The 72,089-nt window shown below is 32.4% G+C and overlaps 1 protein-coding gene and 2 long non-coding RNA genes across 3 annotated transcripts; 2 read left to right on the top strand and 1 right to left on the bottom strand.

The window, feature by feature from the left end:
- Positions 1-27,556: 27,556 nt before the first annotated feature.
- Positions 27,557-29,993, bottom strand: LOC143052675 (uncharacterized). Its single transcript, XM_076225746.1, has 3 exons — positions 29,484-29,993; positions 28,787-29,069; positions 27,557-28,068 (listed from the first exon to the last, which is right to left on the bottom strand). The coding sequence occupies exons 1-3, from the start codon at positions 29,941-29,943 to the stop codon at positions 27,801-27,803; spliced, it is 1,011 nt and encodes a 336-aa protein (XP_076081861.1). The 5' UTR covers positions 29,944-29,993; the 3' UTR covers positions 27,557-27,800.
- An 11,282-nt stretch (positions 29,994-41,275) lies between these two features.
- LOC143052676 (uncharacterized) lies at positions 41,276-45,833 on the top strand. Its single transcript, XR_012971202.1, has 2 exons — positions 41,276-41,993; positions 44,426-45,833. It is a non-coding gene; the product is annotated as an uncharacterized LOC143052676 (long non-coding RNA).
- An 11,010-nt stretch (positions 45,834-56,843) lies between these two features.
- LOC143052677 (uncharacterized) lies at positions 56,844-69,131 on the top strand. The gene is made up of 4 exons (XR_012971203.1): positions 56,844-57,303; positions 60,953-61,032; positions 64,628-64,720; positions 68,543-69,131. It is a non-coding gene; the product is annotated as an uncharacterized LOC143052677 (long non-coding RNA).
- The last annotated feature ends 2,958 nt before the right edge of the window (positions 69,132-72,089 follow it).

Here is a 72,089-nt window from a genome sequence, read left to right as displayed (position 1 = left end):
AATTTTTATTTAATTTCAACAGGTAAATTTACCTTTGACCCAATTAGACACTAATGACTATGACAACATCTCTTTCAATAACAACATGTATTGTTCTTCCACTAATCCCCCATGTAGGAATAGCCAGAATAGTAAAATACAAAATGTAGGAATAGCCAGAAGACACCGAGCAAAGTCCATACCGCATAGTCTGTTTTACAAGGCCCCGAAATGACAATGTAAAACAATTCAGTCGAGAAAACTAACTGCCTCATTCATGTTACAAAATGAACGAAAAAGTCTGTTTTGTATATTTTTTTACTTTTTTTTTTTTATCTTCGAAATGTTTTAAAACTTTCAAATGTGAGGCTCTTATTTTATCAACACTTTAATTCTTGGACTATTATACTAACGTTAATATAATAGTCCCAGAATTTTATTTTTTATTTTTCTTAAACAGTGACTTATATATTGTAGGCAAATAATTAAGAAAATTCAGGTTATCAAGGAATTTTCACATTTTGTACATAAATCAGGCCGTTAGTTTTCTCGTTTGAATTGTTTTTACATTTATCATTTCGGGTCTTTTATAAATGACTACAAGGTTAGGGTTTTACTCATTGTTGATTGCATATAGAAATAAGATTGTTATGTATGCCACTGGACGAACACTAATTGTGAATATTTTGATGGGAAACTATTGAGTATCAAAGTTCCAAATTAATTTCGGGATTTATTTTCTTTCTCGAGATATTCAATAACAGAAAGAAAGAAAATTGCTTGTCCGCTAAATAGGGATTTTCTTGTTAAACATCGTTAAAAAGATGTGTGTCTAAGGTGAACGCCACAAGAACCCTGTAATACTAGTACGAGAGTATAGCATGTAAACATTCCTTCTTAATGATATGGTTGTTTTGGAAATCTTTTCTTACAACTCATGTCGGCGCTAACATGTCCTTTAGTAGTTATTTTTTTTCTCCAAAAGTCCAATTTCACGTTTCCGCATTTTCGTGCATTACTTTTCCGAAATAAGTAGCGGCGTTTTTACGTTTCCGCAAATTGGTATTACTTTTCCAGAAAAAGAAATTACTATTCCGGAAAAAATTTAATTAAGGTATACCTGTTGATTGAAATAATAAAAAATAAATATTTATTAAGTTAAAGGTCATCATAACAAAGTCTACAGTAGTACATATACATTCACCGTTTACTAGTTTTGTATTTTGGTCAAGAAAGAAGTCCATCTTTTCCTTTTCATATTTCTGAACGGTTTTTTTTTAAAGTTAGAGTTATCATCTTTATGCAAAATTGAATGATTTCGTATACTAGTAGTATTACGTTTTCTGTGTCTCTTAGATTTTTTAAGAATACATTTTCGCATGCTTAAACATGATAAAGAAAGCACGTCAACTGTTGGACTCGTGAAAATATTTTTCAACTTTTTAAAGCTTCATCTGTGTGATCGAAATTGTCGAAAGATTCTTATGACAATTTTAATAAAAAGTGATGCAAGTACAAGGGACCAAACGATATGATATAATTGGCACTAGGGAATGAATTATAGAAGTAAACTATTTCAAAATAAATAATTCAATATTTTATATTAATAACATCTTTAAGAATTACAAAATTTAATGTTTTATCGACACATGCCACGTTCAATATTGATTGCAATCTGTGTAATCGATTGAAATTCATGATCATTCAACCATGGACCGCTAATCACGCACGTGTGTACAAACAGTTTGGCTATGAATATGTTTTTTCGGCGACTGTTTTTTCGTCATGTGTTTGGTATTTCAATTGGTTTATAAAACAAATTATGGATATCAATAGGTCAATCGGGAAAAAAAATATTCCATTTATCATAAAAAGCTGCACAAGTTCCAAGAAATGGTTTGACACGAAATAAAGATATGTATCTGCTTTTAAGCTATTCTATAAAATATATATATTATAACGTTACTTAAAACTGCGAAAAAAAACTGAACCATTTGTCGATAAAAAACGGACGAACGAAATTGTAAAAAATATATATTATCTTTAAAAATTTTTAGTATATTTATTCTAGTTTATAAATCAAAGGTTGATCACCAGCAGTATGTGTGCCTTACTAGTTTATTATGTCGTGGACTGTGATGTATGCTGCCACCTTCGAGACGTATTTGCTAACGGTTCATTAAAAAAGAGGGTCAGGATGGGGTCGATGAATAGTGAATAATGGGTTAAAAGTGCCGAATAAAGGAAAATAAATAATGACTACAGAAACATAGAGAAAAAGATAAGGAATAGAGAATGACGAAGTGCTTATATATATAAAGAACACAGAAAAAGACAGAACAATTATATAATTAAGGACCCCCGTACAGGTCCTCATACAATTGACACATCTTATTTTCACACCTAGCAGTTTCTTGGTATATACACATAGTGGTCAGCGTACATCTGCAATGTTCAATTAGGTGTGAAATTTTAATCTGGTAATTGAAATTAAATATAAAAGATGAATATAATGATTATTTCATTATAGTGTCGCACATTGGTCTTACAGTTAAAACAAAGATCGATAGCCAGCCTTCATAAAATTACGAGACACTAAATTTACAATAAAATTAATTAAATTATATACAATTATGAATTAGTTACAACAAGGATTTATATAGTTACACACACATCTTTATCAATGAAATCCAGGATTTGTTTAGTAAATCTTTGATGAAATTAAAATAATATCCACATTTGATATAAGCAGAGACATATAATACATATGTATTATATGTCCCTGATATAAGTAACAAAATAAACGAATAAAATCTTTATTAAAATGCTAATATTCTGATGATGGATATTATAATAAAATTGTCAATTGAAATTATCTTTGCAAAAGAAAATAAAGGTATATAAACTTGGGATTTTATATGAAACACATCACAGTAACCTTTATGTAAGAAAAAAATATGCACAAAGAAAGACAAAAATAATACTGAAGATATATATTGTTTGTAAATCGTAATTTCATAAACACTTTTTTCTTCTAATAAAAAAACTATTTATTGTACGAGCTAAAAACTTTTGTTTGTATTTACAGTTCATATGAGCAATACATCTTTTCTCTGTGTTCATTCTGTCAAAGTTAATATGTTCACGTGATGTTTTAAAAAGTTCAAATCGGAAGTCTGTATATAAAAGACAGACCATTAAAACATGTATTTCGTTTTCCACACAGTTCGAACTACAAAATTTACAAAGTCTATCATTAAATGGTATCTGCGGTATGGAATATCGTTCCGTCTTAACGGCTAGCAAAGTTATGATATCGCAGAAAAAAATGTGAAGATGTTAAATAAAATTATTTAAACCTTTCTCACAGACTTTTTCCCAACGTGTACACTTTGATTACATTTTTGTGACTTTCGTCCTACTTATAAAAACATGTGCGACTTTTCCCTCAGCATACATGTAAATCATGGGATTCGTAGAAATACTACAAAGGACCTCCTTAGTGCACTAAGAACAAAATTGTACACTAATGACCTGATGGAAAGATACTATCACAACGGATATGGCATCTAGAAAAAGACTTTTTAAAAAATCATAAAATCAAATTTTATAATTATGTCATTTTTAATTAGAAAGTTATCTAATATTTTCTCGACACGTGCTTCAATCGGTTGATTGCCACCTGTAGTGTAATCAGTAGAAGTTCATGTTCGCTCAACCCTGTCCCGTTTATAATCCGCTTGTATATACCGATTTTAACATGTATATGGTATTTCAAATTGTTCTCTTGGTTTTTTTTCGTTTGTTTGTTTCTGCCGTGTTTATTCTGTCTGGTAAATTTTTTACTTCTAAGGTAATAGCGTCTTCTCAAATATTTTCAGTTTTTGGAAATGTTTATCCTTTTTTTTTTATTTTAAAAATACAAATAATTGTAAACACTTCACGGAAAGGTGAGGTTTAATACTTGGTTGCTTAACGTCCAGTGGCCTATACTTCACTTTTTTTCTGATGTCAGAAACCATGCCTCACCGCAAGGTTTTTAAAAGGATAGAACACAGGCAAATGCAAAAAGATTCTAATGACTATCTTTGCTGCCTAGGTCTCTATATAATGATTTATGTTTTATGGGATACTAAACTCCTTTTCTACAAAAACAAATATATTCAGTTTAAGTGAGGTTTTAGTCTGATCTAAGTTCTGATGTGATTTACTGAGAATGTTTCACTTATTTATAAGAGGCAGTACCAAACATGTTTATCTTTAACATGTGGTCAGGTTAAATACATATAGGGTTAAACACTTTCCTCGACATGTTTAGGAGAGGAACATCTTTAGGGTACGAACTTGTTTACAAATGCATTACAAGTATAGATATGTGTAATTTGATGTTCAGGCCCCGGCTAAACACATTTTTAGACTGTAAATATGACTTATTTATTTCTTACAGCTACTTCAATTTCAACGTTTGTGGATAGGTATTTCATTGACAGCCATAAAACATCTCCTTTTACTTATTTTTGTTGTATATATTTTTTTTCATTTTCCTTGTCTTTTAAAAAATATTCCATTATAAATTTTATTTGATGCCGAAAATAAGAATACGAAGAGTTATTTGTTAAATGCTATAACTAAGCGAAGTAAAACAACCATTAATAATTGTGTATAAGAGCATCATATATATTTATAAAAAAAAATCAAATACAAGCAGACATACCATTTGTGACACCAATTTCATTTATTTCCAAATCTTAAAATCTTATATTTCCACAGTTGTCCAGTTCTTTAGCGTCTCTTAATAATGACAGAACGGGCTTTAGAGTCATATAATTAAGTTAACTAAATTATTTAGTTCTCCCATGCACATTGTGAATTATATTTCTTACATCACTGCTTATTACATTATACAATAAAATGGTATTCATCTTCAATTGTTGAATAAAGATGAATTGTTAAAAAAAAAGCATTGACATCAGTTTTAAAGTTATCGTTCATAGAAGACAGTTATGATTTATATTCTCTTTTAAAACGTAATATAGTATTTACCCCTTGGAGTTTTTCTATATTACTTCTGTAATCGAATTTGAAGAACCCCACGGACGCCACATACTCTCATATGTCTCTTAAGGTATAATGATAGTCTGTAAACTCTAGTGTTGTAAAAAAGGAAATGAAATCGCAAAAGCTTTGTTTCTCAATTTGTATCTCAAAATTGGCTTCTTTAAATAAACAAAGAAGCTTACATAGCAATTTCCTTAGAAACAAAATAAAACAAAGGCAAAGTAAACACAAAAATTTTGAATTGTGGTTCCATTTTGCAGGCTTTCCCTGAATCGTTTATTCCTTCTATAGTTCCTGAGTGGAATAAACCTGATACAAAACATTGCAGTGTCAACTCTATATCTAAATTTGAGAAAGAATTGAAAACAAAAACCAATATCTTTTGGTAGGAAATTAAATATTAATTTTTAACGCAATTGCGATGCTCCGCTTTATTCTAAAACTATGAAATTTTTCCAGCTTATATTACAAATGACCTGTTTTGCAAATGTGTGTCAGATATTGTGGATCGGTACGTCTAAATAACAACACAGGACTTCCTGTACGAATAGGGACATAAAAAGTATACCCAAGGCAAGTTATAGATATAGGAAGATGTGGTGTGAGTGTGAGATATAGGAAGATGTGGTATAGATATGCATTCGGCACTTTATTTATTTCAAAAAATATTCGTGTATTGAAAAATTTGTGTAAATTAATTAGAAATATCAATATAGACGTATGTTCTCCAGGTTGATCCCCAATCTCTCATTCTTGTTGCTCGTTTTGTGCAAACTTGTCATGCGCAAAATCTGTATGTTATTATATGTAAAAATATCGTTCCTTGTACCATTAAACTTGGTTTTATAAGAAATAAAGAATCTTGATAGAAAATTTAATTTTTGATCTTATACTTTTTGTTTTGATAAAATCAATTCAATATTTGAAAAGCTATTTACAAAAAACGTTAAATACACTTTTCGTTTTGTTTCAACTTTATAATGAAACTCGTCCTCAATTTCACCTAATTTTACATAAAGTATATATAATAAATAAAATGTTCTCTTTAACTTTTTTGCCATCTACCAATTTCAATAGACATTTTTTTAATTTTGTTCAAAGTTCTAAATCTACAAAAGAACAACTATTTTTGTAACATTGAATACCAAAGAAAGCTTCGCAAGTTAAACTGTTTTTTGGCATAATTGTTTTTATTCCCCCTTTTCTGAAACTCCTGATAGAATAGAACATCACAAAACAGCTTACACATGCACATTTGTTTAAAAAATATTTTTCGCCATTAAAACTCATTCTTGTCCCGTATGACATTTCCTGAACGAGTGAAAATCTGAAATAATTATTTTATTAAGCTCATATCTTTATTGCGGTAGCCTATTATTGAAAAAGGGTATAATTTTAAATTTCATGAAGTAAGATTCATACCACCAGAGACATTCAATATACTAGTAAACAAAAGAAACGACACAAGGCAATACATTAATCATATAAAATACAATTAGATACAAAAGCTTTGCTCATTGTGGGAAGCCGTAAGGTGAACTACATGTATAGTTGTTAATTTCTATGTCATTCGTCTCTTTGGCAATCATACCACATCTTCTTTTTTTTATATAAATTTGCGTTCATCAGCTTCATGTGGACCTTGGTGGAAAGCAATAGTTTGAAGTTGTCTCATTCACAATCGAACCACATCTACTTTTTATTCTGTCCAAAACCGGGAATGATAGCTGCAATAGGCAGCGATTAGAAAACAACAGCATAAAGCATCGTAGTGGCCATCTTAGTCTGTTAACTAATTTTCACGATGGTAGGAATAGGGCGGGGGGGCTTTACTTTTTCAGCAAGGTTAAGTCGAAAGTCGAGCTGATGAAGTCAAGAGTGGACAATATTTCTGTGCTCAAGTCTACCCTTTGGGTTCGAAAAAAGGGATTAAGAGTAAATATTGATGAGACAACAACCCAACAACACAGACAATCAAGATATTGAAAGTTTTTTTTACAGTCTTTTGGGGTTTTTTTTATTATAGAGAGATCCCTATACACCTTATCAAGCCAAACAAAAACGTTCCATGTATAAATAAAGTAAGGAGCTAATTTCATATTACCTGACATTAAAAATATCACAAAAGGCACATACATATTTTGTGAAAAGTTTAACCATACCATTTTTATAATATCAATTCGTGGAAATCAAACAAAGTACATGAAATAAAAATCAGTACAAGGAAAATACTTCTCTATATTTATTAACGATTTAGTAGATATATAATGAACGTTGAATATGCCTTATATCCAGACCTGTCCAGAGACAAATTCAAGTTCCAAATGTTATACTGAATATGAACCCTGTTCTAGACTGATAGTGTCGAGAAAGATTTTTAACGTGCTAGTTCACACGGTAACACTCCGCATTTGGACATCATTTAGCCACTCGAGCATACCAGTCTTTTTTTACAGATATATCATGTAATGGAGGAGAGGTGTAATTAAATTATTAATTCCACTTGCTTAGCGGAGGAACAGCAATTTTAAATGTTGACGTATTTGGATTGACCAGGCCGGGATTTGAACCCACGATTTCCCGCACTAAGTGCAAAAACATAACCAAGAGAAATCTGAAATATAGTATCATACCAAAAAAACTAAAGTGCATTAAATAATCCAATCTAAAAGAACTCTCCCTTTTATTTAAGCCATCAAAATGCATTTAACCAGTTGATATTATTAAAAACTGTACATGAAAAACGATGGTCGATTTAAGCATAGATTTCATGCACGGAAGACTTCTGCACATTTGGTACTCTTGCACAATTAATTGAGGCAGCTCTGTTTTTTATTCAATATATCCTCATTTTGCATTACCATTCCAAGTTCCATGTCCATTCTCTCAGTCGACCTTTTATATTTGCTATGAAAAGCCTACCTATTGTGTTCTCATTATGAACATACATGTAATATTTGCCACAGGACGTAAAACAAACAACATTTATTAAACAGACTCATTAATAATTAATATCATAAAAACCATATACGAAGGCAAGATTTGCACAATCCTATAAAGTAATATTTCCATGTATCCGTTTCGATAATTATTGAAACTATAACGACCCTTTTCAGGGTTGCGTTCAATATCGTAGCAGCTACGTAGTGCGACGTAAATTTATGACTATTGAACGAGAAGCTAGCTTAGCTGCTATTAATATCTATGTAGCAGCTAGGCTAGCCACCGTTCAAAATTCATAAATCTACATAGCCCTATATAGCCGATAAGATATTGAACACAAACCAAGGTCGTGTTCAATATCGTAGCGGTTACGTAGATGGGTCGAGTACGAAGTGCTACGTAGATTTTGACTATTGAATGTGTAGCTATAGACTAGTTGTTACATAAATATTGATAGCAGCTACGTAGCCGCTACGTAGCTGCTACGATATTGAACCCAACCCTGGGACGCGTTCAATATCGTAGCAGCTACGTAGTGCTACGTAGATATTGACTATTGAACGTGTAGCTATAGACTAGTTATTACTTAGATTTTGATAGCACCTACATAGTCGCTACGTAGCTGCTACGATATTGAACTGATCCCTGGTATCAATATCTATGTAGCAGCTAGGCTAAATACAAAGGTTGAGTTCAATATCGTAGTAGCTACGTAGTGATCAATATCGTAGTAGCTACGTAGTGATCAATATCTATGTAGCAACAATTGTTAACGTTTGTAAGATACCAACAAAACTGACGAATCCATCTTAGATGACAAAACGTATCAAAATTTAATCCTATGGGAGACAAAATAATCCTATAGGACAAAGTTAATCCTAAGGGAAAACAAAATATCTTACAGGACAAAATTTATCCTAAGGGAGAGAAAAAAATCCGGTAGGAGAAAAAAATATCCCATGGGAGAAAAAACATCCCACAGGACAAAATAAATCCCTTAGGAGAAAAAAATATCCTAAGGGACATTAGTTTCTGTCAAAAAGTCTTTCATGATAATCCTATAGGATAAAAAAAATCCTATCGGATTTAACACTTTTTTTGAAAATCCTACAGGATTTTAAATCCCATAGGATATTAATTTAATCCCATAGGAGATAAATTTTCCTATAGGATAAATAAATCCGATAGGATTTATATATCCCATAGGATATTTAAAATATCCTACGGGATTATGACTTTATCCTATAGGATTTCTCAAAATCCTGTAGGATTTTTAAAAATCCTATGGGAGAAAAAAATATCCTACAGGATTTTGTCACTGTTTTCGCTCCAGTTGCCGAACCGGGCGAGCCATATCAAATTTATTTTTGTATTGTGTTATTTATCCCCAGAGGTACATTATTGCCAAATTTGATGATTCTACGACAAAAAAAAGTGTGGTTCCAATTTGCACTTATGAGAAGTGCAAATTAATCCAAGAACATGTTAGAACAAAGGACTTTCTGAGCGTTTGAATCATGTCTTTAGCAGCTTAAAACACATTTGTTTGTGAACAATTGAGTGCTGACTATAAGAATGACAATAGTATTGCGGGTTTGTTTTTTTGCGGTGTTTTTTTTGGGGGGGTGGGGGGGGGGGGGTGGGGGGGATGGGGATAAGTTAGAGCGAGGTTACAGTGAAAGCTTGGAATAGTTTCCCGTAAGATTTAAAAGTTGTATTGTAAAAGAAAAATGTATCTTATAGCTATTAAGAATCACTTGCTGTAAGATTTTTCTAACAATTTTTTTGTTGTCTAAACGGTTATCAGGTATTTTTTTCTTCGAAAGTTCGATAGAACACTAAAAAAAATCACTATTTTATGAAAGGGCAGGCTAGAATATGTCAGAGAATGAAGACGAGATAACCTAAAGAACACTAATGAAATTAAGATTTCTTAGCTTTTTTCATTTCAAAATAAATATTTTTGATAAAGAATTACGGGGGAGGAAGTGAACAATGTGTCCTTCTTTCTATATATAAATATTTTTCATGAATAAAAATAAAATGTGCCTTGATTATAATTGAAAATGAGTAAATGGAAAAAATACCCAACTAAAATACACTTTTATTTTAATATTGGTAATATCACTAAGCTTTTAAGTTTTGTGTGTCAAACACACCATCTCTGTAGTAATCACTCCTTACTAAAATATTTCACTTCATTAATTTTTTTTTCTGCATTTTTTTATATTGTGAATTCATAGAATTATTATATTAAAATGTAGCCTTAATTTATATTTAAAAAAAAACTGAATCTAAAGCCAGATACATCAAACATTTTTGTTTCCATCTATCCGTTTTCAGGACTTTAACAATCAACAATAACACGCCTGGAAAGTAAAATGCGTACTCGGCTGTCTGTAATCGACCATTTTTAGACACCCCAGGCTCCTAAAAAAACAAGCCGGGGTGGGGATTCAAAGATGCAAATTAAGTACTCATATCAATATTTTATCTTTTCGTGTACGGTTTATGACCCCTCCTGTGGCCTGTCAATTCCGAAATGTGCAAACTGCAATAGTATCAAAACAGCACAGACAATGAATAATAGAGATATAATTTTGTACATATATCAAGGGGAAACTTCTTGCAAAGCATTATTATTTATAGTTCATTATTGTATTTAGTAGAAAAAGAGAATTTAGTGAAAATAAAATCACTATTTTTGTAGAAAATTCACAGACCTTTGTATAGAGATTTTTGTTATGTTTAGCATGGGATCAACACAATGGTTCATTACCGAGTAAAAAAAATCAAAATGTCTATCTACCTTGCACATTTCAGAAAATTCAGATCAGATAACGAAACTGGTTCCAGCAACATTTATAAGCAATTTAAGATTGTGACCCTCACAGTTTCCATTCACCACAAATATTCTCGTCACAACGAATCATTTTAAATACAAAAATACGTGTTGCATGCAGCCTTTTGTTTATCTATCAATATATGTATACGGATAAAGTTATGAAAGGCAGCAGGGTCATCAGGGTGGGGAGTCCATGTCATCTGAAATAAATGCTAAGCATAGATCTAGAAAGCGACATATAATCATAACATTAAAAAAAGTCTCTTCTTTTCGACCTTTTTCGAACAAATTGACACATAAAATGAATTATATAGTATTGTGGAATTTTTAACTTATACTAGATACTATATATTGTTATCTGATATTGGACGAAAGATGTTGCCCTTTTATGTTATTATGTAATACAAGTTCAGATCATTTGAAAACACATATTAAACAGCCAAATGGATGCACAAGAGCTAAAATAGGAGTCATAGATCCTGTTGGCAACAATTATCTGGCTAATTTTATTGATTTTGTAACATTTGTTTCAAATATGACCAACTTCTTATCCAAAATCACCAGCACCGTATCAGGACCCACCAGCACAATGACAGGACCCACCAGCACAGTATCAGGACATGAATAAATTGAGAAAATGCTAAATTTTAAAAATTGCAATGTTTTTTCACAAAATTGTTTTGTCGTGTGGATTGCGGTATAGAAAGCGGACTCTATGAGCATTTTTGTTTTATTTTTTCAGTTCGAGATTTTCTGAAAATGAGCATTTTTGTGTTACGCTTACTGAAACAGTTTAGAGGGTCATTTTTTTAATGGTTTATATATGAACCCATAAGAAACGAAATTGAAAAATCTCAACTGTTTTCTTCCATTTTTTATGAGTGAAAACGTCAAAAATCATCATTTTCGTCTTTGTTTACATTTTTTCATTGATCACCAGCACCCGTCAGGACCGAATCACCAGCACAGTACGTTCTCTCGCAGGACAACCATACCCACCGTGATAATGTGTAAACGTACTATCTTTCGAGCGTAACCACTGAGTCTAGCTCTTGTTATTTTCTCCGCTTCATTGATGAGGTTTTATTAACACTACTAACACTAGAAAACTAGAAAATGCATTTACACTTCGAAAAATTTACTGGTACTATGTTCACACGCCAAAATCCCGTAGAATGGTATAATATAGAATACATAACAGAGGCGGATACTACAAATGAAGATCAAGGTCAAACTTATAAACGGAAGACCAACTGACCGTTGACCGCCATGACAAGCACAAATTTAACATAGACAACACAATGACATACACTAGTCTACAACATACAATATAGACAACGCTATGACAAACACTAGTCTACAAAATACAACATAGACAACGCCATGACCACCACAAGTCTACAAAATACAACATGGACAACGCCATGACAACCACCAGTCTATAAAATACAACATTGACAACGCCATGGCTAACACATGTCTACAAAATACAACATAGACAACGCCATGGCAAACACTAGTCGACAAAATACAACATAGACAACGCCATGACACACATTAGTCTACAAAATACAACATAAACAACGCCGTGACAAACACTTGTCGACAAAATACAACATAGACAACGCCATGACAAACATTAGTCTACAAAATACAAAATAGACAACGCCATGACAAACATTAGTCTACAAAATACAACATAGACAACGCCATGACAATCACTAGTCTACAAAATACAACATACACAACGCCATGACAATCACTAGTCTACAAAATACAACAAAGACAACGCCATGACAACCACTAGTCTCCAAACTACACCATGGACAACACGATGACAATCACTACTCTACAAAATACAAAATTGACAACGCCATGACAAACACTAGTCTACAAACTACAACATATACAACGCCATAGCAAACATTAGTCCACAAACTACAACATAGACAACACCATGCAAAACACAAATCTACAAAATACAACATAGACAACGCCATGCAAAACACAAGTCTACAAAATCCAATATAGACAACGCTATGACAATCACTAGTCTACTAAATACAACATAAACAACGCCATGACAATTACTAGTCTACAAAATACTACATAGACAACGCCATGCAAAACACAAATCTACAAAATACAACATAGACAAGGCCATGACAATCACTAGTCTATAAACTACAACATAGACAACTCCATGCAAAACACAACGCCATGCAAAACACAAAGTCTACAAAATCCAACATAGACAACGCCATGACAATCACTAGTCTACAAAATACAACATAGAGAACGCCATGACAACCACTAGTATACAAACTACAACATAGATAACACAATGACAATCACTAGTCTACAAAACACAACATAGACAACCCCATGAAAAACATTAAACTACAAACTACAACATAGAAAATGCCATGCAAAACACAAGTCTACAAAATACAACATAGACAACGCCATGACAACCACTAGTCTACAAAATAAAAAAATAGACAACGCCATGACAACCACCAGTCTACAAAATACAACATAGACAACGCCACGGCAAACACTAGTCTACAAACTACAACATAGACAACGCCATGGCAAACACATGTCTACAAAATACAACATAGACAACGCCATGGCAAACACAAGTCTTCAAACTACAACATAGACAACGCCATGACAACCACTAGTCTACAAAATACAACATAGACAACGCCAAGGCAAACACTAGTCTACAAACTACAACGTACACAACGCCATGGCAAACACATGTCTACAAAATACAACATATACAACGCCATGGCAAACACAAGTCTTCAAAATACAACATAGACAACGCCATGACAACCACTAGTCTACAAAATACAATATGGACAACGCCATGACAACCACCAGTCTATAAAATACAACATTGACAATGCCATGGCAAACACTTGTCGACAAAATACAACAAAGACAACGCCATGGCAATCACTAGTGGACAAAATACAACATAGACAACGCCATGACAAACATTAGTCTACAAACTAAAACATAGACAACGCCGTGACAAACACTTGTCGACAAAATACAACATAGACAACGCCATGACAAACATTAGTCTACAAAATACAAAAAAGACAAACGCCATGACAATCACTAGTCTACAAAAAACAACATAGACAACGCCATGACAATCACTAGTCTACAAAATACAACATAGACAACGCCATGATAATCACTAGTCTACAAAATACAACAAAGACAACGCCATGACAACCACTAGTCTACAAACTACACCATGGACAACATGATGACAATCACAAGTCTACAAATTACAAAATTGACAACGCCATGACAAACACTAGTCTACAAACTACAACATAGACAACACCATAGCAAACTTTAGTCGATAAACTACAACATAGACAACACCATGCAAAACACAAATCTATAAAATACAACATAGAAAACGCCATGACAACCAGTAGTCTACAAACTACAACATAGAAAACGCCATGCAAATCACTAGTCTACAAAACACAACATAGACAACGCAATGACAATCACTAGTCTACAAAATACTACATAGACAACGCCATGTAAAACACAAGTCTACAAAATCCAACATAGACAACGCCATGACAATCACTTGTCTACAAAATACAATATAAACAACGCCATGACAACCATTAGTATACAAACTACAACATGGACAACACGATGACAATCACACTAGTCTAGTAAATACAACATAGACAACGCCATGAAAAACATTAAACTACAAACTACAACATAGAAAACGCCATGCAAAACACAATTCTACAAAATACAACATAGATAACGCCATGACAATCACCAGTCTACAAAATACAACATAGACAACGCCAAGGCAAACACTAGTCGACAAAATACAACATAGCCAATACCATGACAACCACCAGTCTACAAAATACAACATAGACAACGCCATGACAAACATTAGTCTACAAAATACGACATAGACAACGCCATGAAAACCATAAGTCTACAAAATACAACATAGACAACGCCGTGACAATCACTAGTCTATAAAATACAACATAGACAAACGTCATGACAATCACTAGTCTACAAAATACAACATAGACAACGCCATGAAAAACACAAGTCTACAAAATACAATATGGACAACGCAAGGCAAAACACAAGTCTACATTTTTTCAGAAACCATTATTACTGGTATTACTTGACGTTTATTGAACATTTACACACATAATCTATTGGATAGGTCTATTTTGATCGCACCACGTTTACCACCCAATAATGTTTCAAAACAGATGATCGCACCACGACCCAAAAAAGTTTCAAAACAGATAGTAGGAATCTATACTATTAAACGAGAAGACCTCATTTTGTGTGTCGCTTCTCTTCTTTCCACGATAAATTAATCAGCAAGCTTCTGTGTTCTATAGGTACTGTGCATAGTCGCATGTGTCATCCATTCATATGATCATTCAGATTGAGTTATTTTGGGAGAAAAACGAGAAAAAAGGCATCCGAATTTTATTTCCATCATTGGACGAAATTTTAAGTCGGATAAGACGTCCGGTTTGCGTTTTTCTGTAACTTTGAACATACATATACTACGAATACAATGTATTTTTTTTATCTGCTATCATTTTCAAGTTTACTATCCACGGCTGTCATATATTTTATTAGATAGAGAGGGTCTGTATAATATATCAATGACCGCCGTGGATCGATAGTAAACTGAACATAAAAAGCAAATACACTTTATTTATAGTAATGAATGTTCATAATATGCAGATAAGCGCTAAAATTATTCATGTGTTATTAAAATAGATAGAAAAAGAATGGGAATTTCGGAGAGAAAAAAAGGAGGAGCCGGGCTAGAAAAACAATTGTCCTGTAAAAAAGTACCTATGACTGTTGATACCTTTTCTGTAATTCTCCATTTATTAAATCATTTTACAAAAAATCATTGATTACAAAAAAAAGAAGATGTGGTATGAGGGGGGATGGGGCAGTAAGAGGGGTCCTGATCCTGAAATCCGGGGTTTAAAAACACGAAATCCCGAGGTCCAGAATTTAAATAAATGTAAATCCCGAAATTCAAGAAAAGAATTCCCGTATCCCGAAAGGGTCAATCCCGAAATCCTGAGCTTAAAAACACCCGATCTCGGAGTTGCGATAAAGGTCCTATCCCCCCTCTGGAATGAATGCCATTGAGACAACTCTCAACAAGAGAACAAAATGACACAGAAATTAACAGCTATAGGTCAACGTACGGCCTTCTTCAACAACGAGTAAAGCCCATACCCAGGCGCGGATCCAGGGGGAGGGGGTCCGGACCCCCCTTTTTTCGGACAATCAATGCATTTGAATGGGGACATGTAGTTGGAACCCCAACCTCCCTTTTTTGTCCTGGGTTAGAAACCCCCCTTTTTAAAATGGCTGGATCCGCCCCTGCATACCGCATAGTCATCTATAAAAGGCCCCGAAATGACAATGTAAAACAATTCAAACGAGAAAACTAGCGGCCTTATGTATGAACAATAAATGAACGAAAAACAAATGTTTAACATATAAAAAAAAACAACAACCACTGAATTACAGTCTCCTGATTTGAATGTTTATATATACTAAATGTATGTTCATATAGAAAACAAAAAAAATGTGAATTTTGGAAATAAAGGAGGAGCGATAAAAAAAACATTTTTTCCTGTTCCAAGTTTCTATGACTTTTGATACTTTTTCTGAAATTCACCAGTCATTAAATCTTTTACAACATTCATCCTACAACACTTTACATACTTTCAACCGTGCTCTGAATGCCCGCGATTTCGTGGGTGTGTTCTAGTAGGCATTAACAGATGTGATATATATGATTTATCAAATTCCTTTTAACAAAGTGAAATTTACAAACTATATTTAACAAATTGAAATTTACAAGCTACATTAAACAAATTGAAATTTACAAACATGCTTCAGCTACAACAACAATGCAATTAAAAAAAATACTCCAAACCAATCATACCGTACTGCGCAAAAAAGTGTGTTTAAATTTGTTTTAATTTCCTTTCTGCAATGACCTTAAGAATGTTTGCATTAAAGTCTACACCAGTGTTGCTTCTAATATTAATAACACCTCGACGAAACATAATGTTAATGTCTATCTAAAGTATGTCATTGTGGCAAAATGTACTTTTATAACAGATTGTAGGAAGATATTTGTCCCTTAGGAATTAAATGAAATATCTCGTTAACATTTTGTCATTCAAAATAAAACATACATAGATTTTGTTTTCTTTTAATTATATACATTAGTTCGACAATATCTCATTAATAAATCTTTCTCTCGTAGAACTCACTTTGTTGTATGTTACAGGAAACCCTAAAACATAATTTGTCATCAAAGAGGGAGGACGTCTGAAGTAAAACATCAAACAATCATTTCATTTATTTCATTTGAGACAAGAGAAATGTTGGGTTGACAAATGCTAATCTAGAAAGTACAAAATAGAAAACGCCTTGATAAACACAAGTCTACAAAATACAACATAGACAACGCCATGATAAACACAAGTCTACATAATACATCATAGACAACGCCATGACAAACACTAGTCTCTATAATACAACATAGGCAACGGCATGACAAACACTAGTCTACAAAATACAACATAGACAACGCCATGACAAACACTAGTCTACAAAATACAACATAGACAACGCCATGACAAACACTAGTCTATAAAATACAACATAGACAACGCCATGACAAACACTAGTCTACAAAATACAACATAGACAACGCCATGACAAACTTTAGTCTCTAAAATACAACATAGACAGCGAAATGACAAACACTAGTCTTTATATAAATACAAAATAGACAACGTCATGAAAAAACACAAGACTACAAATTTCAACATGGACATCGCCATGACAAATTCCTGTGTACAAAATACTACCTAATTAACGCCATGGCAAACACTAGTCTACAAAATACAACTTAGAGATGTACAACGCCATGACAAACACTACATAGACAACGCCATGACATACACTTCATAGACAACGCCATGACACACACTACCTAGACAACGCCATGACACACACTACCTAGACAACGCCATGACACACACTACCTAGACAACGCCATGACACACACTACCTAGACAACGCCATGACACACACTACCTAGACAACGTCATGACACACACTACCTAGACAACGCCATGACACACACTACTTCGACAACGCCATGACACACACTACCTAGACAACACCATTGACACACACTACCTAGACAACGCCATGACACACACTACCTAGACAACGCCATGACACACACTACCTAGACAACGCCATGACACACACTACCTAGACAACGCCATGACACACACTACCAAGACAACACCATGACACACACTACATAGACAACGCAATGACAAACCCTAAAACATAATTTGTCATGAAAGAGGAAGGACGTCCGAAGTTTAACATCAAACCAATCATTTCATTTATTTGATTTTTGGTGTTTTAATGCCACTTTTAAGCACTGCATTTAGGCTATTTCATGACGGCCAGTGTTTATGCCCTGAGTGAGACTATTTCCAGGCGGCCAGTTTTTATGCCCTGAGTGAGGCTATTTCCTGACGGCGCGTTTTTATGCCCTGAGTGCCCGGTCAACCATGAAATAATCAATACTGAGAATATTCTTGAAAAGTTCAAATACTGCCGATCATTCTACTTACAAAATATGCTTTAACTTATCTTTTGGTAGAGTAGGAACGCATGTAACGCAACAAAATAATGATATATACAAAAGCATTATTTTGGCTAATAAAAGTCGTCTTCCGACTGTAGAAAAAAAAACGAAATATCATACATAGTGGGCAAAGGGAGACAATTCTATTACAATATAGCACAAGTCTTCATATCGAAAGATTGGATTTGTTAATTGCAAATCAAAAATCTATTAAAATAAAGATATAAAAGAGATCTGATAGGGTGAACTTTGCAAACGTCTTCGTATTCAAGTACATATAGCTAGAACGAAGATCTGAAATATTATTTATTTTCTAAACTGACAACTAGTATATTATAATTTTTGTCCGACACTGAGGTGTTTTCTGCATTTAGTCATCTCATTGTTTGTATCGTTAATAAAAAAATCCTTTTCTCTTTAAAATTTCCTCATCAGAATTGTAGTTAATGGGATGTTTGAGTTCTTTACTCTGTATTCACAAGTCTCTAATCAAAGGTTCCCCTCGATAGATATATTACTTTGTTGTCTATTATGGAATTTGACGTCATCACTACACGTGTAAAGCGGAACGTTTAATCGGAGTCTTTATATGTTGATTGACCGTCGTCCTAAATCTCCGGCGCAGAGTTCATATCCGTTCCATACATGCTCCGCAATACTGCTCTTAATATGAGTCATATTGAGTGTAGTGTTACAAAGTATTGAACGAAACGGATAATTGATCTCTGCGCTGGAGATTGGACGTCACGGTCACATGACTAAATTATGTCTATGGGTTGAAAACAAAATAACGTCAGCCAATTAGAAGACATGTTACATCCAAAATTAAATTATTCCAATCTAAAACAACGAATTATTGCTAAGGTCTAGAAGACGAATGCTCGAGGAGGGATTACGTTGTTTAGGGTTTTTTTTAGGGGGTAAACAAGTAGTTGTTTTACTACGTATAAATATAAATGTTAAATGTACTCTTAGTATCGGATAAGTAGTGCTGCTGTATATGTTATAAAATGAATGTTCAGCTTCGAATTTTCAGTACTATTACCTCCCCATCGGAAACTATCGGTTCGCAAACTATAATAAATTTTATATAACAAACTTCATCTTATCTACTGCGTGTTATCCCATGTATCTAAATTATGAAAAATACAATTTTATATTTATATTTTTCCTTTTTTTGGTTTTAATCAGATATCAATAAAAAAATAATAAATGGGGTCACTTGTGTAGTGCAGTGAAAAATTCAAAAGGGACACATGTACACAATTCAAAGATTAGAATAATCATATTTCTTACTGATTAGATCAGAATGGCCAAAACAAAAATACAGAAGAAAGAATTAAAGACTCCTCCCCCCACGCATACATGCTCGTTAGCTGTTTTTTGTATTCAAAAGGAGTATTCGTTCAAAGTGTTGTTCACATATATAATGGACAACATATACCATGTCCTCTCAGCCGTCATAGTAATTTCATTTCAATGAAAGAAAGTATTTTAAAGCTTCCCTCCCTGTGCAATATGATATTAAACTCGTTAGGCAGAATATTTTTCAGGAATACTTGCATAATTGTTTAATCGTACAAAATTCTGTATTAAATTTATATCTATAATACAAGTGTCATATCTTGATTATTGAAAAGTACAAAAATGTAGATAAACATCGTCTAAATTCGCAATCCGTAATAATTATTTAAATGTTTACTTGGCATGCCATACTCGATAAAAGTGCGGACGTGAAAGAAAGCACTCTTCTCAGTGTACACTTACGATGATACACAGGACGTAACTTGCGATCATAGTAGTTCTTTACAATGCTTTGTGTAACACACGTAACGGGAACGTAGAACTACATGCAAATTTTCATCAACTTGTAAATACAGGTTCAAAACTGTATCGTATGCCCTTAAGAAGGCTCTGTGAAACCATGGCCAGGTATGTACACGTATAATTCACAAGCCAATGTGTACGTACATGTATCATTTACTAGTAAAGATGTGCGTACATGTAGCATTTACAAGTAAATAAATTCGTACATTTACCATTTACTAGTAAAGGTGTACGTACATGTATCATTAACAAGTAACGGTGTATGTGCATGTACATGTACCAAAGGCAACATAATATGTAGATTCATGCTCAAAGACAGGTAAAAGTATCCATAAAACGATGTATACATATGGAAACGTGAATCAAACACTCACTTAATTTTAAAAGTTCGTGTAGCTTTAATCCAGAAAAGCGCTTCTTTTTTTAGAATACAGAAAGAGGCGGCATTTAATGTACATGACATTTTGGATTTTTTTTTTAATCGTGAAAACTTTACGATTAGAATGAAGGTTTTTCGGTGTCGGAGGCGAAAGATACCAGAGGGACATTGAAACTCACAAGTCGAAAACAAATTGACAACACCATAGTTAAAAAAGAAAAAGACCAACACACAAACAATATATTTACTGTGCAAAAACACAACATAGAAAACTAAAGACTAAACAATACGAATCCCATTTAAAAAAACCAAACTTTTAGGTGTACCGGAAGGGTATGCGGATCCTGCTCCACATGTGGCACCTGTCGTGTTGCTCGTGTTAGTACATATCCGATAATAGGTCTAATTTGGTAGGTTACATTCGTAAATAGTGGGACCGGATTATAGTTAAGGCATATTAGGAACATAATAATAATACATGTATTTGGAATGTTTTTTTTTCTGTTGAAGGGTATGACTTTTCAAAGCTTGGAGAAGCATTCGATTTTATGAATGAAGATGGAGATAATTATGATGGAATATGGTTAGAAGATAATCTACTTCCCACTTAATACAAAAACAAAGGTAAAAATTGAGGTAGTCTAGACTTTCATCTTCAGATTTTCGTCATGTGTTATTATTTTGGGTCATTGTTATTTGAAAATATTTGTGTTGGTGGTATATATTTGATGGTCTTGTTTGATTCATTCTTAAAGTTAACACTTTCCATTTTTGCTTTATATGGTATGAATATATACATGTAGTAAATATCAGCAATGGTTTAAAGCATTTCAGAAAAGAGTGCAGGAATTTGTTTTTTTGCAAGCTATGTTCTATGTCCGAAGAAAACAATTCCGTCAAATTGATCAAGCAAAACGAAACTCAAACTAGATCTGTTACTTAAGGAAGCTGACTTGTCATGTTTTAGATTTTTTTGTCAGATTTTCGGAATCCTCTGGTTTTATCCATTTGAATTCCTTGAAAAAATTTGACCGGTGACCCCCATTTTTCTTTTTGTAAATCTTTTACATGTATAATGATAAGCCATCTGTAAAAGTCTTATAAAATTTTAATTACTCTTTAACAGTTTTTCAGAACTTCAACTTGTCAATGGTAAAGCTATGAAAAGTCAAGAGAGAATATTTTCCCGCCAAAATTTCAATGGCTAATACCTCGAAAACAAGCACGGTGACCTATATATATTTTTTGCTCTTTGGATTCCTTTATTAATCCTCTATCTATATAAACTAGTGTTTTGAAAAGTTAATTACTTTGAAACTGAGAAGCGAACTCCCTTAAGCTGATATATCACTATACACCAAATAGCTGATCTAGTTTTCTTTTAAGTTTGGAAGATGAAAAGTTAAATATTTTGCTATGATCTACAGCCAAGCCGATTAACGGAAAGGGGAGAGGAGGGGTGGTTGCCGGTACGGGATGCACATATTTTGCTTTGGCTTCCGCAAAAAATACTCAACTAAAAAATAATTCCAACTCCATCTATAACTTATTTTAATATGAGAAAACATCAAGTATGGAAACTTATCAACTAGGAAAACATTGAAAATGTGATGTTATAAAAACTTCTTGGGCGGGAAGACTCCAAATTGACGGCATGCGGAGTGCCTATCAAATATTTCATCGTCCCCATCGGTATGGAAAAAAGTAAAATCACAAAAATACTGAACGTAGAGTAAAATCAATTCGGAAAGTCCATAATCACATGGCAAAATCAAATAACAAAACGTTCATGAATATAACATAGTTACGTCTATGACGGTTAAAATGAGGTGTCTTGGTATTAAAAATAATCTAATCATATCAATACAAGCTGGTAAAAAAATCTTTAATCATATTACTTGATTTTCAAATTGCCCATAAAGCAAGTAAACCCTAAGACAATACTTTATCAAATGGTCTTCTATTAAAAACGTTTTTTTTCCTATCAATATTTAATTGATAGTTCTTCCTTACATTTCCTGTACTCCACTGATATTTGTCTAAAACAATCTATTAAATTTCTGAAAAAAAAACATATATCGTAAGTGTTTTTATAGTTGAACGTGACTGTCATTAATTTTGTTTCTCAAGAAAAATAAAATGTTATGCCCCTAAACAAAGAAAAGTGTGTGATTCACTGCTTTTTAAAGTATTTAGATATTTTTTTGATATTAAGAAAAATGTATTGATGTCGAAGTTTAAACACTGCAGAATGAGAGGGAGTTGAGGTGGGGTGGGTACAGGGATTACGTGAACAATATTATTTTGTCATTTCATGCAGCAGCTAAAAGTATTTTCAATGTTGTTCAGGGTTAATTTCATCATATTTTTTTGACAAGAACCATGTTAAATGTTTACCAGGCCAGCAAATTCACCTCCTACCTCTTTCACAGAAAATCAAATGGTCGTCTTCTAATTATAAATGTCGAATATTGAAGCAGTAAACATGCATGAACATATAATTACATGTACCTCTTATTTATAAAAAGAAAAGAAAAAAATGTATGTTCGATACACAACATGTTATGACATAACCCACCCTAAACGGCACGTTTATTAATGAACGACCAAATCTATACAGAACAAGCCCCTGTCTTTGTGTTTGTCGACTGTCAATATATGGTGTTACAAACTTGGGAGATAGCTCTGGAATCAGGGATGGTGGCGTTTAAATATTTGGACAGATAAAAACACATCTGCTTCCATTTCTACATTTTAATCAGATAAAAATGATGTCAGAATCATAAATGCAAATAACTGTCAAAAGGGAAACAACACTGCTACACACATAAACATAATCGACCATATATACTGATATATAACCACTGTGCTTAAACGGCTGTGGGTAACTTAAGTTACCCACAGCCCAAGATGGCGGACTCTAAACTAGTTGATATTTAATTCATACAAAATGTACCTTTTGCGACGTTTTTCATGCAGAATGTAAATATTTATAGGATTATTGAATAAAGAAATGACTAAAAATTACCATAAATTTGTTAATATAGAGTTCACTAAAGCGCAAGGTCAACTTTAAAAAATGCATAAGATGTCCGTAACTTTTTGATCGAAACTAAGCAGACTGTCCGTAACTTTATTTTTAGATGTGGGTAACTTTTGATTTAAAATTTTAAGAATTATAATTTCAACAATTAGAAGACAATTAACATCATATTTGTAACCTTCGCGGCCGTTTATACTACTCATTCACCACCAAATGTGATTTTATTAACGCATCATACTTACACCACAGAAGTTTTATTTACTGATGTGTGTCTTATCGACGTTTTTCGCTTGTCAGACCAAGGCTTTTCCATACTTTTTAATGTTTTGAGTTTAATTATATGTTTGCTGTTTACCTTCACCTCTGTTTCTTTCTATGTGTATTTTGGTGAATACTCTTTGACGCGGCTCGGTATTTATACATCCCACCAGTTAGTTATAGTGTTATGATTTTTTAAATATGTTTCCTAGTATGTTTTTTTTCTCTCTTTGTATGTTATCAGGGGTTGTTTGACTATTAAATTACCCTGTTTTCCTACGTAGTTATTTATATTTTTATATACTATGTCGAATTGTTACCCTATGTTGACTGCTCTGTTCCTTTTATAGTCACTGACTTTTACCTATTGTGTCTTTTAGTTTTATTCAGTTTAATGAGATTTAATGCAACTTGCATACAAATGAAATATGCAGCTAGCTGTAAAACTAGGTTTATTCATTTATACAGAATGTCCTTTTTTTAAGTTTTCCCATTTACTGTAAATCTTGGCCAGGGTGCCGCAATATCACCGTGCGCAACGTCCCAGTGTGTCCAGATTGACACCCCTTTTATTTTACTGTCAATGCTGATGGGATTTGTTTTTGTGGGGATGAGAGAAAAGTGTTTTTGGCTTTTTCAAAAAGACGGAAAAAGTTTGTGCACTTAAGTCTCGTATAGTCTATCCACTGCATGCCTAGGCAATTTGGGTTCCCCTCCAAAATCCCGGATTCACGCTACCCTTGTCGTTGCTGGCAGAAAATCAGTAAGTGTATACATGCTACATGTATGTATAAAAAATACTTGTATAGTCTACTTGTTCAAAAATAAAAACGAACAATGATGTTTCAACAGTTTATCTGCTATGATCGGAAACAACCCTCCGAACTAGGCGATTCGGGTACCCCGACGTTATACAAAATGAGACCCGAGTTTTGCGGATTTATCGTGATTTTTTTTCATATTTTTCCCAATTTTGTCTTCCATCGATACAATGAATTATATCATACTAGACATCTACTTCGTTTTGTGAATATGTATTCGATGCAATCTCTATCATCAGTTTAAACATTACATCCGCGTACAAATGTATGTCGATTCTTTGAAAGTTACGGACATCTCTATTGGTATGATGAAAAAAGTTACGGACAAGTTGTTTTGAAGTTGCGGACAGCCTAAGTGTTTTTTAAAATCGTGCTGTGATCGTTTATTTTGTAGAATTTATTCACCTTTCCAGTTTAGGGGTTTTCCTAAACGATTAATACAACTTTGAAATTCAGTTGTTTAATGATCAATGCATTCGTGGTATTGTTATTCTATAGAAGAAACGTATCTAACCGACGCAAGGCGGCTCCATCTTGGGCTGTGGGTAACTTAAGTTACCCACAGCCGTTTAAGAACAGTGATAACATTGAGTGCCGTTTCATTAACCACACTGTAAATATACATGTACCTGACACCTGACGCGTCCGGACGCGTTCAAAATTTGTACACTGAATGTTCAATATTTTAACGTCATATGTTCATGCTTAGAGACTTGTTCAAAGTTTTAACGTTTGTGTTAACAATATTAACATGTGGGCCATTTAAAAAAAAATGAGGATTTTTACTTTTTGTGGTATATTTTTATATTAGTTAAGTTTAGAATTATAACACAGGTGTTTTAAAATGCAGGATAGTCAGGGGTAGCTTGCTGCCAAGGTTCATGAAGATATCGCAAACCACTTCAGAGAAATGTTTTTAAAACAGGCCATTTTTGTCAGGAGTGTGACGCTTTTAGCGTGACATTTAAAAAATTAGAAATTTTCAAAGTAGTATTGAAAAAAGTGGATCGTTTTTATGCTATACTGAAATATTTCTGGTAGTTACTACATTATTAGTCTTAAATATTTTTGTAATTTTGTCCAATAAAATTTTGAAATAAGTAAACACTGACCTTTATTGTGAAGGTATGTACAAAAAATAAAGTCTTTCAAAAAATGACACTTTTAAAATTAAAGCTTCCTTGTAACCATGTTTTAAAGTCCAATAATGTCAGTATGTGAAATAAGTTTGTATTGGTATATTAGCACTGTAATTAAGGGTATGTTGGTGCTCTAACTCACATATTTTATTGTTTTAATGGACACCAAAGAGAGGCACCCAAAAATGTCAGGAGTGTGACAACTGTCTTTAAACATCTGCTAAAGAATACATAGGACTTAAATATTTTCTTCTTCTTTATTTTTCAGAAATGGCTATTCCAAAGAGAAGAAAAAAATTTATTACAACTGTGATATGTTTATATCATAGATGTGGGAGTGCATTATATATTTCAGGAGTGTGACGCTTTTTTTAAGACATTTTCTGTCAATTCATAATTTCACAAGGACAAGTCCCACAAGTTTCTTTGTGTTAGAAATGTTGAAACCAAGTTATATTCCTATCATTTACCTCTTAAATGTGTTATTTATCATAAATTGTTTTGGCACAATGAGTTTTAATTAGTAATTTTTCTATTTTTTGTGCACAGTAATGCAAATTTATCAAAGGAAATAAGTGTGTACAACTATAATATCATATAGGAAAGTGAGGAAATGAATTTTGTACAAAATAGAACAATTATTTTGATTTAAAATGGTATATTTAAAGATGTTTCAAGGATTAACCATTCAGATGTAATTCGTCACACTTCTGACATGAATTTAACAATTTAAGAAAAATATGAAAATTAGCTTTATTTTTAAGACAGATAGTTGAAAGACAGCTAGTAAAATGAAGAAACTTCCGGTAAAACTTCCATTCCTTAAAACATCCACTAGACTTGCTGACATAAGCCATACAAAATTTTCTAGAAGAAATTATTCAAAGCAAGAGACTTTGAAAGAGAGAACCCGCTAATACTGGCTGAATATAAAATTGAAAAATGATCAGAGGAAGTTGAACAATCTTAAACAAAATAAAAAACTACAAAACCAAGCTAACAAAAAAAGGCTTAAAGAAAGAACTTTGAATTCCAAATTTTATAAACAATATAAAGAAAAACAAAGGCAGTGGCAGAGAAACAGTAGAAAAAAAGAAAGAAAGATAAAAAAAGAAGTTGGGTTGAATAAGGTCTTAGAATCGAACAAAAACAGCTCAAAAATTCAAATGAGAACAGATCTGTGACTGTGTCAGATTCCAGATCTACAGTGAGAAAACCTGCACAACACACAAGAAAACAACTGCCACAAAACCCAAATGCTTGGACGAGTACTTTGAAACACATCATAAAAAATGCTACACCAAGAAGAAAGGGCCTTCTAGACGAGATCATTCATAAGCATTTGAAATTTTACTCACACACTACTCAACAGACCCCAAATCTTCAAAACTAATACATACAGATTGTTTCTACATTCATTTCTTATCTAGTTATCATATAAAACAATCACACAACCTGATTGACATCCAAATTTTAACCACAATGCTGAACCGCCATTTTTTATGATTTTTTCTCCCAAACGTGCATGCATGCGATGACATCCTTAGAAATGACAAGATAAGTTTTAAGTACTAGTGTCATCATCATAACAAAATCACACATTCAATGTCTTGCATGAAAGCAGCATTATGAAGGTGTAAACCTCTTCACCAGTCATATGATACGTGTGAACACTGACACAAGAACAATTACCGGTAGATATAACCAGGTGCTTGTAATTTTCAAAACCAGCAGGTAACATTACAGATTAAGAACTCAAATTATTGCCATCTGTTTAGGTAATCTAAAAAACACATTTAAATCAACATATACTTTAATAACAAAATGATATAAACAAATAAAGCAACATTTATATATTAAATTTGAAACTGTATCTGGACCCAGAAAAAACAAGATCAGGAGGAGGCAGTTTTTTGGAAATATCACTGATCTGGACAGTAAATTTGTTGTCCTGTAATGTCCAGTTAGCGTGTCGCTTTTCGTAATACTGGACCCATATAGTGTCTTCTTCTGTACTTGAAATCTATAAAATAGAACAATAGAGGTAGCTTGGCTTGATATGATAAAAAAAGTTGGTTTGAATACATAAAACTATTCTAAGATTAATTTGAATTTGTTTAAAAAATTTATTCAGTTGCTCTTACAGAATGTAACATGAAATTAATTGATATAAAACAGTGAATATAAAATTGTCAATGAATTTGTTTGAACACATCATTACTTAGAAATCATTGATGTATCCCTCTGACTTTCTGGTATGAAAAATATGTTTTGAAGTTGCTGAAAAAAAAACTTAACACTATTTATGTGATGGTATAAATGCTAATGTCAGAGTTATCTTTGGTCTGCATACCAACCAAAATATATTATAAACAAATATAAAATATAAAGTAACATTTAACAGGAAAGAAAAAAAACAAACTTATATATTCAAATTTTAACATGTTTCGAAACAAATCACTTACAACAGCTGGAAGAAGTTCTGATCCATGTTTTATCAGAACGTTGTCACCAACATTATACCTTAAATGATGAAATATGAGAATTTAACATCCAAGATGCATCAATGTGCATCACTACTTGTATGTTAACATCTTATTATCAACTAATACATGTTCACCAAATTTCATTTTAACAATCTAATAATGCAGCATATGTTTTCTCCTTTAAATTATATATAATATGGTACATTTAACAAAGTATATTATTTGTCATTGTAATAAAAAAAAAATGGTACTCACTTTTGGCTCTGTACAACACTGTCATCATCTTTTATATATGAAAAAGAGGTATTTGGATCAAAACTAATGTTGTTGATGTCCTCAATCTGGAGGTCTGGGATCCCTGGAGAACCATTATCATTATCAAACTCATCATCAGCATTTTCAAGTATAGGCCTATCATCATCATCGGCATCTTCAAGTATAGGTCTATCTTCATCATCATCAGCAGCATCTTCATGGACAACATTGTCACCAGCATTCCCAACATCATCTTCATTAACTGGTATATTTCTGTTGAATGCTTGGAAGAGTTAAGGAACCTATATTCTAATTGATGCTACCCTAATATATATGATTTGCAATTTTAAAATGGGCCTTAAATCTTTGAGATTACTGTGCCAAGTTATCAATATCTTTGTGTACATGTCAAAATTAAACATTCCTAATTTCATTGTTGTTGGTTTTTATCCATTGTTGAACCATTGATGATTATATTGTTTATATGTTTATTTATTTCAGGAGAGACCCCACATGATATGAAGTTTTTATGGCCAATATTTATGTTTCATTGATATAACATTAATAAAGATAAAAAAAAATCATTTGTCTTACGTTTTCATTTTTGTGCATTATATGTTGTTAGTTTCTTGACACCTTTTTGTGCATATATTTTATACATTTAAATGCTAATTTTATTCTTATTATAAAAGGATACACTTAAGTCGAACTTCTTTCCAGCCTTCTACATATCTGGTGTTAAGACATCTGTCGTATCTTTTCTCTCTGCACTGAGAACAGAAGCAGGACAGTCTCCTTGTATTTATTACTCCTCTCTTTATTCCTAAAACTGAATGAAGTTTTCTAGTGCCCTTTACAGTTTTAACATTTCTATCTGGTCTATTTCTGTTGATGTCATCACTTGAAACCCATAAAATTGTTCTTCTGTTATGGTTACATGCACCATCAGCTTTTTCTGCTCCTTTTTCTAAAACCTTAACACACTGTAGAAAAGATCTGGCATCTGGTATACAGGCCTCACTATTTTTTATGGCTCTGCTTGCCTTAGACTTAATTACTCCAGCTTCTCCATCGCACCTATTCTTGCCATGCCTACTACCATAGAAACATCTTTCAACTGTAAAGCCAAAATCTTCTGAACTGCAGCTTACATCCATGATTGGAACTCTGGACTTATATTGGGCTGCACACCCATCACTTAAAATAAATGCATGGTCTAATTTAATTTTTTGTTGCTGTTTAAGATGGTTTACTACTTCAAGAAGAAAGGTATGAACTGCATGGTTATCATGTAGCAAATCATTACTCACAATATCAATGCATTCGTCTACTATATGTCCATCTTTTGGGCACCTGTACAAAGCAATGCAGGGATGGATTGTGACGGAGTCTTTTGCCCAGTGTGCCCCCTGAATTTCATGTTGGCTGAAACAAGAGAAATTCTCAGCAAAATCTATAGTAAGAACAATAGAATTTTGTGGGAAATTTTTGTTCAATTCTGCAAATTGCTCTTGCTGCCAACGAGCCTCAAACAGGTGGGGTGACAAAAAGACTAATTCATCTAATAGCTCTTCTAGTAAATCTGTTGGAGGTCCAGTCTTTTCTATTTCTTGCCTTTTTGTTATTTCTTTCTTTGTTTTATGGTTAAGTGTTTTGACAATATCCCACCTCTTCCATTTCACATCAGGCTGATTTTCTTCATTTTCCATTACACCATCAAACATGTTTCTAAGTTTGGAAGTGCCACATTCAGCACACTTTCTATCAATACAGTCTCTTTTATGGAACCTTTCAGCTTCCAATTTTGGACATAGGGTTTTATTAACAGCATCAAATTCATCTGTAAATTTAAGTTCTGGATGATCATGCGCCAGGAATCTATTTATTGCAATCAATTTCAACTTTACGTTTTCACAATACTCACATAAGCATTGATAAAGCTTCCGATGTCCTTGAGTGAGTACATTTTTTGGTCTTAATTCACAAAATTTCGAGAATGATAATTGCGTTTGGTTTTCAATATTCCATTTGTTCCATAGGCTTTTTTGGGACATCATTAAAACATGTTTTTCCTGCAAATCTTTTTTGACGCTTTTTTTATCAGATATTGTTGCAGAGTGTATCTCACTTTTGAAAAAAAGTTTCACTGCATCTGTTGTTTGTTTTGATGTTGCATCTTTTCTTCTCTTTTTGGGTTTTGGCTTGACATAATCTTCAGATAAATACTTACGCCTTATACCTGTGGCCATACAGAATATTTTCTTGAATTCTGGTTTCTGGCTCAAGCTGGTTGAAAAGTGGCTTAAAAATTCTTTTCTCCTTTTTTTTGCAGATCAGTTTTTCCTTTCAATAGATCAAGATGCGCTTCTCTAACAGATTGAAATAGTTCTTTCAAATTTCTCTTTGCAGACGGTGACCCAATTCCTTCATTTTCTAATGCTTTTTTTCTTCTTGGTGTTGTATTTTTTATAAGTCCCCCTACCACTTTGGCATATTTTGCAGGACTGACTGGCATGTTTTTTCTTGAGCGGTAAATTGCTTTACGTAAGGCCTCTTTTTGGTAAACCGTTTCTGTTTTCTGTACTGTAAAATTCATCGCGATTTTGGTACCCCTCTGGTCTTTCTTACTTGTAATGGCTCTTGTTATGGCTGCATCGTTCTCTCTTATTCTTCTTTTTTTTGAGCTGTTAGGTTCCTTCTCCATTCTTGTTTATATATTCGTTGTTTCTTGAGTCTGTCTTCTTTCTTTTTCTGGTGTAGTCTGGTTTCAATTGATTTTAAATTATTGTTACAGTCTTGATTTTGATTTTGTTCCAGGATCTGAGTTTTTTTTTTTCTTTCTCTATATTTCTGCATCCTAATTTTACTTTGTTCTCTGTTTTTGTTCTTTTGTTCATCTGTCCACTTGGTCCGATGAACCTTCATCTCTTCTGCATGTTTCTTTTTCTTATCCATTGATTATTTAATGAGTATGTTTACTTAACTGAAAGAAAAAATTACTTTATGTCCAAAACTTGACTAAAAAGTATTTTTAAAATACCTAGTAATTTCAGGCATGAACTGTTTGATTTCAGGGGGTAGGGTCAGGTTTTATTATCAAGCCAAACACATTTAAAAAAAAACTATTTAAATAAACTATTTTCTAAATGCTCAGTGTTAACCAATCAGGATTTTTTTAAATCCCCTCCATCTCTCCCCCCCCCCCCCAGGTCAAATGGTCCATGCCTATATGTTTAGAAATATTATTTAATATTTGATTAACCCCTATTTGTTGACAGCATACACTTTTGGATGAAAACAAATGTTTTCATCCCCCCTTTTTTTGTTGCTTTTGACGGAAATCCTTTCAAAAATATATGTCTGATATCGTTCTTATTTGCATTTTATTCCAGTAACATCACGGATTGACAATATATTGCCCAAATTTTTTTTATTTGCAACTCGATCTAGATAAAAAGCACGTAACGATTACAGATCTGTGGAATTCTGTAACGTTACGTGATAAATATAGCATTGTCGGTAAAAGTTACGTGATAAAAATAGAAATGTCTGTAAATGTTACGTTTCAACCAATCAGTGCGTCGGTAAACATCATTTTATTTATGTCCTCATGATATCTACCGCCTATTTATTTTATAATGTTGATTAAAATTTGCATTTTTAGTTTAAAAATATCACTTATATATATGCTATCTGTTGTACGTTTGTACTTCCTGATAACACAAAAATTTCTTGAAAAAAGGTAGTCCCAAATTTTCTGTTTTCTTGTTCATTTATAAAATCAACACATTTCCATTCTCAATTTTAAATGAATCCAGAAATTTGTGAAGTTCTGCAATTTTTATCCATTGCATGTCTTGATTTGTATCTAGATAAATGTAACAGACTCAATGTTAAACAAGATTTGTTTTGAAAATCATATTTTATTTAATTTATTGTCTTATTTTTTAAGGTTGCTATGAGAGCACTTGGTTCGTTTTGATGTTAAGAAAGCTGATGTGTTAAAAATTTTACGAGATTATGACAGAGAAGGGACGGGTAAAATTTCATTTGAAGATTTTAATGAAGTCAGTAAGTATGTCCTACGTACATGAATCACATTTTGTTTCGTTATAAATTTCCAAAATCTACCAACATTCAAAATGATTAATACTGACCCTTACACTACATTCTGCACATGAGTTTTCATTCCATCTCATGGAAAGAGGATTAGAACAATCAATCTGATTTAGCAATCTGATTATAATTAATTCGACATGCAAAAAGCAGATACTAGATATTTCAAACCATCTGATTAAGTGATACTGGGGATTCAATATTATTCGTTGGATACCAATTTTCATTGATTTCGTGGTAGCCCCAAAACAACGAATTTAAATGTAAAATGATTTACAAATTGTGTATAGGTGTTTATGTAGTCTTTTGAAAAACCAAGATATCAAATATCCACAAAAATTTGTACCCACGAAAAAAATGATTCCACAGTATGTTAACAGGATTGCAGGGTAAAGTATTATCAATTAATGGTGAAGACTTTCAACACTTGTTTTTGACAGATGTGAAAAATTATCACAAAAGGAACAAAATTTACATTGCATTTTTTTCTGCCAACTATAATTTTTTAGTTAGACACATTAACCCAAATTGAAGGTTGCATCCACTGTCCACTAATATTGATTAAGATAAGCCAATAAGTTATCAAAATTAAATGTTTCTATTTCCAGTGACAGATATGATGTTAGAAAGAGACCCACAAGAAGAGATAATAAAAGCATTTAAACTATTTGATGATGATACATCAGGGAAAATAAGTTTACGAAATCTAAGAAGAGTGGCTAGTGTAACGTTTGTAGCCTATATATATTAACTAAGAGACAAGCCATGTGTACTGATTAACATACTTTAATATAATGCTAGAGCTAAGTAATCAACACAAATACATAAAGCAATACGACGCGACCTTATCTGCTATGTCCATCAACACAACACGTGCGTGAACTCTGAACTGTATAGATATTTATGAATGAATGAAAGTTACAATATTACATCTCTTCTTTTCTCAGATTAAACTTCTACTTTAATTAATTATATTACTGTCTGTGTAGTCATAAAATCTTTAACTGTCTGTGTAAACAAATTAAGTGATAAGATGCATAAAATTGTATCAATTAAAAATTAGAACTTTATAGTCTGTGATAAATGTAAATTATCTGGTACGCGTACTGTAATGTCAATATAATTAGTGGATCGTCTGATCAATCTGATAAGGCTATCATTACGAGTGTGAATAGTAAATTCCACAAAATTGATTTGTATCATAAATTCACAAACATATAAATCAACATCAAACCTAACTGATACATCAGAAAGAGCACAGGAGTATTATGCCTGTAACACAGCTCTTTAACGCACATAATCATCGAGATGTTTCGGTGTTTGTTTTTCTCGTGATGATCTTCTTAATGGCGTGTTTGGTATAATGTCATCATCAATGATTTCTTCTATTTCCTCATCAGTCATTATCTTAGATTTCCCAACCTTTTTGAAGTGTGACGAATTTCGAGTTATATCTTTTTGTTGTTCGTTCGTTGCCGTAATCATACTACCCTTTTTATTCTTGATTGTTAATGGTTGAGGATTGTACGGGGTAGATAGTTTATCTTTCTTTTCCTGTTTAACTAGTACTGTATCTCCAACTGTAAAATTAGGTACTTTTACTGAATGTTTTTTCTCGAAGAATAATTTCATTTTACTTTTGTTCTTGTGGTCTTCTTTGCGAATTTCACTGTCAGCATGGTCATTTGTTGAAATGTTCGGCATTTTTGTATTGATTTTCCTTCCAAATAACAGTTCTGCCGGGGACACGTTAGTTGTTGAGTGTGGTGTTGCTCTATAATTGCGAAGAAATGTGTGTATTTCTTGTCTCCAACTACGATGTTCCGTTTGAGCTGCACGAATTGCTTTTCCTATAGTTCTCATAAATCTTTCACTTTCCGCGTTAGCGCGAGGCCATAACGGAGTTATTTTGCGGTGCTTAAAACCCATGTTATCTGCAAAATTTTTGAACTCTCCTGAATTAAACGGCGGTCCGTTGTCTGTTTTCAGTTCTTTCGGTATTCCAAAAATTGAGAAAGTTTTGTCTAATAGCGGTATGACGGATTTTGCGGTTAAACTGGTTAAGGTTTCTATTACAGGATACCTTGAGTATTCATCAATTATTACCATAACGTAATATCCATTCGGAAATGGTCCACAAAAGTCCATGCTGAGATTCTCCCATACATTATTCGGTATCTCAGACATTTGTAACGGTTCGAAAACATTTTTCGGGGTTGACGCTAAACATGGTATACATGATTTACACGTTTGTTCTACAAGTTTATCTATTCCAGGGAAGTATACCTTTTCACGTAACAACTGTTTTGTACGTACTATGCCCTGGTGCCCTTCATGTGCAAGGTCAATTATACGCATCTGTAAATCTTTCGGAATGACAATTCTATTATCATGAAGTATGATCTCCATATCATTAACGGGAACGACTGTAAATTCGTATCGTAATCTTGAAAATGTATCTAGCGTATTACTCTCATGCTTGTCCCACCTGTTTGATTTTAATGCAGTAATAACAGTTTGTAGATCTTTATCTTTTTGTGTACTGTCAGCTATTTCATTAAGGGTCATTGCCTTCGGCACAGCGTTGTCAGTTAAGTATCGGACATATTCTTCAGCTAATTGAGAATGTTTACATGCAATTGATGTATTCGGGGTCGGATGTCTTGATAAATAATCAGCTGCGTTCACCTTTCCTGGTTTGTACTGTACTTTGAAATTATATCCCTGTAATCTTAATCTCCATCTTTCAATGCGTGCTGGTGTTTTTGCCTTTGGACTGTTGAATATAGTTTCAAGCGGTTGGTGATCGGATACCAATGTAAATGATTGTCCGTACAAATAAAGGTGAAAATGTTCAATTGCCCATACAATTGCTAATGCTTCCTTTTCTGTTTGGGAATAGCGTGTTTCAACGTCTGTCAATGATCGGCTTGCATATGCGATTATTTTCCCATTTTGTGTTAATAATCCAGCTAATCCAACGGGACTTGCATCTACTATCAACATTGTTTCTTTGTTAGGGTCAAAGTATGACATCACACGGTCAGCAACAAGTTCATTCTTTAGCTTGTCAAATGATTCCTGTTGTTCAGATGTCCATTCCCACTTGGAATCCTGCTTTGTTAATCTGCGGAGCGGTTCAGTTATAGTAATTTGGAATAAAACGTCCAACATAATTAGTCATTGCTAAGAAACTACGAATTTCACCTACGTCTTTCGGTATTGTCGTATTCCTGATAGCGCTTATTTTTCTTGGATCGGCTGATATGCCATCTGCACTAAAAATGTGACCATAGAATTCAAGTTTGTTCTTATTAAATTCACATTTTGCCTTATTTAATGTCAAGTTCTTCTCTTTAAGTCGTGCAAATAGTTTTTCCAATCGTTGATCATGTTCGTCCTGGTTCCTTCCAAATACGATTATATCATCGGATATATTTCGGACTCCATCTAATCCTTCCAGTGCATTACTCAGTGTGTTTTGGAATAACTCTGCGGCTGATGAAACACCAAAACTGAGTCGTTTGTATCTACGTAATCCTACGTGTGTCGTGAAGGTTGTGATGTTCCGGGATTCTTCATTTAACTCCAATTGATGATATCCACTTCGAAGGTCCATTTTCGAGAATACTTTAGATCCGTTTAAATCCAAGATCATGTCATCAAGTGTTGGTGTAATATGACGTGAACGCAAAATAGCTTTGTTCGGTTCCCTCATATCCACGCATAATCGAATTTCGTTCTTGTTTTTCGGTTTAGGGGCCACAACTATCGGGGACACCCAAGGTGTTGGTCCATCCACCTTTTCAATTATATCCTGTTTTTCGAGTTTCTCGAGTTCTGCTTCTACTTGCTTGCGAATGTGAAACGGAATACGCCTATGTGGTTGTATTACTGGTTTTACACTTCCATCAATATGAATTTTCACTTTTTCATCTTTTAATTTTCCAATTCCATTGAACACATCGCTATATTTATTGCATAATATTTCATGTTTATCTGCTACTGAAGAAATGACTGGCACTATGCTTAAGTCAACAGATGTATCGTAGCACAATAAATTCCCGTATCTTCCTTTCATCACATACACCGGTGCGGTTGTTATTTTATGGTCAGTCTCTATCGTAGCGTGAAATTTTCCCATTAATTTCAAGTTTTTATCTGATCCATATGCGAAGACTTTAGTGTCAGCGTGAGAAAGTTTGGGTTTACACTTGATGTTCTCGAATGTGCTTTCATCAATAACATTAATACTTGATCCTGTGTCAATTAAAATATCCACATTAGAATTATTGATTTTCACGTTGATTTTCGGTTGTCCTTTCTGTACTTTATTCACAGTATTTTCTCGTAATCCAAAAACGTAACAATCATCTGAACTGCTGTCATGAGCATCGTCATGTTCGTAATTGTCAACTTTGTTTACTTTTCTTTTAAAAGTTCTAGTTCCATCCATACGTTTGGATCTACATACAGAAGCGAAATGATTCAACTTTTTACATGAGTTGCAATTTTTTCCAAATGCCGGACACTTGTTTGCATGTGGGAAATCACCTCCACAGTTTCTGCAAGTATTTTTTTTCTTTACGTTTTGGTCAGTTTGTGTCTGTAGAAATCGTGGTCCGTTTGTACGTTTTCCAACTCCTTTTCTCACAGCATTTGCGGATTGTTTGTCTGATTGTTCAATTTCCGTTGCCTGTTTTTCGGAAAGTTCTAACGCTCTAGCTGATGAAATTAATCCTTCAAGGGTCGTGTCTTCCCGAAGAGCCTTTCGTCTTAGTCTAGTTGAATGACTACCTTGGATTATTTGCGATTTAACTTCTTTAGATGTTTCAGTAAATTCACAGTTTACAGCTAGCTGGCGTAATCTCGTGTGAAAACTGTCGATAGTTTCTTCAGATGTTTGTTTGGCTTGTCTAAATTTGTAGATTTCATATTCCGTATTCTTTTTCGGAGCAAAGTAAGCGGTTAACTTGTGTTTAGCGGCAGCAAAGTCTTCTCCTGTATTGTCAAGGGTATCAAAGACTTCGTTGACATCTTCTCCAGCGTAATGTAACAAGAGTGCTCTTTGTCGTTTGCTGTCCTTTATGTTCAAACCAATGAATAAATTTTCAAGTCTACTTATCCATTTACGCCACCTTATTTCAGCATTATTCTCATGTACCGGAAAACTCGGAAAAATTGGTAATGATGCAGCCATGGTTTGATTATCAGTGTCACTAATTATTAAATCCATTGAAATACATTTTTAACATTTCCAACTCTTTTTTTTTTTATCCTCGTCGCCAATGTAACGTTTGTAGCCTATATATATTAACTAAGAGACAAGCCATGTGTACTGATTAACATACTTTAATATAATGCTAGAGCTAAGTAATCAACACAAATACATAAAGCAATACGACGCGACCTTATCTGCTATGTCCATCAACACAACACGTGCGTGAACTCTGAACTGTATAGATATTTATGAATGAATGAAAGTTACAATATTACAGCTAGGTAATTATAGTTCTATTTTCTTGTCATTAAATGGAGAATGGAAAGGGGAATGTACCAAAGAGACAACAACCCAACCAAACAGCAGAAAACAGATGGGGCAAACAATGGTTCTTCAACACAGGGAGAAAATTGCGGACCCGGAGGCGTGCATCTGCTGACCCCTAAACAAAAATGTGTACTATTTCCATAATAATGGACGTCATACTAAACTCTAAAATATATAAATGAACTAAAATAAAAAATCATACAAGACTATTGAACAGAGGCACCTGACTGGGGACAGGCGAAAAATGCAGTGGGGTTAAATGATGTTTAGTAAGATCTCAACCCACCCCCTATACCTCTAGATCTTGAAACAACAAACACACAGCAATATCTACAGTAAAACTCAGAAGTGTGAGTCCTATTTTGTCATCATACCTTAATGCATTGATCATGTTGATTATCAAATATGTGTAGTGGACAAACTAATTCTTAAAATAAGATCTTTCTCTTTATTAGGTTATATTTGTTGCACATTTCCTGATAAGAAAACCATTATTACCAATTTTTGGGATACCATTGCTTTTAAGCAATCTGTAGACTTATACCATTGACTCAGGGCCATGCCCTCACGTCAACCGTTTTATTCTAAACATCAAAGAACATCTCAGATTCTTGAGATTGTCTTGCTTTAAATGGTATAAAAAACAAAAGAATTGAATTTAAACAACTGTCCTATAATGTTCTTCTCATAATCTTCATGTGTCGATATTTCCCTTGACTTGTACATGTTGTATGCGTGTTTTTAACAACACGGAACATCAGAATTAAGCAGTATTTATATTTAGTGTTTTTATAAATTTAGAAACATGCCAGAGGCGGAATTCCCCAGTTTTGATAACATGCGAGAGTTCTCTGAATTCTGATCGATAGATCTATTTCTGTCATATAAGAACAGAAGTAGAGTTTTCATATATGTCATCGTTATGAAACTGATATTTGATATTGTACTTCCATAAAGAAATGGAGGTCGTTTAATTAACATTTAATATACGTCTTTGCTACAAATCACAAGTCTAGGGTTTGGTTAGGTAATTATGCACATGCATATAGTTTTCTTGACTTGAAGGGGTATCAGATTGAATGGTTGCTCTGGATTCCCCACTCCATTGATTAATTTGAAACTCACGAGATCCTTTCTATGTCTGTCTGCTATTGAGGGTTATTGTTGTTGCATAATTTTAAATCATGCATCATTTAAATTAAAATAAATGTAGTCCACAACGTAAAGGTGTAACTAGAACACCCCTTCAGCCAAAATGGAGGCTTCGAGTTGTCTCCCTTCCGTAAGTAGTCTCTTGTCAAACGACAATACGTTGAGAAAAATTAACTCATTCTGTTGATAGACGTCGTATTACATTAAAACAGAACGCAATTTAAACAGAGGAATGTGTACGGAAAGGAGTCATGCCCACTGACCCAAAGGAAATTATATATGGACCATAATTTGCTATTGGGCTCGTTTCCTATAACTATAGAAAAGTGATAAAAATGTGTATTACTGTAAGAAAAGTAGTAACTACATCTAAAGATGCCTTTATTTTTATCAACATACAAGTGTATGCTACTCTTCCCTAGAAAAAAACTTGAAATTAACAAATTTTAAAGATTATACGACCGTATCGTTTCTCGCGTTACTTTTCGCTTCCGAAGTGCATAACGCTGACCGATTTATAGATAATTGTCACCGGCAAATTAGTAACTTTTGCTTTCAAATAATAAAGAACATCGACCAATAAGAATAGTCAGATGAAAATGCCGAGAACTATAAGTATTTCTGTAGCAGGTGTAAGAAAACTAGCGTTACTTTGGTTTCCAATTTCTTTAAGCAAATTTTAGATGATGTAATCTGCTTTGTTGTAATAGAATTCTTTATAACAATATGCAAATATGAACTCTCGCGAGATGTTCAAACAGGTAAATCAGAGATCGTTTACATTCTAGTTTTGTTCTTCGTAATAATTAAGTTAGAAAATGACGTTATCGTTATGCGTTACATTTCAAACGAAACAGAAGTCCAGTTATTTCCTATTTTTTATTAAAAAAAATTTTGTCGTTAAGTTCTAATCATTTCCGGTCATACGTGAAACATGTGACTAACATGTGATCACGCCCTTACGGCCGGATGTATGAAATACTAGGTCTAAGCATTGTTTTTGTTTCCAACGGGATGTTAGCAAACATAATCTGTAGACTTGTTTTGTCTTGTTTAAAAAAGGAAAATACAATTTTTAAAGAGATTGCGCCGGGGGTCTATTATTTTTCCTATGTGCATAATGTTACATACGATCTTGTGTGAAAATAAATGCCCAATGACTTGACAAAATCGATTTCAGATTTGACAGACGTTATAACACACTTCGTTTCCTGATAACGATGTAAAGGGTCCTTGAAAAATTCAATAGACATTACGACTCTTAGTTTAAGTTTAAACAATATTTTATTCAAATAAATTGAATTGGATTGGGCAACAGGCATAGCCTATGTAAGCCCTCTGCACAAATTATGGTCCATATTTAAAGAGTTAGGAATAGGGGTTCTACCTAGAATTCACGTAGGAAAATAGGTGATAAGGTATGAAGTGAAATACCTTCTCTCACTCTCAGTGACTGCTGTGGAAAGTCAACTTGGAATTAATAGTACAAAAATAAAAGACAATAAGTACATTGTTCATACACTTGTATTGAGGATTGGCTATTTTTAAAGTTGAATAACTATTCAGATTAAGTAAATTACATTTTACAAGTATTTTACACGTACAGTTGAATTATTTTTGAAAATAATACTAATACATGTATCAGTAAAAACAATGGCAATCGTATCCCTCAGAGCAATCTGCTCTTTTTTTTAATTAATAAAACCAATTATTTTGAGTAACAAAATTGGACTTTGATTACATTGTTTTTACCTGCAAACACAGACCTAGACACCATTGCATTTTTCTGTAATATTTATCAGATGTTTTATCCACTTATAATGCTTACTTTTTATAATATATAAAACGAATAAAACTTTGCTAAATGTTTGCCAGTAAGGTCAGTACATAAAGTCTGAACTAGCCTAGGTCACAAAAAGAAATAGTTAGAACTTACAATTTCCAGACAATATTCTCATTTAGCCTTTTATAATCAGTGACATGTACCCAAGGTAGTACAAGGATCACAGACTAATATGGTAGTATTCAACTAAATTGAGAATGGATACGAGGAATATGTCAAAGAGACAACAACCATGACAACCTGACCATATAACAGAAAAAAGTAAAATTACAAAAATACTGAACTCTAGAGGAAAATTCCAAACCGAAATTCCCTAATCAAATGGCAAAATCAAAAGCTCAAACACATCAAGTAAAAGGAAAACAAATGTTATATTCCTGACTGAAGCTTGGTACAGGCATTTTTACAAAGTCACTTATACGATTAGATATAATGTACATCTATTTTGAAGAAGTCTTGATTATATTGCAGAGAATTAGGAGAAAATATGACAGATGAAGAGCTGCGAGCAATGATTGATGAGTTTGACAGAGATGGAGACGGTGAAAGTATGTATTATGTTAGAGACATTTGTCTTATCAAATGTATGCGTAGTTTAGATAACGCCAATATTTGGACTTGATGAGGATTGCAATAATAAGGATTCACATTCTGATATCTGATACACACATCTTGATTAAGAATAAGAGATTCAGCTGAAATCACAAATATTAGTGTCTCAATTATGTTCATTGTTGAAAAATCATAATAATAAATGCACACAATAATTTCTGAATTCATAGCATCTAGCCCTTTGGCTGTAAAACCTTACTCTGTACTTTAGAGTAGAAAATGCTTGAAGCACCTTTTCTAGTATTTTGATTGCTGAATTCTCAATGAGTTTGATAATCATACTCCAAAATTTTTCTGGATCTCTTTGATGACCATCATGTTTGTATCTTTCATCAATGGCAATGCTAAAATAATTTAAGAATATAGCTAAAATAAAACATACTATTTGTCTACTGTTAAAATCCCAGTCTTAACCTCAACATGACTTTTGTGGATTGCTATTGATCTTAAATTTTCTTACTTTCTTTCATAACTTTTGTTGTTCAGTATGATTTTTTTTTTATTGTTGATGGTTGTATTGTGACCTATAATTGTGTACACCCATATCTTTTGGTAGGCAGTTGTCTCATTGGCGACCATGGGCTTTGCTCATTGTTGAAGGCCGTACAGTGACCTATAGTTGTTAATGTCTGTGTCATTTTGGTCTTTTGTGGATAGTTGTCTCATTGGCAATCATACCACATCTTCTTTTTATACGCCCGTCAAAATTTTGAAAAATTTGTCTGTCTGTCCGGCTGTCCGTCTGTCCGGCGTAAACATGGCGTAAACATGTCGCACCGTAACTTGAGAACGACTTATCCAAATTTCATGAAACTTAATATAGTTGTTTCTTATGATGGTCAAATGATCTGTATACTTTTTGGTGAAAATAAGATTTAAACTTTTTGAGTTACGGCACTTTATAACTAAAACAGGGGTGTGTTTTTTTCACATGTCACACTGTATCTCAAAAACGATTCTTGATTATGACTTAAAACTTTAAACACTTCTTAGTTATATTAATCTCAATATCTGTATACTTTTTGGTGATGATTCAAAATTTCATTTTTGAGTTATTGAGTATTTTGTAAAAAAGGGGGAGTTTTTTTTTACATGTCGCGCCATATCTCAAAAACTATTTATGATTATTGCTTAAAACTTTACACATGTCTTTGTTATATTAATCTCAATATCTGTATACTTTTTGGTGATGATTCAAAATTTCATTTTTGAGTTATTAGTATTTTGTAAAAAAGGGGGAGGTTTTTTTTTACATTTTGTGCTGTATCTCAAAAACGATTTATGATTATTGCTTAAAACTTTACACACTTCATTGTTCTATTAATCTAAAGATCTGTATACTTTTTGGTGATTATTCAAAATTTATTTTTGAGTTATTGAATATTTTGTAAAACAGGGGAGGGTTTTTTACATGTCGCGCCGTATCTCAAAAATGAGTTATGATTATTGCTTAAAACTTTACATACTTCTTTGATATATTAATCTAAAGATCTGTATACTTTTTGGTTTTGATTCAAAATTTTATTTTGGTAATATTTAGTTTTTGTAAAAAAAAACAGGGTTGGGGGTTTCACATGTCCCGCCGTGTCTCTAAAACAATATATGGTTATTGCTTAAAACTTTCTCATAAACTATTTATGATTATTGCGTAAGACTTCCACATAAGACGTCGGGCGTATCATGCGCTCATGGCGCAGCTGTTTATTTATATACCACGTCTTATTTTTATAAGCCTGTTTACAGGATGTATTATGGTATATTTTTGTCCTTCCCTCCACCTGTCCCTCTACTTAACTGTCAGTTTGTCGTCAACATACCCAATATTGAATAAAAAAACTCTTTAATAAATTTGCATGAAACTGTAATGAATGGTTTATATCTTTTGACATGAGCTCCCTATTGAAGTTTGTAAACTTAAGATTTTAAGTTCCCAAGTTATGGGGTTTTATTCATTTAAAAGAAAAAATTTGAGTTTTCAAACAATAACTCAATAATGCTTTGAGCATTTTTTTAAAAAATTTGATGACAGGTTTATATCTATTGACCATGTTGATGTGAGCGCCCTTTCAAATTTTTTTAAATTTAAGATTTTATGTTTTCGAAACATGCAGTTATATTCATTAAAATAGTGGAATTTTCAAGTTTCAGACAGTATTCATGAAACTTTGGTGACTGGTTTATATCTATTAAATTAACTCCCCTTAATTTTTAATAAATTCGTGATATAACATGAGTTAAGAACTTAATTCTTTGAAAAAGCTATTGGCGTATCTTGTAGTCATGGCACAGCTCTTTTACTATATTCTTTGTGAACTTGATAAATGAATTGTACAGTAATTAAGTTAATAACACTATCTTTATATTTCAGTTAATGAAGATGAGTTTATTGCCATAATGACTGGAGATACATAAGACGGCAGATCTATGTTAGTGCAGACATGACAGATGTGCATTTAGTACAACACATAAAACAACAATCTGAACATTTGTACATATGTGCATTTATTATGGGTACATAACAACAGATGAACATTTGTGCAGATGTGCATTTAGTATTGGTTTATAAAAAAAAGATGAACATTTGTACAAATGTGCTTTTAGTATTGACGTATAAAAAACAGATGAACATTTGTACAGATGTGCATTTAGTATTGACATATAAAAAACAGATGAACATTCGTACAGATAGTCATTTAGTATTGACATATAAAAAACAGATGAACATTCGTACAGATAGGCATTTGTACAGATGTGCATTTAGTATACATGTGTGCGATCATCATTTCACTTTTCAATTTATGTACTACTGTAAATTGAGAAATTATTGCAATGTTTTTATTATTGTGAAAAATGCGACAGGGTTATAATCACAATAATTAAAACTCGCATTTTGATAAAAAAAAATTTTAACTAACAGGATTTTTCTCAATATCGAAAAATATAAAAATAGCATTTTAGACTAAATGACAAAATCACAATAATAAATGCATGCAATAATTTGTGAATTAACAGTATGTCATCATCATTACAGACTCATGGATAATGTGTTCAGTTTTATTATGCATCAGTAAGAATGAAGATCAAATTACACTATTTTACATTCCTGCAAAATTTCATTGGTTGACATAGAGAAAATATGTAATATTTCTATTAAATGAGAGCAGCTAGCTATAATCTAAATTTTGAAACTATTTTACGAGATATTGATAGAGTTGTTCTTAAATTTATAAACATGTAAAAAAAATATGTTGCATGAATTCTTAAATTTGTGATGTAAGGAAAAAGCATTAAATACATGTAAATATTCTTTTTTTCCTTGTTTTAAAAATTGCATAAAACAATTGCTTTTCTTGCGAATTTTATAATGAATTCATTTTGTATCAAAATCCTTGAAAATAAGTTAAATTGAAAGGATATATATTTATTGTTAGAGAAGTTATGTTGTTTCAGAGATAATTTTTAAGTAAGTAAGATTGAGCTACTGTTGAAGCCTGTACATGTTGTAGATGTCAAATTTCCTTCTTTATGTACTGTCACATTTCTTTGATTTTTCCACTTAAATACTGCTGAAATATTTTTTTCTTTTTCCCATTATTTTTATTTTACATATTAAAATCTGTTTTTTCCCCATTTTTATTTAAATATCTATTATATAATGCATTGTAACACTTGTTGGTGTGAAAGAGGTATTTGTGAATATTTGTATTTTATTTAAATATTTTTATAGAAATGATTGCTAGTTTCCATATTATATAATAAAATTATTAAGAATTTTATGATTGTATTTACTTGATTTGGAAATATTGGTATACATGTACAATAAGTATCTGATTCATTGTCCCATTGCAAAACTTAACAGAGAAAACCAAGTTGTACTGATTTTTGAAGGACCATTGAAATAAAGACCAGAAAAGTGTTTTGTCAGACTGCATATATATGTCCTTTTTACACTAAATCTATATGATATTTTGTCTGGGAAACAGGATTTATTTATAAGTTTTAATTTGCATTTAACTACACAACAGCTCAAGTGGATTTTGCTTTTTCCACCTGCCCACCTGTACCCATTCTAGCTATAATCTCTAAGAGAGCCGTGGTGTAGTGGTTAGTGCATCGTACTACTAACACAAAGGTCCCTGGTTCAATTCCTGTTGGGGATGAAAATTTCAGAAACTCAATTTTCGGCTCACCCTTGACACCATTTGCGAGCATGATAGTACGTCGGAAGGGGACGATAAATGGCTGACCCGTGTTAAGAGAGAGCCATATCTCTTGCACATTAAAGACACCCTCGTAGATTTCAAAAAATAGTAGGCTAATGCCGCTGCAAGGTAGCACTCGCACCCGCAAAGTGGAAAGGGATTGATATAAGTTGCAAAACTTGTTTCCCAATCCACTATAAATAAATGTTTTAAACTATAATCTCTTTTTTTGTAAAAATATTGATTACAAATGCCTATCCGCTGTTTTCAATTGATTGCACTTGCAAGTCTTTTGATTCAACAAAAGAAGTTGCATGCCCACTCCTATTGGTGGACAGAGTGGACAAGCTAGAAATTTTGCCCACCTGTTGCCCACTCCCAACGTGGGCTGGTGGACAAAGCAAAATCCACCTGAGCTGTAGTGTAGCTTTCAGTTATTGCAAGTTCTCATAGATTGTTACTTCTTGTCTTAATTCTTTTTGTGAGTTGTTGTATTTGTCTTTTCTACAAAAAAAAAAGGTTGAAGGGGAGACATGACTGTAACCTTTTCAGCAACCCTCTGTTGGTGTCAATTATTATGAAGTTTTCTGCTTAACTTTGATTGCTAGAAACTACCTGTGAAAGATCAGTGACATTTTCTAAAAAGTTGCTTTATTATCAGTACATATCAGTTTAAGGACTATTCCAAGGCCCTGCCTTCTAGTTTTTGGTAGGATGACCAATTCGTGAAGTAATAAGTAATTTTCAGTGTTAATTTTTCTGCTGAAGATAGTTTGATATGAACTACTTATAATAGACAATGTTATTTTCTTTAGAATTGCATTAATATTAGTAAATCTCAGTTTGACAATTATTTTCACATATTGCTGTTATGTCATGGTCCCGCAACTTTAGATGATGGTGTCCATATGATTCTTTTTCAGGATTTTTTGCTGACATGCACGACATATTTCTAATAAACAGATTATTTTTTTAAAAGAGGGATGAAATATACCAGAGGGCACAGTCAAACTCATATATCGAAAATAAACTGACAACGCCTGGATAAAAATGAAAAAGACAAACAGACAGAATAGAACACATGACACAACATAGAAAACTAAAGAATAAGCAACACGAACCCCACCAAAACTTTTAAGCTTTGTGTCAATCTAATGGTCTTCTTCTTTATATACAGAAAAACATCTACTGGTGGATCATTACTTTCTGGCGCATGCCTGGTTTAACAATATTGTTACTGATTAAAAACATATTTTTAATTTCATAATAATTTTTCAATTTTTATATATACAAATGTATATGTAAGTAATATTTCTCAATTTTTTTTTTAATTTTTGGTTTAAGATAAAAACAAGATACATATTAAACATGTAGGTAAGTGTCAAGGAGCAAGTGAGTTTCTCCTTGAAGCAGTCAGTAGTGGTGCAGGTTATTGGTTCAGGTAATTTGTTCCAGTCTTTTATAGTTTGGCAGAAAATGAAAATTTGTAACTGTCTTTGTATTTATTTGGCCTTTTAACATTTTTTGATTCGAGCGTCATTGATGAGTCTTTTGTAGACATAATGCGCGTCTGACGTTTATATAAATTTTTAATCCTGGTATCTATGATGAGTTTATTTGCTGCATCGAATTTGTCGGTATGCTTGTTCGTGGCTAGACCTGGTGTTTGATTTGCTTTTAATTAGTATGTCAGTATGTGGTATGGCAATTTTGTTGTTTGTAATTCTATGGAACATATTTAATCTGCTCTGAGTCTCTTTTCTTGTAATGTTGGCCAGTGAAGTGTGTTAATGTTTGTAACACTTTCAGTATATTGGTTTTTGGAGCATACGTATCTCACTGCACGTCTTTGGACTTTTTCTATGTTAATGTTCTCTGTTGTGTAAGGGTCCCTGACAGTGCAGCAGTATTCAATGTTTGGTATAATAAGGGCTTGGTATGCTCGGTCTTTGATGGTTACTGAGTTTATTTTAAAATTTCTTCTGATGAATGCAAGGGTCTTATTTGCTTTTGATGTCATGTTCTGAATGTGTTTGCTCCATTTTAAATTTGATGATATAGTTATGACTAAATATTATGCATTTTCAACTGACTCAAGAATGTGACTTGCATATTATAGTAAAATGGATAGGTGTTTTCTTTGTGGTCACTCGAAGTATGTTGCATTTGTGAGGGCGGAACTGCATTAGCAAGTCTTGTTCCCACTTGATTGCCCCATCTTGGTCTTCTTGGAGTTTAAGGCAATCTGATGTTGATTTAATCTGTCGGTTAATGATGCTATCATCAGCAAAGAGCCTGATTTGACTGTGATGTAAATAGTCAGGTAAGTCATTGATGTATATTAAAAATAGAATTGGACTTAATACAGTGCCCTGAGGAACACCTGATGTAACTGGTATGTTGTCAGAGGAATGGTTTTCTAGCATGACTGTTTGTGTACGATTTGAAAGGAGAGATTTTATCCAGTTTGTAGCTTGATCTGATACACCAAAATATTTAAGTTTATATAGTAAACGGTTGTGTGGAACTTTGTCAAAGGCTTTTGCGAAATCTATGATGATTAGATCGGTTTGTATATTTTTATCGTTATTTGATGATTGCTGGTGAATTAGTAATATTTATTTGGGATTCGCAAGATCTATTTGCCCTGAAGCCGTGTTGCAAGTCATAAAGTATGTTGTTGGATTCAAGGTGTTTCATGATGTTGCTTGTGATTATGTGCTCTAATAATTTGCAGGAAATACATGTTAATGAAATTACTCGATAGTTACCAGGATGATATTTGTCTCCATTTTTGAAAACAGGTGTTACGTTTGCGTGGTTCCAATCATGAGGTACTTTTCCTGTTTGTATTGATTTTGTAAAAATTAGAGTGAGTATGTCTGCGCATGTGTTGATGTTTTCTTTTAACACTATTCCAGTTATGTTATCTGGTCCTGTAGCCTTTTTAGGATTTATATTTTTAATTAATTTATGGATGCCTTCTCTGTTGATGTCTTTGTTGTACATTATCGGATGTGTTGATGGACCTTTGTTAGGTATAACTGTATTAGTCCCAGATGTAAAAGCTGATTTAAATTATTTGTTTAATATATTTGCTTTTTTCAAGGGATCTGTATAAAGTAAACCTTCACTCCTATAGGTTCAATAACAGTTTTTCATTGTTTTTACCTTTTATGTATGAAAAGAGTTTTTTAGGTTGTTTGTTGAATCTCTGATTTTCAGGCTCTTGTATTTCAATGTCAAAAATAATGTTTTCGATATAATTCCAATAAGTATTTCTCATCTCATTCTGTAATTGTGTTTTGATTAGTTTGATTTTTTAATATGTTTACCAGCATGTTTTGTCTTTTTATATTTTGTTTCTCTTATTTATAAGTTTTTCCCGAATTTGAATCTATCCATGGTAGGTAGGTTATATCACCTATTAGCTTAGTTCGTATATGCTTTTGGATACTTTCTATAAAAAGAAGATGTGGTATGATTGCCAATGAGACAACTATCCACAAAAGACCAAAATGACACAGACATTAACAACTTTAGGTCACCGTACGGCCTTCAACAATGAGCAAAGCCCATACCGCATAGTCAGCTATAAAAGGCCCCGATAAGACAATGTAAAACAATTCAAACGAGAAAACTAACGGCCTTATTTATTGAAAAAAATGAACGAAAAACAAATATGTAACACATAAACAAATATTTTATTTATAAATATCTGTTGGTTTTGTTTTGAAGAAATTCCACATATTGTCTATATACAATACACACTAACTTCTGGCATACATTATCGAGTACATGCTTTGCTAACGGTATATTTCAGACTTATTATAATTTGGGTATACGATTTAGTATGTTATATATCAAATACTAGTATGAGAATTTGAGTCAAATCGGTGAACATAAATTTGACAGCTAGTGCCCCTTTAAACATGTAAATAAAGTATAGTAGATCAATAAACATTTTAAACAGCAGACAAGATCTACAAATGAGTAAGCTTAGCAGAAATCGTCTGACGACATATTGAAGTTATTACCTTTCAATGACAATTGATTAGCAAGACCATTTCGACAAAGTCTTGAAATTACAGAAAACTAATAAAAGATGGATAGATACTTATTATTTAAATAGTAAATGATCTACAAAAGCCAAGTTCTACAAAAAGGTAAAGAAAGTCAGTCGACTCCTGTTGCTTTTGTTTGTTTGCATTGCTTAATATTTGTTTTCCATTTCTAGGGGCTTTTATAGCTTGATATACGTAACAGGTTTTGATCATTGACGAAGGCGTAAAACAAACTCTACGAAAGCAGATATAACAATAACATACTCAGATTATTTTGATCTGCAATGCAGTATTTTTAAGGGAATATAGAATCACAGATCCTCCATAGAACAGGAGAGGAAGGATTATGTAGAACGAAATGATAGCAAATGTCATCTTTGCAGTATTATTAATATTTGAGACGAATTTAATTATCTGCTAGATTGGTTTTTTTACAACAGGAAATTATACTGGGATAAATGATATTTAGCACTTGTGAATATATAATAGATGATGAGGTGAAACCCTTCTAGTTGATCATGAAGTCTTCATAAAATATTGAAATGACATCAGTGTCGATACCTAATTTTTTGTTGTAGACTACTATTTTTTTCAGAACGGTGCCGTGGTTAAGATTATCTGTAATCTCCTCACTAAGGGAACCATTATTTCACCGGGTGGGGTCGGGCCTAGTAAATGTGATAAGATCAGAATATTATTTTCCAATTTACAGGCGGCCTTATTATTTATTGTCAAGCTAACTAAGATCAGAATACGTATTTTTTTCTTATTCAATCCCTCCCTCTTTAGAATGAATGGTCGTCATTAACATTTTTTTACCTTTTGAAAATGTTTGCCAAAATATATATATTTTCATGTGCAATAATGCAAGATAATGTATTTCTAATTAAGTATTCAGTTTGAATGAACGCCAAAAAACAAAACACTTTGTAACTTTATATATTAAGTGATATTTTTTTATTCTGATATTTTATGACAGTCATGTTTAAAATAGCCGCCATATTGAAATTTCAAAGTGGGTCCATAGCCTATATATTGTTTTAAACACCAATCACTACTAACATGCAAAATGCGATGCTTATATCGTCAAACCCACGATTATTTATCGATATATAGTCTTATATGACAGGGTTAAGGGTTTCTTGTATTCTTGTCCTAAATTTTTGAAAATATCCTTGGTCTGCATGCCATTTTGTGCTTCTTTGTTACATATTTTTTTATTTTCATAGAGATTAAGATTATAACACAATGGTGACTACTGTACCCCTATTTTTGACAATTTTACCTATTATGTCTGTTTGTTTTGTTCACAAATCGTTGTCAATATAATGAAATTTGATGCGACTGTCATACAAGTGAGAGGTTTAGCTAGCTGCAAAACCAGGTTTAGTTAACCGTTTTCTACACTACAAACCATGTAAAGTCTGAAATGGCCTACATGTGTACTCGACTGTACTGATTTGTACTCGACCAGTCTGAATTGGTCTGAAATTTACTTGATAATACTCGATTATAGTCTGAACCATACTTAACAGTCTGAATGTGTACTTGACCAGTATTTAACCATTTTAGACGAGTCTGAACCATGCTTGACCTAGTCTAAACTGTACTCGACCTAGTCTGAACCGTACTCGACCTAGTCTGAACCATACTCGACCTAGTCTGAACCATACTCGACCATGTCTTAACCAACCTAGACCTATTCTTTGTATCTATCAACTGAATTTTATCAATTTATGAAATATTTTTGATTAAAATGAGATTTGAGCAACAACTTGAAATAATCTAAAAAATTAATTGTGACTAATATTTTCAATATTATTCAAAATTTCATGAATATGTCAGAAGTATTTTATGATAACTGGACTATTTTCACCATTAACTTAAGCCTAGTATAGATTTATTGTGTCAGTTGAGTTTAGTTAATAATGCAGTGAATGTTTTTTTTATTAATATATACAAAAATAGTATATAAAACTATAAATTTAAAAATAATGAGACCTTAATTGTTTTGTTTTATTAAACCAAGAATTTAATATAATCATTAGAATTTCCATAGCAATCCTTGGTAACCATCTTTAAAAAAGGAAATGTATTACAATTTAAAGTAACAGTAACAATTTCTTTCAATTAATTTAAGTATTTTTTGTCAAATTAACATGGCACACATAAAGCACTTTAATATGGTCTAATTACTTCAGTACATGTGTGTTTTACAGGTAAAAAGAAAGCCCTATTTTCTTAAATTCGTGTATTACTTATCTAGCACATACATGTATATTCGAAAGGCCTTGTAATTTAATTTAAACAGGATGTTGCAATTTTGAATCAATGTAATTTAGAATTTAATACCTCTGACCAAGTTCGATCTTATTTATGAGTTTGCCCCCAAGCAGAGGTTATACATTATATCTCACCACTAATCAGAAAAAACAATTTTATTTATTTATTTAATTTTATCCCTTTTTGATATAAATTATATAAATATGTTTTTTTTTATCCTAAATATAATCATAGATATATTTCTAATATAAGGTTTAAAAGTTTATAAATTTTGTTGGCTGTTGTTATATATGTCAGTTAAAAAGAAATGTATTTTAACAGTTAAAAAAGTAGAGGTTTTTTGGTCTAGTATGGTTCAGACTAGTCGAGTATTGTTCAGACCTTTGGTTAAGTATGGTTTAGACTGGAAAAATAGATCGAGTACAGGTCGAGAATGGGTAAAGACTGTTTCAGACTGGTCGAGTAATAGTTCAGACTTTTTTCAACGGCAAAGATAAGGGTCAAGTACGATTCAGCACAGTCAAGTATGGTTCAGACTGGGGTCGAGTAATGTCAAGTAAAAGTCAGACCAATTCAGACTGGTCGAGTAAAAATCAGTACAGTCGAGTACAGATATAGGCCATTTCAGACTTTAATGGTTTGTAGTGCTACATTAGAAAATGCCTGTACCAAGTCAGGAATATGACAGTTGTTATCCATTCGTTTGATGTATTTGAGCTTTTACTTTTGCCATTTGATCATGTTGATTAGGGACTTTCTTTTTTGAATTTTCCTCGGAGTTCAATGATTTTGTGATTTTACTTTTTATTGATGACAAAGGCCAAGTGATAGTAAAATCTAACACTGGGCTTCGCTCAGACGAGCTGAAATGAAACATTTACTTTTTCAACTATTTTTTTTATAGTATGTTGGATTTTAATACCATTGTTCGAGGTTAGGGAAAGGGTTTGATGCGCCAGGAAAATTCTAAATGTGCCTATAATTATGTGGCTATCGTTTGTTGCTGTTGATCATAACTGTTATTCGTTTATTGTTTTGTATACGTACAAAAATAGGCCGTCAGATTTCTCGCTTCACTGTTTAACATTAATTTTGTCACTGAGTTTTTTTTTTATTGATGACTATAAGGTATGGATTTTGCTCATTGTTTAAAGGCCGTACCTTAAGTTGTTAAATTCTATGCCATTTGCAATTGGTTTATTGGTGAGAATTGTCTCATTGGCAATCATACCACATCTTCTTATCTCTTATTTATAAACAAATCATGAATTGAATTGTCATGATGTCAACATATATGTCTCCAACTATTAAAAGGGGTTAAGACTTCGCACTTATTAAGCTCTAAATCTTCATAATTCGAGAAATTAATTAAACATAGACTATCAAAGATCTGACAAGTACTATTAATAAACTTTTTTCAAATTTTAAGTTTTATTCATGTACTTGTCTATTTTACCAATCACCATCATATTAAACTCGTTCATCTATTTTTTTTTTATGTTTTTACATTTTGCTTTTATATATGTTAATCTTTATTTTTTTTTTTAAATAATCATTTATTGCAATATGAAATGTTTCTAGTCATGTGACAGACAGTTCGTGGTTGTGTTGTGCTGTATTGGTGTGGTGTCCTAACTTGTTTTACGTGTTCGTTTTTATTCTGTAGTTAGCATGTCGAAATGTACTATTGTATTGTTTATTTGTGTATTTCTCTATCCTGAATGTTCTTGTATTTATTTGTACTGTTTTCCTGTCATGTAATGTTGTCATTGTAGTGTTATATTTAACATTGCTTTAAAAGTGCGAGGTTTGGCAAGCCACAAAACCAGGTTCAACCCACCATTTTTCTCAAAATGTCCTGTACCAAGTCAAGAAAATGGCAGTAAATGTTATCTTATAGTTCGTTTCTGTGTGAGTTGCATTGTCGTTAGTTTTTTTGTTGCACTTCAATGTTTTTGTTGTTTCGTTGTTTTCGTCTTATAGTTGATGTGTTTCCCTCGGTTTTAGTTTGTAACCCGGATTTGTTTTCTCTCAATCGATTTATGACTTTCGAACAACAGTACACTACTGTTGCCTTTATCTAAAGTTCACATTTATTTTGAAATTATTACTTTCTGAGAATCAAAAATCGACTTCATATCAAATTATACCATAAATTCATACCATGTTACAGATGACCAGTGAAAACAGGACTTTGTACATGGTGAAAAATAACAAAGAAAATATAAACAGGATTTCATCTTTAAAAGATCTTTGCAACGAAATTTACAATTGCGGATGTCTACATTGAATAAAGAAATTTAAACATTACAAATACATCATGGTATACGTAGATTAATATCATAAAATGTTAGGAATTGCCAATATTATAAGAACATTACATGCATGAAAATAAAGATATTTGGAGATACACTGTGTCTTTTAAGAGAACATATTATAATCTTTCTACTTACCGCATGAAATTAGGCGATATTGTATGATTGTCAAAGGGACAACTTTTGACCAAAGTACAAATCGTATGGATTTGAGCAACTATAGGTCTCCGTCTTCAACAATGATCAAAATCAATACTTCAATACTGTTAATTCAGCAATGAAATACCACAGACATTCCATACGATACTACAATAAGGATATTTTCCGGAATGGTAGCCTCGGTGGCCGAATGGTCTAAGTAGTCGAACAGCTGTATCATGAGACTTTCATGTCAGTTCGAATATGCAGGTTGCAGTGCGTTCGGCTCAAATCTTAATTGATTAGGACTTCAGTTTTCCTGCCGAAGCAACACGGTTCTCTCCAACTTTTCTCCACCAATAAAAACGAACCATCACAAAATAATAACTATATTAGCTTAATGTCGCCATAACACACCACCAACTTTATAAATTCTATAAATTCTTTCAATTTAAGTCATGAACTGCCTTATTCATGTTATTGTAATAACATCTAAAATATTATCATTAACCGACAGCATGCGCAGTAATCGGTGTCTGTATGCTAGCTATACTAATCCCATCACTTGTTAATAACTTTGTGTTATTTAACAGCCAACTTAATGTGATGCAACAAAAGAAGAAAACGACAAACGAAGCATTTCTAGAAAACAGTGTTCTACCAGTTAATAAAAAAACTTGAATTGTAACAGGCACACCTCTCTCTCCAAAGAGAGGGGAATGTCACAATTATGAAATATCTCAGCATGTTTCCCATTTATTTCTTCTGCATGCTTTATTTTTTTTAAAGAGAAACAGTATAACTTGATATACGAGCATTCTTAGTTTTCATAAAATTTTATGTATCGATCTTGCATGAAAATTTCAGAAGAGTTTCGGCTGTTTTTATAGATAGGATTTTATCATGCCATATTGCGGTCAGAATGTAAGTGTAGCAGTTACGAAAATACTCCAATTTATTGTTTTTAAATGTCGGAACTTTGTCTAAGTTTCTGGAAGTTACTAATGTCTTATTTATAACCAATTGAATTACGATAAGACATACTTTAACTTCGTTAAGGTAGTTTAAGGCATTTGGAATTTCTTCATATTTTAAATGCTACAAACTCGAACGAGCAGGTCGAGGGAAATTTCACTGATTCAATTTTAGCACCTTCGTGGGTTATATTTGTCTATAGTTGAATTCATTATCTTTGCCTCTGAGTGTTTTCTGTGTTTTATTGCGATATTGAATATAACATTACTCCTGAGTCTTCTATTTTAGATCATTTTATAAAACTTGTAGATAGTTTATGTTATGCTATGTTTGGTTTACAAATTTTAAGTCTACTACTTAACAATTATATCCCTCAAACAAAACATTGTAAAAAGCAAACTATTTGAATACATGTACAATTCCTACAAGTAAACGGTTTTTTTTATCAATTGTTCCGCTACGGTTTCGGTTATACGCGGACATGAAACTGAAGATAGTTCTCTGAAATATTGATGGTACATGTAATGTATATTACGTATTATGGAAAATACTCAATATGCACTTTTGGAGATCAATTACAACTGTGGATTTAAATTTCCCCAAAGCACAATTCAATTTTAAATAGAAACTTAAAATCCACTTGTATGTCTGAACAAAAGCAATTATTACTTCAGTTTGTATAGAACTTTAATTTGGATATTTCATTTTGAAAGATTATAACATAATTATTTAATGTGAAACAAGAGACAAAATCATCTGAATACCAACCGACATATACAAATCACAAAGGGAACATATAAATAGAATTTTGCCATTAGAGAATATTTGTCATCTCATTTAATAGATGAAGCCAATCAAGACAACTATATCAACATTTCATGATAAACAGAAACAACCTATATCTGAAACAGATTTAGTGTAGGAACTACACCAATGACTATTGACAAGTGATAATTTGTATTGCAATTGTAATGGGTTATATACTTCACTATATATTGACACTTATAATAGTTTGTACTGGACTGTCAGACATCAATTTTCAAACCGCTTTTTATAAAGTCATCAAAGGAGAGAAAATAGCGATATCAAATTTGTCTGTATATGGTGTATCAAAGTTGAAATGTTCCGTACTATGTACGTCTAGAAATGATTGTTGCATGGCTGCTTATGACACTGTTAATTTAGTCTGTCATGTTGATGTTTCTGGAAGTTGTTGCCTGAATACTACATCAGCTGTTGGGTGGCAAGTGATGGCAAAAGAAAGGTTTGGTAAGTATATTCATGTGAATAATATGCACTTATATGTTGATGTTTCAGGAGTAAAATATTTTCTTATTTTAAATTGACTATTCTTGTCGTTCAACAAATTTTCAAAGACGATTCAGGTATTAGCAGCAGTACGTAAGTATTTACTACTTTCTGGGATGTTCTTTTAGAATTACGTAAACGTTTTTCCCGTTCTCATGTCATAAAAAAATTGTATGTAGACATATCTTTTCACTGATTTTTGTATTATTTTAACATTTCTTGATCGGTGTGAGAAAAATATTTCTCCTCAGCAAATGAGTGGTCGAAATTTGATTATGACGTTTAATTTCTTATTTTCATCTGAAACTCCTATTGTGACATCATGAAAAAAGGCGAACATATCTGATGACGTCATATATAAAGAACACAACTTTCTGCAAATCTTTGAAAAGGAAGGATAAAAACATTAGAGAAATAGATTCCACCACTATAACTCGTGTATTACAATATTTCTCCACTCTCAATAGTTACATTTTAATTATTTATAAAGTCCGGCAAGCCTCGCGCTTTAAATATTAAAATTTAACTGTCTTGAACGGACAAATATTGTAACACACTTTTTGCAGTGATGAATTTATATATTTCATTTCTGCTTTTCTTATTGTTAACAAAACTGTACAGTGTAAAATCCTAACACATTGACGCACATAATGCATATGTGTGTCATCCCAGTTCGTTGACAAGTCCAAACTGTATATTCCTTTAGACCAAGGAATTTAAAACAGCGCTTTCTACTAAGAAATTAACTTTAACATTACTTTTTGTTTCGTCTTTGTATTTGTTTTCTTTAATTGAAACGCTGATTTAACTTTTAAGCAGAAATATGTTCTTTGTTAAAGAAGTCGTAGATCTATCAAAGAAGTTAACTTTTAGTATTTAGATGTCTTTTTTCAGCATCATGTAATAGTTTAAGAAGATAAGTTAGTTGTTGTTGAATAAGCAAGGCAAGTCTGATCCTAAATGTTATACGCTAAAGCAAATATAATGTGGTTACATTTGTTCGTGTGTCTTCACCATCTTAGATTGTAAAAAAAAGATAAAAATGACGATCAAGATTTCAAACTGAATAGTTATGCGAATATTAAAAGAGGAATGCAGTTCATTTGTGTGCCTTTTTGTCAAAAAAAAAGAAAACAATGTGGTATTAATCTTATTACAACGACTGTTCTTACAAAAACAAATCATTCATTCGTTGATTAAGGAAAAAAATACAATCTAAGCAATGTATGAGATAACTCAGTAAATCTAATTTTATCAAGGAATGCACAGAAATTTTACCCATTTTAATTTTGTAGGAGTATAACTAGTTTCGGGACTCTTTTTATTTTCCAAATAGCTATTGTGAGAGCTATCGTCTCATATTTTATGGTAAAATTCTGTAGTTAAGTTTTATTTCCACTTCAAATGGATTTGCCATGTATGATATGTACAAAATCTGGCAATTTGCATAAAATGTAGTTTGAACAAAACTCAGTGACCAATACCTTTTGTTACATTTTTGTAAATTATAAGCTATAAATAATATTTATGTACGTTTCGGCAACAAAGTTTATTTGTTCCTTTGGCTCCATCTTACGGTGTTTATATTTCACAGCTCGTTCGCTATGCCCGTATCTGTTGTGATGTTTTTGATTTTAACGAACGTAATCTATGTATTACTGGTAAATTATTGAACCAGGGATATCGTTACCATAAATAACTTAAAACCTTTACTAAATATTTCCATAGATATAAAGATTTGGTTTGGAAATTTGGTTGTACCTGTAGAAAACTTATTTCAAACGGGATAGCACATCCTCATTTTTACGGAAGTGTTGTTAACCATGGCCGGAAATTTAGAAATGATCCTTTAAATAAACTTATTCTAAAAGGGTACCTATTCAACACTGTAATAAGATCATTGAATATTGTTTTTATTGGTATAAATATTAATTTTGTTATCATTAAATTAAAAGAAAATTTAATATTACTAGTATGTTATATACATATACACGTTCATGGATCTACAATCTGTAGATACCTGTATCTTGCCATTGCACAAGGTCATGTTTTTCTCTGACTGTTTATGACGTCTTTACACTAAATCCATTGAATGTTGGATGTGTACGAATTGACAATTTAGTCTCAGATGCATGATTTTTTTATTAGTTGTAAGTGGCTTTGAACTAGCTGTCAGATAGCTGCGGTACTCACAGATCCTAGTGTCTTTTTGTTGTTGGGATGTACACTTGTATTTTTGTCCATCTGATGAATTCAGCCTTTTTCAACTGATTTTTATAGTTAGTTCTTATGTTGTACTGTTATACCACTGTCCCAGGTTAGGGGAGGGTTGGGATCCCGCTAACATGTTTAACCCCGCCACATTATGTATGTATTTGCCTGTCCCAAGTCAGGAGCCTGTTATTCAGTGGTTGTCGTTTGTTTATGTGTTACATATTTGTTTTTCGTTCATTTTTTTTTTATATAAATAAGGCCGTTAGTTTTCTCGTTTGAATTGTTTTACATTGTCATTTCGGTGTCTTTTATAGCTGACTATGCAGTATGGGGCTTTGCTCATTGTTGAAGGCCGTACGGTGACCTATAGTTGTTAATTTCTGTGTCATTTTGGTCTCTTGTGGACAGTTGTCTCATTGGCAATCATACCACATCTTCTTTTTTATATGAACTTCATTTGGCAAAGTATTTGTTTTAACATCAAATGTACATTGGAAAAACTATAAACCTGAAATAAAATAAACGTGTTAAATGTGTTTTTTTTCACAGAAACATTTAAATACATGCAAAATTAAACTGCAAATAGAAGTATAACTTTTTTACGGAGGTAGATTAAGAGGTCAACAGTAAGCCCATGTTCAAACATTGGTTATGGAACGCCCTCTTAAAATCCCTGCTATGTTATAAGCATTTTCTAGGAAAAAAAATGACTTTGTGTAGCACTCTAGACTATGATCGTAAGTTGCATCGATTAGGAAAACTCTGTTGCACATGAATGCGCTTAATTATCAATGGAACTGACTATATTATAAGCTCATTCTGAGTTTTCGCACAAATCGCAGGTCTATCATTAAAACATATATTCATCACATTTTAGCCTAAATGAACGCAACAGTAGTATATTGCTGTTCAATAAGAGTAAATCGATTAACCGAAAACAAATACAGGTTACAAACTCAAACCGAGGGTCACACATCAACTATAAGAATAAAGAACGGAACAACAGAAACACTGAACTGCAACAATACCAAACGCCAACATACATAGAAACGGACTATCTTATAACAACTGCCGTATTCCCAACTTGGTACAGGACAGTTTAAAGAAAAAACGGTGAGTTGAACCTGGTTTTATGGCTAGCTAAACCTCCCGCTTATATGGCAATGTTAAAATGACAACATTACGTGACAGGAGTACAGTACAAATAAACTTAAGTACACTCAGGACAGAGAAATACATAAATAAATAATATTATAGTACATTGTAACATTTAAACCGCAGAATAACAACATACACCTCCCATGAATTTACTACCCGTATAGTTCTAAAAAATCCTGAATTATCTACACACTAGGATTGCCAGTCTAATTATTCACCTTATAATTAAATGTTGTAGGCTGTGAGTGTGGATGGTTGCAGCATGAAACCAATTGTTATTATGTTCCAACTGACAAAATGACATGGTCAGCTGCTCAGGTATTAATCGAGTTAACTTTTCTAAAGTATTTATTCTCGCAGCTGACTAAAACTGTCGTCAATTTAGTTCATAGGGAAACATCAAAGAAAGATTTCTGGTGCAAATATTGAAAATACTAACGCGTAAAATAGTACAATCTTACTTTCTATAGCTCTTGGAAAACTTTCATGAATACCATTGAATATGTATAGTTTTTCAGGGAAATACGTTCATTGTCTGTTTACTATTGAAATTATTCATTTTAGTAAAACAAATACATTCCTTTTAGCTATTAGATTGTTTTATAAAAATAATAGTATATGCGAAATTCCTTTTTTTTTATCACTTTCAAATCTAATTTATTGATAGTGTAATCCTCTGAAATTTATTTTGTTTAGTTAAGGTGATTTCAATAAGTAATATTGAACCATGTTCAGAAATCTATGATTGTTTTACATTGTACATGGGGGAAAGTCCATCATGTCAGGGGGTAAAATAAAACCTGAATATTATAACGAACTAAAAATAAATAAAAGAAAGACAACTTTGAAAAATATACAAATGGCAAACTACTTCTTCGCTGTTGAAAAAATTAGATACTCAAATCCAATCTTTTTGAGGAGCATCCTACAAAAGATATACTCAGAACCAAACGTTTGTCTTGAATTAACATCCTACTTCAAGGATAATAACTGTTGTAATCAAAACATAATGAATACGTTAGGATCGATCAGTAGAATATTCCTAACAATACAATCTAGCAGACACAGGAATAGGAAAAAAAACATATGTACACAAAACGTTATTCTCGAGCAACATGATCAGAAAGAAACATTTTTCCGAAACAACTACTTACAAAAGTTTACATAAGATACTCTCAGATTCAAACGTAGTTATAAAACAGTCTACACAAGATACACTCACTACCAAACGCAATTCGGAAAGACATACAGTAGATAACGTTAAGATAAAAAGAATAGTCGCTTATCAGGGAAAACGTAGTTCTTAAACGACATTTGTGAAGCCAAATGCATAAGAGAGCTACCATTTGATTTTCAGGGGGCTGGGGAGGGGGATGACAATTTGTGTAAAAAAGCCAGGATAAACTAATAAAAAAGACAGGACCGAGTAGAGTGAAAAATAAAAAGCAGGACAGAGATGACAACTAAAATAATGAAGGACAAAATATATCATCCTAGCCCCCCCCCCTAGAAATCAAATGGTAGCTTCCTAAATTTCAATGAATAAACAGAATTAACACAAAAAAAAACAATTCGCAATCAAATCACTGTAAGCACTGTAGGCAGTTAACCAAAATACAAGGCAAACGTAATTATGAAAACTGTAGGAGTGTTGCTTCACATGTTTTTTTAAGATTTGAAAGAACACACATTAAACATTCGTATATTGTACATTTATGTTTATTAAATGCATTGATTAATAAGGCAAATTAATTAATATTTCATCAAGGTTAACAAAAGCAACTCATATATCAATGTAAATAACCCCCATCTTCACCCCCAAGTCCATGATGTCACTCCATACCAAATTTGAAATAAAATGACAGGTGATTATAAAACAGTTGGTCAAACATTCTTGGGCTTTACACTACTTGAAAGATTTATATGTTTTCTTTAAAAATGAGCCATAAATGAAAATTATTAACATCCTACTTCAAGGATAATAACTGTTGTAATCAGGACAGAAATAATTCAATACATAATTAAAGTAAATTCATTAAACCTAGACTCATTTCTTGCATCAATAAAATTTTATGATAAACAAGAAATAATTGTAACATGATGCCGATACGAAGTCTCCCAAACAAAGCCCCCATAATTCGTCATTCCATGGTCGCCTGACATTGGGCAAAGTCCAGTTCATATTGGTTTGATCTGGTAAATTGACATGCATATGTGACACCTAGGAGATTGACCATGTATGTCATTCAAATCTTTTTGAAATGAATAAATATGGTTTAGGTTTGGGTATCTCGACCGTTTACAAGTTCTATAACAGGAATGAGTGTGTGACCTAGGGACTCCCCCTATAACTCATTTGATTTGTTATATTGTCCCATTCATGAATACATATGGTTTATGGGTGGGGATCTCGACCATTTCCAAGTTCTTAAACAGGAAGGGTTGGGTGACCCCAGGGACTCCAAAAATATTTCATTTGATTTGTTTTATTGTTCCATACATGACTATATATGGTTAAGGGGTGGGGATCTCAACCATTTCCAAGTTCTCAAACAGGAAGGGGTGGGGTGACCCCAGGGACTCTCCTTACATTTCATTTAATTTGTTATATTGTCCCATACATGAATATATATATTGTTTAGGGGTGGGAATCTCGACCTTTTACAAGTTTTCAAACAGGAGGGGGTGGGATGAACCCAGGGACTCCCCCTATATTTCATTTGATATGTTTTATTGTCCCATATATGAATATATATATATGGGTTAGGGGGGATCTCGACCATTTCCGAGTTCTCAAACAGGAAGGGGTGGGACGACACCGGGGACTTACCCAAATTGTTTTCATTTGATTTGTTTTATTGTCCCATACAAGTATATATATTGTTTAGGGGTGGGGATCGCGACCGTTTACAAGATAAAAGTACATTTACAAATTGAAGAGGGTTGGATGACCCCCAGGGACTCACTCTATATTTTGTTTGATTTTTTTTATTGTCCTGTTCTCATTACTGAAGACTGCGTGTGTCTATTTTTTACTGATTTCGAGAAATAGTCATTTGAAAATTAAAAAAAATAAAATCCCATAGGGTTCTATAGTAAACCACTCCCTTCTTCAGGCCACTCCAAATACCCCTAAATAGACCCTAATGCACACACACAAGATTAATGGCTCCGCTAGACATGTTTGTCTAACATTTTATGAAACCCTAAGTAAATCTGACCAACGGTCAAATTTGTCTTCTTAGACGGTTCCAGTGGATTCGGTCCGACTTGTCTCCCATCAACGTCGATTTCCGGATCTGTTTCATGATCTCGTTTCATTCATAAGGTAACAACAACCTTATTTGGCAAGATAAGTTAAAATTACCGCCAACTTAAATATATAACTTTATTTCCTCTATCATAGAGATTTGTTTTTCATGAACAATATTCCTGCGCATTTTGCCATTTTGGAAATATAAACAACTTGTAATTACAGATTTTCGGCGATTAAATATTTCATACAATTGTTCTTTGACATCGTAGCCAAAAGCACAGGGGATAATAAACTACGTACATATTTCTATTGAGCACTACTTCCTATGTGCAACTTCAAAGGTTTTTGTTAGTTCGACGATCATTTAAGGTTTTTCTGGTCATATTTTTTTGTATTCCAGAAATAAAAGCATGAAAAAAAGTCCAATTTGTTATAAATGACATATTAGCCAGCTAGATAATAACAATGGTACGTATTTTAGCATTTATTGGGTAGAACACAAATCTAGGGTGCTCGCATAAGGCAGCTTAACTGCCTAAAAATAAGAAATAAATACCAACCTTACCAAATAGAGTTGCAACCTTTGCTTTAAGAAAAGGGAACTAATGGCAAATGCATCAGACAAAACCTAATTTGATATAATGTTATATTTATCAGTCATTCTGTGACACAAGTGGTAGCCAGTTGCTCACAATTCATGATGATGAGGAGAATAATTGGATTTGTTCTACTGTTGGTGAATTATCATATGTAAGTAATCACACTATATATTAGTCACTGCGTATTAAAATTATCAATCTTATCAATCAAAACAGAAAACAATCAGTATTGTTCTTACTACCGAACAAAAGCATTTAAGTTGATCATATGTATAAACAAAAGTTTATCCTTTTGGTATTTTGGAAGCAGGAAAGTTATATTATTATTTAGTCAAATCAAACTAGCGGCAAGTTTGTTTTCAATACAAAATATCCCTGCTTATGCCTTCAGGTAAATGTATGTATAATAAGAAAATTTCAATTTACTGATAGAAAAAAATTAACAACATTAATTTTGCATAAATTCCCAGTCGACTCATTTTCAACATTCCTTCAATAAATGTTTTAGCTCTCGGAATTCTGAGTGGAAAAAACATGTTTACGTCAATCGCAGTATTTTTGACTTACGGAATATTCATATACTATTAGATGTTGACAAAAGTTAGTACAAAACATATAAGCTGCTTTGTTAGTTAACAAACGAAATAATCATTGCATTTATTGTGTCTTAAATACTCTATGAAATTAAATACACATATCCATGATATCATTAAGTTCGAGTATGAAATTTACCGGGATCGATTACTAAAAGTATTTCAACTGGAAATGTATGAATCGATATTTCAACATTGTCATATTCTGTTGATTAAGACCTAAATCATTAAACACTTTAATTTAAAATACTGTTCTTATACGAAATTCAATCAGCACTGTAATTTACGATACCTAAAGCGAATCACGGGAAATTTAAAGGAGGGGCGAAAGATAACAGAGGGATTAAAGAAAATCATTTAACACGTTCATCCAATAATATTCTATAATTGAAAATTGGAATAAATCCAATCAAAATATTTCAGGATATTTCAGGATGTAGTCATGTGAGGTTTATGAATGTTTGTCAAATAATCTGACTCCATTTGTCCTACGGTACAGTCTAGGGTAAAATATTTTGTCCCATATCAACCTCTTTTCTTTTAATAGAATTCACTAGCTCTTAAAAGATCATTATCAAAATTCAAGCAGATTCTAAATTTATTTTCTTACGATTTGAACCCCAAATAATGCCAATTCTAGATAAAATATAAAAAATCGAGTCACCCTTTTCTCACCATTTTTGAAATATTAAATATCTTGAAAAAGACTGCTATAACCTATTAGTATTTCTAGCATATTTTGAGATAACTAATGCTCCTTTAACTTAAAGTATCAATTTTGAATTGTAGAATTTGTTTGATTTCACCTGACTTCTATGTACCAATAAGATATGGGTGAAAATTATAGTTTTATGACAAAGTTTATTAAAGAAACTATATTCATCATGTCCCTTTGACCATAACAAGTAAAAACACAAAAATACTGAACTCCGAGGAAAATCCAAAATCAAAAGTCCAAACACATCAAACGAATGGATAACAACTGTCATATTCCTGACTTGCAGCTTGAGTGTAACAAAGGACATTACTTGCAAATATCACTGTGTGAAAGAATGTGTGGGTTCCATATATATAAAAAAAGACTTTTATCAATGAACAAAACCTATACGGTATAGTACTTTATAGAACGACAAACACTAGCGTAGTAATAATAATTTTCTAATTCTAAATACAAACAACTCATTCATATAGTTGCTTCAAATCATTAAAAGTAATATTTCATAATTAATTTCGATTTCATTAAGATTTATGAAAATGTATATAACTAAAAAGATATAGTTTTTAAGAAAAATCTATGTACAAGAAAACTATACGTTGTTGATATCTTAATTATTATTTTAATGATATAAAATAATGATAGGTTCACCAACTGTTTGTACGTTGTATTGACCAATCTGTAACCTAGTTGGAAGTGAGAACGTAAAAATCGACGTTTTACAGCTTATAACGCAATAACGTTAGACTTATTTCGACGTTTTGTGGTATTTTGTTCACCTAGAATACCACTTTGAATGTGTATAGCGTAAAAACACAGTTGGTGACACCCGGACAAGATATATATCCAATTATGTAAAACCGAGACCGAAATAGAAAATACAAAACTATTAAATGTTTGAAAGCTCTAACAATTTAACACCCGTCGTCTCAAATCTACTTAACGGAGAAGAGTGTCAAAAGATACCAAACGGAATCCAAACTGATAAGTGGAAAACAAACTGACAAAACCATACCAAAAAAACGGTCAAAAACAAATTACACTAAACAAAACCCAACACAGAAAACCAAAGACTGAATAGGACAACCCCCATCATAAACCAGGCTTGGTGATAGTGTTGCAATTTTTGCTTAGTTTTTTTTTATAGAACCATTTTAAGGCTGACAATTTATAAAAAAAGGTATCATTTAAATCTTACAAATACCAAATAAACAGCTGATCAAATCAATCAAACATACAAAATTATTTCAGGACTAAATGATTGAAAACAAGTTCATCAAACTAATAAAGGGCTGCGCTTCAGCGCATGATACGCCCGATGCTCTTTTAACTTGTCTTTTATGCTTTAAATGAATTTATATGATCAACTTGAAGTATATATACAAATCAAAAGGGATGTTACATTAATATATTCACCAAAGTTTCATAAAATCCCCCTTTTTTAAGTATAAAAATTCATCACTTATAAGAAAACGTAAAATCTAAAATTTATAAAAATGGAAAGGGAGCTTATGTCAATAGAAATAAACAATTTATCAAAGTTGCATAAAATTTTGTGAAAGTGTTAGTTATTGTCCCAAAATTGGAAAATCCCCCCTTTTTTAAGCATAAAAATTCATAACACTGAAATGTAAAATCTGAAATATATAAAAATTGAAAGGGAGCTTACATCAATAGATATAAACAATTCACCAAAGTTTCATGGACATTGGTGAAAGCCTTTTTGAGTTATTGTCCGAAGTGTTGAAAATCCCCCTTTTTTTATGAATAAAGCCCCATAAATCCAAAACTTAAAATCTGAAATTTATAAAAATTGAAAGGGAGCTTACATCAATAGATATAAACAATTCACCAAAGTTTCATGGTCATTGGTGAAAGCCTTTTTGAGTTATTGTCCGAAGTGTTGAAAATCCCCCTTTTTTTATGAATAAAGCCCCATAAATCCAAAACTTAAAATCTGAAATTTATAAAAATTGAAAGGGAGCTTACATCAATAGATATAAACAATTCACCAAAGTTTCATGGACATTGGTGAAAGCCTTTTTGAGTTATTGTCCGAAGTGTTGAAAATCCCCCTTTTTTTTATGAATAAAGCCCCATAAATCCAAAACTTAAAATCTGAAATTTATAAAAATTGAAAGGGAGCTTACATCAATAGATATAAACAATTCACCAAAGTTTCATGGACATTGGTGAAAGCCTTTTTGAGTTATTGTCCGAAGTGTTGAAAATCCCCCTTTTTTTATGAATAAAGCCCCATAAATCCAAAACTTAAAATCTGAAATTTATAAAAATTGAAAGGGAGCTTACATCAATAGATATAAACAATTCACCAAAGTTTCATGGACATTGGTGAAAGCCTTTTTGAGTTATTGTCCGAAGTGTTGAAAATCCCCCCTTTTTTATGAATAAAGCCCCATAAATCCAAAACTTAAAATCTGAAATTAAAATAAAACGAAAGGGAGCTTACGTCAATAGATATAAACAATTCACTTAAGTTTCATGGAAATTGGTGAAAGTGTTTTTGAGTTATTGTCCGAAGTGTGGACGACGGACGGACAGACGGACGGACGGACGGACGGACAACGGTATACCATAATACGCCCCGTCTAAAAGACGACGGGCGTATAAAAACATGTCATATTAAATTGTTATAATCAAATAGGTATCAGGGACATTTTTATGGACAGCCGGGATTCGGGATCCTGGTGGCGATATTGTATGGCAAGATACAAATGGAGCACAAAGTTCTATTTCATATTCAAACTGGAGTCCTGGTGAACCAATTGGACCTGCTGGTGTTGCTGACTGTGTAGGTGTATACATGAGCTTTGGTAAATGGGATGATATTCGATGCAGCGGAACCCATATTGTTATGTGTAAAAAAGTTAAAAGCTGAAATCCCAGTGTAGATTACTAAAAGGAAACAATGAATTTTGATACAACTAATGTGTTAAATTTTGCTTATAATTAATATAATTAGTTTTCAAATTGATTACATTTCTTTTTATGATATATTTTTCTGACAATAATTTGCATTTCAAGCTTTGTGTTCTACATTGAAAGTGTACATAATTACGCACAGTAGTGAGTTCCTTGTTTAGAGTGTACTTTATAATAATTTTAAAGTTTATAACGTAATGGTGACTGCTATACCCCTATTTTGAAATTTTACACATTATGTCTGTTATTTTTGTTCATACATTGTTGTCAATGTAATGGAATTTTATGCGACTACAATATACAAGTGAGAGGTATAGCAAGCTATAAAACTAGGTTTAATCCACAATTTTCTACATTAGAAAAAAAACCAACTCAGGAATATGACGCTAGTGTAATGTGTTGGAACTAGGGATGTCAACTCGGTAAGATTTACTAATCGATTACTTGTTGCATTTCGAGTACTCGCTCGATAAAAAATTTACAAAATTGAAAAACAAAAATATAAAATTATACCCATTGTATGTATTGTGGGTCATTGTCATATGATTGTAAAACCCTCAATATTATTACCTAGGACTAGATGATAGGCATATCTTTAATATAAATGTTTTTCGTCGTTAGGAGTTACTTTAACTGTCGATTGATCCTCCAGTTTGTTAGCAAGGGCTCCCCGATAGTTGTCCGACCTCGTGTATATTAAAGATATATATAATATTTCAAGCGTGTCTGGGGCCTATGTTGAAAATCAACATGCAGTTCTACGCATTTTTGCGTTAGCTACAGATTGATACAAAACCTTTAACGACATTGCATTTTTGCACCGGCAGTTCGATCGGCTTCCCAAGTAAGCGGATAAAACTGCCTGTACAATAAAAAAAAATGAGCCTGTTTAATGTCTTTCAAGGTTTGGCATCTATCTAAAGTGCGCCAAATGAATTTTTTTCGATTAATCCCCTAGTGAGGTTAGCTAGCGCCAATAGTGATATTACCTCTGTATATGTTTTTTCTTAAAATTAAGACATGTTTCATGAGTAAATGCACGGACAACATTTGGCTGCCGCCTGAGTCGTAGATCCCCAAATCAATAACCAACATTTTCGTCGAAAATCCGGTAAAAAATCATACAAGACTAGCAAAGGCCAGAGGCTCCTGACTTGGGACAGGGTAAATAATGCGGCGGGGTTAAATAATGTTTTGTGAGATCTCAACCCTCCCCCTATACCTTTAGTCAATGTAGAAAAAAACAAACACACAGCAATACGCATAGTAAAACTCAATTCAAAAGAAATCGGAGTTCGATGTTGGAATAGGTTACAAAAGAAAGCAAACAAAAATAACAATGATACATAATTTAACAAAGGACTTCTAGCAGTTACTGACATGCCAGCTCCAGACCTCAATGGAATTGTCTTGATCAGCATCTTGAGAGGAGTAAGTCCGGTGATGGCCGATTTTGGACTCAGAGTTCAGGGTTATCTGATGAAAGATTTTGGACACTTTTTAAATACTTAAGTGTCTATTTGAGTCGATTAAATTAGTTTATATGAAAGATTTTAACTGATTTAGTCATTAAAGACGCTCAAGTGCAAGCTCAAATATGAAAAATCTATCAAAAATGCCATAAATGTCACTTTTAGATAGTTTTTGTCAAAGTTATGAAAGTGGCCGCATCCGTGTTCATTTTCGACCTTTATATATATATATATATCAGGTGGTCGTGTGGTCTAGCGGGACGGCTGCAGTGCAGGCGATTTGGTGTCACGATATCACAGTAGCATGGGTTCGAATCCCGGCGAGGGAAGAACCAAAAATTTGCGAAAGCAAATTTACAGATCTAACATTGTTGGGTTGATGTTTAGACGAGTTGTATATACATTATGTACACAGCCATGTATCACCATCATTGATGGCGATCCGATGGATACATCTGTTGTAGAGTTGTCACTGACTCAGACGTACTTATATATATATATATATATAGTATGTATTATTATCAAATGCAACTTGCATTTTTAAAAATATTAAGAATTAACACAAATGCGGCAAATTCAGTGTTAGACGAAAACGTCTAAAAAGTAAACAAAATGCTAAAATTTCGAAGATTTCAGTAATTTAGCATAACGTTCCCATTCCATGAGCATTGTATTATCAAAAGCAGAGATGGGTCCGATTACTTTCAATGTAATTGATTAAATTACAATTACTTTTTCATTTGTACGATTAAATTAAATTAATGATTACATCATTTCTGAAAGTATCTGATTAAATTAATGATTACATTAGCAAAGTAATCATGATTACATCTGATTACAATGAATTTAAAAACAAAACATTTTGAATGATGTGAATGAATAAACGTTGAATATAACTTTAGCATTTTTGAGAAAGTATTTCATTTGGTTCAGTTATAAAATAATAACTTCAAATTAAACTTCATCTATTTAAATAAACACCAAATTTCACTAAATATATATACATTACACTTTATCACCAATGATCTCTGAATTATTTTGAATTAAATTTAATAAAGATATATAATAATCAAGAGTTTTTTTGTTTGTCTTCTGACCTCTTTCATAATTTATATGTTTTCCAAGTTGCAATTTATGGAAGTTTAAATATGGATGAAAAAAAGTTACCAAGTTAAAATTATGTATAATTTTAATAGAAATGTTTAATCAAATTGTAAACAATATGTAAGTACTAAAAATCATTGCATTTTACATGTCCAGTGACTCCAGTCCAAATACAAAAAAAAATTAAACAACATATTTGTCCAACTTTTAATTTAGTTTGTGCTAATTAGATAAATTTTCATGTCTGATTTATCTTTTATCATATATATTTCCCTACAGCTATACTCAATTGGTAATTGCAATAAAAACAAACCTTAATTAGTATCCTACCTGTCAATTCAAAGATGACAAAAATCACAAAAATTAACAAAAGAATATAATTCAGGGTTAAAGAAAAGTATTACTTGAATATATAACAGTTATTATCAAATATTAATATGAAGATCATTATAAAACGATGAATATACATGTACGTACAATATCTTTTACCAAGATAAAAGGTAAATAATTGTATTATATGTCTCTTCTTAGGCTAATGGTGACTTTTCAATACTGTAACAGTTTTTTTTTTTTTACTGAAGTAGACATGCTTACAGTAACCAAATCATTTTAGTATGTTTAAAATTTATCAAATATGAATAACAAAGAGGTTCATTTAATGACCAAAAACACAATTTTAGATTTTTTTCATTG

The sequence above is a fragment of the Mytilus galloprovincialis genome, chromosome 11 (genome assembly GCF_965363235.1).
Source record: "Mytilus galloprovincialis chromosome 11, xbMytGall1.hap1.1, whole genome shotgun sequence".
In the NCBI taxonomy this organism is placed as follows: Eukaryota; Metazoa; Mollusca; class Bivalvia; order Mytilida; family Mytilidae; genus Mytilus; species Mytilus galloprovincialis.
This window is presented reverse-complemented; position numbering and strand designations above follow the sequence as displayed.

Excerpts from the sequence above, each read along its gene's own strand:
- LOC143052675 (XM_076225746.1), bottom strand. The coding sequence starts at position 29,943 with ATGGATGTAAGCTGCAGTTCAGAAGATTTTGGCTTTACAGTTGAAAGA. Across the intron at positions 29,070-29,483 it reads GAAAGAAGTTCGACTTAAGT|CATTCAACAGAAATATACCA; the intron begins GTATCCTTTTAT and ends AACTCTTCCAAG. Across the intron at positions 28,069-28,786 it reads AGTGTTGTACAGAGCCAAAA|ATTTCAAGTACAGAAGAAGA; the intron begins GTGAGTACCATT and ends TCTATTTTATAG.